This window comes from Somniosus microcephalus, chromosome 12 (assembly GCF_052327205.1).
Source record: "Somniosus microcephalus isolate GS21.2 chromosome 12, FLI_Smic_1.0, whole genome shotgun sequence".
Taxonomy (NCBI): domain Eukaryota; kingdom Metazoa; phylum Chordata; class Chondrichthyes; order Squaliformes; family Somniosidae; genus Somniosus; species Somniosus microcephalus.
The window spans coordinates 180798012-180870100 of record NC_140998.1 but is presented as its reverse complement, the minus strand read 5'-3'; the positions used below and the strand labels follow the sequence as shown (position 1 = coordinate 180870100).

At 50.5% G+C, this 72089-nt stretch overlaps 1 pseudogene; it reads left to right on the top strand.

Moving 5' to 3' along the window:
- The first annotated feature begins 11738 nt into the window (after window positions 1-11738).
- Window positions 11739-68395, top strand: LOC147109752 (uncharacterized; annotated as a pseudogene).
- The last annotated feature ends 3694 nt before the right edge of the window (window positions 68396-72089 follow it).

Sequence of the window (72089 nt, the reverse complement as noted above, 5' to 3'; positions counted from 1 at the left end):
GGGGTGATAGAGGAGTGGACTAGGGTGTCTCGGAGAGAGCGGTCCCTGCGGAATGCTGAAAGGGGAGGGGAGGGGAAGATACGTTTGGTGGTGGGATCACTTTGGAGGTAGCGGAAATGCCGGAGGATGATCCGTTGAATGTGGAGGTTGGTGGGGTGAAAGGTGAGGACAAGGGGAACCCTATCGTGGTTCCGGGAGGGAGGGGCAGGGGTGAGGGCAGAAGTGCGGGAGATAGAACTGACACGGTCGAGGGCAGTGTCAACCACAGTAGAGGGGAATCCTCGGTTGCGGAAAAAGGAAGACATGTCTGAAGCACTGGTGTGGAAGGTGGCGTCGTCGGAGCAGATACGGCGGAGGCGGAGAAACTGGGAGAATGGAATAGAGTCCTTACAGGAAGCGGGGTGGGAGGATCTGGCCCGATTACCCCATTCTCCACAACGCAACCAAGAATACACAAACGTGTAGTATTGAAGGTACACTTGTTTTCGTTGTAGGTCAGGTTTAACCTCTTTGCAGTCTCTAGGAACTTCGCGAGATTTTGATCATGCTCCCGTTGGTCACGCCCACGGGTGGTAACATTGTCCAGGTACGGGAATGTTGCTTCCAATGCGTATTCATCCACCATACGATCCATCTCCCGTTGGAAGACGGATACCCCATTCGTCACTCCAAAGGGCACCCAAAGGAATTGGAACAGGCGCCCATTAGCTTCGAAGGCCGTATAAGGTCGGTCTTCTATTTTGATGGGAAGTTGATGGTAGGCAGACTTTAAATCAATGGTGGAGAACACGCGGTACTGAGCTATCTGGTTCACCATCTCAGAAATACGAGGCAAAGGATAGGCGTCTAATTGGGTATACAAGTTTATAGTCTGGCTATAATCGACCACAAGTCTTTTCTTTTCATTCGTTTTAACCACCACCACCTGGGCACGCCACGGGCTATTACTGTGTTCGATGATTCCCTCCCGTTGAAGCCTTTCCACTTCCTCTTTTACAAATGTTTTATCTTCTGAACTATACCGTCGACTCTTAGTCGCTATAGGTCTACAATTAGGAGCAAGGTTCACGAACAAAGAAGGTGGACTTACTTTTAAATTAGAAAGGCCGCAGACTGTGAGTGGAGGCTGAGATCCACCATACTTAAGGGTAACGCTCTCATGCTGACATTGGAAGTCCAAGCCTAAAATTAAGTTCACACACAACTGAGGTAATATGAGGAGTTTAAAGTCCTTATACTCCATATCCTTAATGGTCAATGTGACTTTACAATATCCAGTTACCTCCGAAGTAAGGGACTTGGACACCATCACAATTTCACTTCGAGTAGGATACACCTTCAATGAACAGGAGTTAACAAGGTTGGGGTGTATAAAACTTTCAGTACTGCCACAGTCTATCGAACACCCAGTAGGACGACCATTAATCTTGATGTCCATCATAGATTTCGACAAGGAACACGGTATGATCTGGTCAACCGTAGCCGAGGCTAGAGTAAAACGATAGGCGGCAGCAGAGAAGACATCGGGTACAGGATTACCCTTACACACTTTACTAAAATGTCCCCGTTTCTTACATTTAAAACAGGTAGCCTCTCTGGCTGGGCATCTTTACCTGGGGTGTTTAGATTGGCCACAAAAATAACACTTAGACCCATGGGGTACAGCCGCAACAGTAGGATTAAGTGGAGGCTCCATTGGTGTTATGGATGCCTCCATACTCGGAACGCACGAGGCTGAGAGAGACGCATGGGCTGATGCATACACTTCTAAATTCTTCTGGGCTACATTTAACGATCGAGCAGTAGTGAGGAAATCTACATATTATAAGGGGTTAATTTCAGGTGCTTGCTAGGTAAAAGTTTTCAGACTTGACACCGGTCAAGAGTCGATGTGTAACTAGAGCTATTGCACGTACTTGGATTACAGCCAAGAACAGATGTCTGCCCACCTAATGAGAATGTAGAAGTGAAACAATGGGTTCCGTTTGAAGTACCCAGTGACTTAATAACTTGTACATGATTAAGATTAAGGAGGACCTCCGGTTACACGATTCATATCCTGTTATATCTTAACCGTTGACTTATGTGTCCAGGATCCTTCTGTCAATATGTCATTAATACCTGATGATTAATCTAAAATGTATCCTGATAGAGGAACAAAGGAATGTCAATTAAACTTGTTTGTTACACTGTATAAATATGGAACGCTTACGCTGTATCATTGGAATAGTAGCCTCACCCCTTGAGTAGAGGTGCTGATTCCCCTTGCAAGAAGTGAAATAAAAGGCCTGCCCGTCTGACGAATCCAAGTGTGTATTGAGTCATTACCCAGAGCTAGGAAGTAAGGCACTTCTACAATTTGGAGGTTCCACCGAGATGGCTTGCTGTACCAATTGGTGAGTTAACAGACGCCGAGTACGTTGCTCGGTTGGGAAAATCCCATCGGCCGAAGGTGGTGTTTTGCCACATTTTTGGGACTTTCCCTGCCAGAAGCATAGCTGCGCATAGTCTGTTTATTCCATTGGACAGTACTGCCATCGGGTAATTGACTCACAAGGTTCGGAGGTTAAACTGCCGTTGTGACTGCTTCCCTTTCAGAAACGGGACAGAGGCGCTGACGCCCCGCGAACAGGATCGTGCAGAAAAGGACTGTATAAAGGTACCAGAGAGAGAAGGTTAAGTCAGGAATTTGATTAACTAAGGAGCTAGCGATTTACTGGAAATTGAACTAGCAAGGTTCCAGCTTGAAGTTAGTTGGGACAAATTGAAGGCCCTTTTTGCCAAAGATTTGGCTAAAGGGAGTAGGATAGAGGGAGAGCGAGTGGGTGAAGTTAGCTGGGACAAATTGAAGGCCCTTTTTCCTAAAGATTTGGCTAAAGGGAATAGGGTAAAAAGAGAGAAGAGTGGGCGGTTGTCTGAAACACATTGGGCCAGAAATTCCAGAACGGGGCTTGCAGCGCGTGCAAGCCCCGTATTTGCACTTACCCCGCGCTCCTGCCGATCAGCTCCAGGGACGTCTGCACTTCCAGAAACTGAAAGAAGAATCCCGGGCAGCGTATGACATCACGCCGCCCAGGAGCGCAGCCAGCGCGGACCCAGGAGCGTGCAGTGTAAGTGAGACACGCCCCTTGAGGTCTCAGTTTCACTGGACACGCCCCCAATGTTTCTGTCAAGCTGCTTTGCTTTTTTACATGCAAAGCAGCAGTTTAAATAGGTTTTTGGAAGTTTTTTGAAGATTTTGGTAACTTTTATAAACTTTTTTAAATGTTTACATTATTTTGAGTAACCTGAAGTAATTTTAAAGAGAATTAAAGCAATTTAAAGACTTTTAAAAGCCCTAAAAGAATTTTTTTAATTCCATTTATTTATTTAGCAATGTCGTCGTCATACGTGTCTTCACACTGTTCACTTTGGGGAACTGTATGAAGTGGTGGAAGGATTTATGGCCGTGATTAACGCTCATTCCGTGACCATAACCATCTTTGAACCAGCCATTAGGGCGGTTAGTCCTATGGCGGGAGGGTTTTACGGGCTCCCACAAGCTATACAAGGAGGGGGGGCCACCCACACCCACGGACACAAATATCCCACTGGATGTCAACCCAGAATTTAGAGCCGGAGCTCCGACTCCACTTGCCGGGACTGTCTGGAGCGGGGTTCGAAACCCTACCCTGATCTGGCCCAGCGGCGGGGATCCTACCGCTATGACAAAGGCCCAATCCGATTAGCAACGTGGAATGGCAGCATAGGGCTCCAGTCACGGGGAGGGAAAAGGCGCAGGAAACGTATGGGTGTCACCTTTTGTGCGGAGTGGGCCTTTTGCGTAGCAGTAAGCATCCCCGCCGCTGGGCCAGAAGGAGTAGGGTTTTGAACCCCACTCCAGACAGTCCCGGCAAGTGGAGTCGGAGCTCCAACTTTAAAGTCTGGGTGGACATCCAGCGGGATACTTGCGTCCGTGGGTGTTGGTGGCCGCCCCCCCCCCCTCAGATGGGTTGTGGGAGCCCGTAAAACCCTCCCGCCATAGGACTAACCACCCTAATGGCTGGTTCAAAGATGGTTACGGTCACGGAATGAGCGTTAATCACGGCCATAAATCCTTCCACCACTTCATACAGTTCCCCAAAGGGAACAGTGTGAGGATACGTCCGATGATGACCTCTTGCGCAATGCACCTCCTTGGACCCTCAGTCGCAGATGCGAGGGGGCAAGTCGTGCAATTGTTAAATTTTTTATTTTATTGACATGTAAAATGTTGGCCCAATAATTCCCTTCCAAATGCGCTAGTACGGTCGGGGTACTTACGCATCTGGCCGGATGAAATGCCGGTTTTCAGCATGCACAGTGCATGTGGGGAAAACCGGCATTTCCTGTCCTCTGAACGAAGGGGTTCAGAGGCAGAACGCGTGCGACTGCACAGGCAGCGCGTGCGCAGTATAATTCGCCGCTTTCATTAATGCTTTCAGTGAGGTCCAGTCATTACAACTTACACATGAAAAAAGCATGGGTACAGTTGCTACAGAGGCTGTGGAGGAAGATATTTCTTATCGTGGAGCTTCTGAAAGTATGTATGTCTGTATATATTCCTTTGCGTGTTATGTATATATTCCTTTACTTATGTGTATGAATGTATTATTTAATTATGACTTTCAGAGAAAGTAACTTATTGGAAAATCATAATTAAAAACATACATTCATACACATTAGTAAAGGAATATAAAACATACATACATATACGTAAAGGAATATATGTGGACATACATACATAACTCATTCTCACATTCCATTCACACAGCCACAATTGCTCCTTCTACCTACCGTTCTGAAAACCCTTTTAAAAAATTTTTTTTAACTTTTAAACTTACTTAAAATTTCTTAAAATAACTTCCCTCCCTTTCCCAAACAAAAATATTGCATTTCAAAAGCTCCACGATAAAATATATCTTCCTCCGCAGCCAATGAACAACTTTACACTTGCTTTTTTCAAGTGTAACTTCTAAGGACTTAGCCTCACGGATTTCATGAATGAAATCCACGAAGTTCACTGCGCAAGCGCTGCCTGTGCAGTCGCACGCGCTCGAGGTCTGGAAATGCCGGCGTTCCCCGCATGCGCTGTTCATGCTGAACGCCGGCATTTCCAACGGCCAGAAGTGTGAGTAAGCCAACCGTACTCACGCTTCTGGCCTGGAATTTCTGGCCCAGTGTCAATGTTTAATGTTTATGAGAGTGAGTATTTAACTACTTGTTATTATCAATCAACTTTGCAGCTTTGTCCAGTAAGGCTGCATAGGTTGGGGATTTAGTAACACTTTGGTTGTTGTTTAACAAGTGTATTGTTTATTGTTTATTGTTATATGTATTAATGTTTAGTCATGTCTGATCTGTAGAGGCGTCCCACGCAGATCATAGAGTGTTACGAAATTGTTGTATGTTTTAACTAAAATATTTAAGCTGAAAAAAAAACTGCAGAAGGGGTTGGAAAAGACCCAAGCCGGGGAAGTGAGTCCCGCGGCGGAATGTATGGTTGAGAAAATAGTGATGTCTTTTACATGATCCACTAAGCTATTGTGGATTCAGTATTTTCCCCAGTTAGAAATACCTTCCACGAGGGTTGAGAACCCTCGAGTTTTAAAGCATAAGGATATGTCTTAATGTGTTGTAAATATTTTTTTAAAAAAACCTTGTTGCAGTCAGTTGACTAAATTCAGTCGGGAAGTGCTGAGTTTCAGTCGCCTAGCCTCAGGCCGGTTATTAAGAGGGCAAATGCCCCACATGAAGGCCGGGACCATAAAGTAGGCGCCGAAACTCTAAAGGCACTCGGAGTGACAAATGGTCAAGGACTTTGTGACACTGATTTGAAGTAAAGACCAAGAAGATTGGATGTGACTGTAATTTTGATACGTATGTATAGTTTATTAATCTGATCTGTAGGGGCGTACAACGCAGATCACGGATTGTCACGGGAGTTTAGATTGTTTTAAGTGAACCATTTAAGCTGCTGAAATGGGTGCTAACACCAGTAAGCCACCCGAGAAAGGCACGCCAGTAGCCTTTATGTTAAAGAACTGTGGTCAATCATCCATTGATCACCTACCGAACTGGTCCAAATGGACTGTAAATAAGACTAGACCCTTTCCCTCAGATGGTTAATTTAACATAGAAAGAATTACTTGCCTCGAGGAATGTTTAACGGACAAGAGAGAAATAGAGAACAGCCAGATAAAAAGACTGCCTCTATGTTTGTTGAGTCAGAAGAAAAAAAAAAAAATTACCCCGAAGAAACACCTCTCTCCTCTATTATGGTAGGATAATAAGGTAACTATAGAAGGATGAATAGAGGGGAATATAGAGGAAGACGTGGTAGAGGAAGAGGGTATGGACGATCTGGTAATTGTTACAATTGCGGACAACCCGGACATTGGGCAAACCAATGCCCTGTGAAAAATCGTCAGAACCAAACCTCCAATAATGGACCTCCGTTAGAGAATAAAGGTCCTAATTTCACTGTCCATAACCCTTTTTCGGACCAGTCAGGAGGTTACCCTACAAACGGACAGGGATTTAGGAGAAATAGAGATCAGAATTACTGACTGACACCAGCAGCCCCAGGCGCCACAGACCACCAAATGCCCGTTGTTTCATTTTAGTAGATACAGGAGCAACCTTTTCGGTGTTAGGGAAAGGATATTCTGAAGGAATGCCTATTAATGGGAAAAAGACCCCGATAGCTGGATTGGCTGGAATACTACAACGCTTGAATCAATCGACTCCCCTCACAGTAAAAGTAGAAGAATTTGAGGAAGAACACTCCTTTCTGTTATCAGGAGATGTCTCTATGAATTTATGTGGCAGTCTGTAAATATCTATACTGACTCTCGATATGCTTTTGGAGTAGCTCACGATTATGGACAAATTTGGAAGATTCGCGGTTACCTGACTTCGTCGGGAACCCAGATTAAAAATGCACAAGAGGTGCAAAATCTTTTACTAGCTATTCAGAGACCTAAACAGATTGCAATTATTAAGTGCCAAGCGCACACGGGGCATTTAGACGAGGTTGCGCTTGGAAACGCTGCTGCAGATAGCGCTGCTAAGTCAGTGGCTATATCAAGTACTGAACGACAAGTTTCAGCCTTCCCTGTTAGGGAAAAGCCAGAGATACCGCAGCCCCCGTCCTTAGATGATGTGCTGACCCATCAAGATAGGGCCAGTTCTGATGAAGTAAAGGAATGGGTTGTTAATCATTGTTTTAAAAACACTGACGGCTTATGGGTTCATCATGACGGCCGCATGGTGGCACCCAAATATTGAACTACCTGTATGTATGAGCTTTAAATATGTATTAGTTATTATTGATATGTTTTCAAGATGGATTGAAGCTTTTCCTTGCAGAAAGAAGGGCGCTACCACTGTTGCTAAATGTTTATTGAAGGACATTGTACCTCGCTTTGGGATACCAGCAAAACTGTCAAGTGACAATGGGTCCCATTTTACGGGAACAGTGATTAAGGAACTATGCAAAGCCTTACAGATTAACCAGCACCTCCATTGCAGTTATCATCCACAGTCGGCTGGACTAGTGGAAAGATATAACGGGATGCTGAAAAACAAGCTTGCAAAACTATGTAAAGAAACTGGACTTAAATGGGTTGATTTGTTACCCATAGCTTTAATGACAATGCGGTCTGCTACCAACAGAACTACAGGATTGTCGCCTCACGAGATCGTCATGGGAAGACCACAAAGATTGCCTTTTTCGGCACCTTTAACAGCTAAACAAATGGACATCCATAAAATGGAGGAAGATATGTTGAGTTATTGCATTGCACTAACCAAATGCATTTCTAGTTTCCATCAACAGGTGAAGGAAGCCCAGGTCGATCCCGCTGAAGGAAAGTGCCATACTTTCGAGCCAGGAGATAACGTCTACATAAAAATCTTCAAGCGAAAGAATGGCCTTCAACCCAGATTTGAGGGACCCTTCCAAGTACTCCTGACCACAAACACCGCTGTAAAAGTAAAGGAGCGACCAACATGGATACACGCGTCCCATTGTAAGAAGGCATCAGTCGAAGACAATACACTGCCAAGATGAACTGGATTTGGACTCTAATAAGACTGTTCCCTTTGTTAACGATAATTGAAACTGCCATATGGATTTACCCAGATCCCCTGCAAGGCAAACCATGTATAAAAGAATGTGTACTTTTAACCAAAAATCTCTTTTATATTATATGTTATAATGAGACCATGAAAGTCCAGCTCCAGGACCATACTATGCAGGTACCCCCGTATCAACCCCTAAATCTTAGGGTAAGACAGGGTAAGATAGTAGAAGATAGTGGACAAAGGCTTGATAAGCTATGGGTCACATGCCCTGATACTGTATTACCAAGTGACAAAACTGCGAACGGAGGGGTTATCTGCAATGGTAATTCAAGAGGAGGACTGGCCCTGACAGCTAAGTCAATGTTTTGTGATAATCCTTTTCATAACTATCATCAAGTTATCTGTACGCTAAAAGACAGAACCTTGCCAAATGCTGGATATGCAGCCACATCCCTGTGCATGCAGAGGGTGGAATACCTCTAAGGCCCATTCCCTTCGAAATAGAAGAGATGGTAGGGTGGTTATTACAGTCTAATACCACCTGGAATAAGGAGGCAGCCAGTACATTTCAGACCCAAAATAGTTTAAACCCAGATCAGTTGGAAAATGAATGGAAAGATGCAGGATACAACCTTATAAAATTTGAAGGGTGGTTTCATCCCCAATATGATAATCGAAGGAATCCAGAGAGTCTATTAGTGCATACCCTTGGTTACCACAAAATTGGACTGGGTCATGTTATTTGGGATATGTAGTGCCTTATATACATCATATTACATCTTTGGATAGCCACCCTGGGACACGAGCAAAACGAGCCATTACAGAAACTGAAAGGTTCTTTGCTATAGCATTTCCCTGGTATGGAACAGGGAAGCTAGCAAGAGAATCTATAAACATGGCAGCAGTGTTGGAACAAATAGCCAATGATACTGCTGATGCTCTTAGTGATGTAAACGCAGAAATGGTGGCTTTGCGCACTGTTGCCTTACAAAACCGCATGGCTCTGGATTATTTGTTGGCAAAAGAAGGGGGCACATGTGCAATCATAAAAACCGAATGTTGCACCTATATTCCAGATAGCTCAGAAAATATCACCAACCTGGTAAACCACATAAGGGAGGCTGTAGAGAAACTACGTCAACCTGAACCATGGTCCATGTGGGATTGGATTTCAGGATGGGGAGGAGCATTAGGAAAGCAAATTTTGGAAGTCTTAATTGCAATTGTGATGATTATAATTTTAATTAGTTTATTGATTGGTTGTTTAAAATTATTGTGTACAAAAGTCCTTTCCTCATTAACGTCAACTCCTCCAGTACCCATGATATCTGAATATGAGGATATTAAGGGTGAGACCTTTGATGTAGAATTTCTTAAACTTAGCGAAATAGATTGTCCTTAGAAAGGACAAAAGGGGGAAATGAGGAAATCTACATCGTATAAGGGGTTAATTTCAGGTGCTTGCTGGGTAAAAGTTTTCAGACTTGACACCGGTCAAGAGTCGATGTGTAACTAGAGCTATTGCACGTACTTGGATTACAGCCAAGAACAGATGTCTGCCCACCTAATGAGAATGTAGAAGTGAAACAATGGGTTCCGTTTGAAGTACCCAGTGACTTAATAACTTGTACATGATTAAGATTAAGGAGGAGCTCCGGTTACACGATTCATATCCTGTTATATCTTAACCGTTGACTTATGTGTCCAGGATCCTTCTGTCAATATGTCATTAATACCTGATGATTAATCTAAAATGTATCCTGATAGAGGAACAAAGGAATGTCAATTAAACTTGTTTGTTACACTGTATAAATATGGAACGCTTACGCTGTATCATTGGAATAGTAGCCTCACCCCTTGAGTAGAGGTGCTGATTCCCCTTGCAAGAAGTGAAATAAAAGGCCTGTCCGTCTGACGAATCCAAGTGTGTATTGAGTCATTACCCAGAGCTAAGAAGTAAGGCACTTCTACAGTAGCGACGACCGTTTTTAAAACTAACGAGTCGTTCTCGAGGAGTCTCTGTTAGATCGGAGGCCAGATATGAAAGAATCGCGGATGGCTTCTTCCTGATACACTATGGCAGAGACAGCCTTGTAGTTGCAACCCTTAGCCAAAGCCTTAAGGTCCTGCAGGAAATCGTCCAGGGATTCCTCGGGTAATTGCCTGCGAGTAGACAAAAGATACCTGGCGTATACTTCATTAACCGACTTAAGGTACTGGGCCTTACGAGCTGTGAGGGTCTCTTCATATGTAGTAATATCTTCAATTATAGAGTAAAGTTTGATGACGTACCAAGTTGGTTAGAAGACCCAACTTGTTAACCGTCGGATCGATCGATGCAATGAAGTGTTCAAAACATCGAAGCCAATGCGTAAATTTCTTCGACGCATCTGCCGAATGGGGATTGATATCCAGACGCTCTGGTTTCAAAAATCGATCCATCTTCCAAAAGTTGTTACTTAATAAAATTGATGTGCCAAATAACTGCCTGAATCCAAGAGGTTAAAGCTTAAAACTAAAGGCTTTTATTAAGTAAGAACATGGCATCGAGTTAACACAAAGCAGCCATCATTCATCACCGACCCAGCCTTTATGAGTAAGGCTCACACCAATCTGGAGGATCCAGAGGGGCGGGACTAGGGAGGAGCATTAGTGGTTACATCTGTAGAACATTCCAGACATTAGCAAGTACAACAACAACAGACAATACAAATGCCAGAACACAGAGTTATTTCATCACAGACAGCGCCACCACAGGTGGGAGGAGAACACACAATACATAACAGATAGGAGCAGGAGTGGGCCATTCGGCCCCTCGAGCCTGCTGCACGATTTAATGAGATCATGGCTGATCATCCAAATTCAGTACCCTGTCCCTGCTTTCTCCCCATATCCCTTGATCCTTTTAGCCTTAAGAAATATATCTAACTAAAAGCTTGGTCAAAGAGGTGGGCTTGAAGGAGCGTCTTCAAGGAAGAGAGAGGGGTAGGGAGAGGCGGAGAGGTTTAGGGAGGGAATTCCAAAGCTCGGGGCCTGGGCAGCTGAAGACACGGCACCAATGGTGGAGCGATGGAAATCGGGGGATGCTCAAGAGGCCGGAATTGGAGGAGCTCAGACATCTCGGAGGGTTGTAGTGCTGGAGGAGTTTACAGAGATTGGAAGGGAGTGCGAGGGCCATGGGGGGATTTGAACACGAGAATGAGAATTTTAACATCGAGGCGTTGCCGGACCGGGAGCCAGTGTAGGCCAGCGAGCACAGGGCGGGGTGATGCGGGAACGGGGATGGGGTGCGAGTTAGTACACGGTGGGGGGGGCAGCAGGAGTTTTTGGATGCGCGGAAATTTAAAGGTGGAAGGTGGGAGTTGGACCGGGAGAGAGCTGGAATCGTGGAGTCTGGAGGCCACAATGGCATAGGTGAGTGTTTCAGCCGCAGGTGGAGTCTCTCCCTGGTTCGGCAGCCCTATCTCTCACCAGCCAAACCGACTTATTTGACAACAAACAGTTCTCTCAGCATCTTACACTCTGCTATCTACGTCCAACTCTGATGTGACCAACATTGTAACAGGTGCAAAACAAAGAGGGAGCTGCCCTCTGGAGGACAACAAGATTACTGCCCTTATTATTAATACCAGATGTCATTTGGTTCATCTTTACTAGGCTGCGGGACGTTTTCTAAAGGACAGTTGAAGCAGACCCCAAGCTGGTACAGCTGGTGACAGGAGCTTAGCACCTCAACCAACCCTCACCAGAATTGGCATATCCGATGCCCGAAACTGGCAGGGCCCAAAGTGGTCCAGGGCGCTATCCATGACTCATCGCCTGACCTGGCTCGCTAACGGGAGCCTGGAGTATTAGGCCCAATACTGGGGCCTGGAGGAGTAGTCCCAATACCACACCTGGAGGTGTAGTCCCGATACTGGAGCCTGGAGGAGTAGTCCCGATACCACACCTGGAGGTGTAGGCCTGATACTGGAGCCTGGAGGAGTAGTCCCGATACCACACCTGGAGGTGTAGGCCCGATACTGGAGCCTGGAGGAGTAGTCCCAATACCACACCTGGAGGTGTAGTCCCGATACCACACCTGGAGGTGTAGGCCTGATACTGGAGCCTGGAGGAGTAGTCCCAATACCACACCTGGAGGTGTAGTCCCGATACCACACCTGGAGGTGTAGGCCCGATACTGGAGCCTGGAGGAGTAGTCCCGATACCACACCTGGAGGTGTAGGCCCGATACTGGAGCCTGGAGGAGTAGTCCCAATACCACACCTGGAGGTGTAGTCCCGATACCACACCTGGAGGTGTAGGCCTGATACTGGAGCCTGGAGGAGTAGTCCCAATACCACACCTGGAGGTGTAGTCCCGATACCACACCTGGAGGTGTAGGCCCGATACTGGAGCCTGGAGGAGTAGTCCCGATACCACACCTGGAGGTGTAGGCCCGATACTGGGGCCTGGAGGAGTAGTCCCGATACCACGCTTGGAGGTGTAGTCCCGATACCACGCCTGGAGGTGTAGTCCCGATACTGGAGCCTGGAGGAGTAGTCCCGATACCACACCTGGAGGTGTAGGCCTGATACTGGAGCCTGGAGGAGTAGTCCTGATACCACACCTGGAGGTGTAGGCCTGATACTGGAGCCTGGAGGAGTATTCCTGATACCACACCTGGAGCAGTAGGCCTGATACTGGAGCCTGGAGGAGTAGTCCCGATACCACGCCTGGAGGAGTAGTCCCGATACTGGAGCCTGGAGGAGTAGTCCCGATACCACGCCTGGAGGAGTAGTCCCGATACTGGAGCCTGGAGGAGTAGTCCCGATACCACGCTTGGAGGTGTAGGCCTGATACTGGAGCCTGGAGGAGTAGTCCCGATACCACGCTTGGAGGTGTAGGCCTGATACTGGAGCCTGGAGGAGTAGTCCCGATACCACGCTTGGAGGTGTAGGCCCGATACTGGAGCCTGGAGGAGTAGCCCTGATACCACGCTTGGAGGAGTAGTCCCAATACCACGCCTGGAGGAGTAGTCCCGATACCACACCTGGAGGTGTAGGCCCGATACTGGAGCCTGGAGGAGTAGTCCTGATGCCACGCCTGGAGGTGTAGGCCCATACTGAGTCCTGGTGGAGTAGGCCCGATAGCAGAGCTTGGAGGAGTAGGCCCGATACCAGGGCCTGGGATTCTCTCCCATTCAGCTCCACATAAGCCCTACTGGGAAAGGTGGCCCTGGTTGTGGAGGCTGCAGGAAGCCCACCAGCGCTCTGTGCCAATTAGGCTTCATCAGATTGAACTCTAGAAGGTCCCCTGCACACACTTGGATGGGTGGGTGTTGGGATTCCTCAGCCAACCGACACCTACAAAAGGTAAATCGTGCTTGACTAATCTACTGGAATTTTTTGAGGATGTAACTGGTAGAATAGATAAGGGAGAACCAGTGGATGTGGTGTATTTGGACTTTCAGAAGGCTTTTGATAAGGTACCGCATAAGAGATTAGCATGTAAAGCTAAAGCACATGGGATTGGGGGCAAGGTACTGACTTGGATAGAGAACTGGTTGGCAGACAGAAAGCAAAGAGTTGGAATAAACGGGTCTTTTTCCGAGTGGCAGGCAGTGACTAGTGGGGTACCGCAGGGATCGGTGCTAGGACCCCAGCTATTCACAATACAATATATATTAATGATCTAGTCGAGGGGACTAGATGTAATATCTCCAAGTTTGCAGATGACACAAAGCTGGATGGGCGTGTGTGCTGTGAGGAGGATGCCGAGAAACTCCAGTATGATTTGGACAGGTTGGGTGATTGGGCAGATGCATGATAATGTGGATAAATGCAAGGTTATCCACTTTGGTGGCAAAAACAGGAAGGCAGATTATTATCTGAATGGCAATAGATTGGGAGAAGGGGAAGTGCAACGAGACCTGGGTGTCCTTCTGCACCAGTCGCTGAAGGTAAGCATGCAGGTGCAGCAGGCGGTTAAGAAGGCAAATGGTATGTTGGCCTTTGTAGCGAGAGGATTCGAGTACAGGAACAAGGATGTCTTGCTGCAGTTGCACAGGGCCTCGGTGAGACCACACCTTGAGCATTGTGTGCAGTTTTGGTCGCCTTATCTGAGGAAGGATGTTCTTGCCATGGAGGGAGTGCAGCAAAAATTCACCAGACTGATACCTGGGATGGCAGGAATGATGTATGAGGAGAGATTGGGTCGATTGGGCTTATACTTGCTGGAGTTTGGAAGAATGACAGGGGATCTCATTGAAACTTATAAAATTCTAACAGGACTAGACAGACTAGATGCAGGAAGGGTGTTCCCGATGGTCGGGGAGTCCAGAACCAGGGGTCACAGTCTAAGGATAAGGGGTAAGCCATTTAGGACTGAGATGAGGAGGAATTTCTTCACCCAGAGAGTGGTGAACCTGTGGAATTCTCTACCACAGAAGGCAGTTGAGGCCAATTCATTAAATATATTCAAGAAGGAGTTGGATATATTTCTTAAGGCTAAAGGGATCAAGGGGTATGGGGAGAAAGCAGGGTCAGGCTACTGAATTTGGATGATCAGCCATGATCGCATTGAATGGCGGAGCAGACTCGAGGGGCCAAATGGCCTACTCCTGCTCCTATCTTCTATGCTTCTATGCTTCTATCCTTTCCCGACTGGGACATGTAGGGACTCTCCCTCTGCACACTCCGTCTCAGAAACAGAACCCCGGCCTGTGTAACGTTCTTGGGAGTTTGGTTAGGAGATTCCTGAGCACAGCTGAGGGTCTAGAATGAGGGGCCATAGATACAAGATTAAACGTGAGCGATTTAGGTCGGATTGAAGGAGGAACGTCTTCACACAGAGAGTTGTCAGGCTGTGGGATTCACTCCAGGGTTAGTGGTTGAGACAGAAACGATGTCAACTTGCATTTATATAGCGCCTTTAACGTAGTAAAATGTCCCAGGGTGCTTCACGGGAGCGATTATCAAACAAAATTTGACACAAGCCACATCAGGAGATATTAGGGCAGGTGACCAAAAGCTGGGTCGAATAGGTGGGTTTTAAGGAGCATCTAAAAGGAGGAGAGAGAGGCGGAGAGGTTTAGGGAGGGAATTCCAGAGCTCAGGGCCCCGGCAGCTGAAGGCACGGCCGCCAATGGTGGAGCGATGGAAATCGGGGGATGCTCAAGAGGCCAGAATTGGAGGAGCGCAGAGATCTCGGAGGGTTGTGGGGCTGGAGGAGGTTACAGAGATAGGGCCTGTTACACAGGAACAGGAGGAGGCCATTCAGCCCCTCAAACCTGTTACAAAGCAACAGGAGGAGGCCATTCAGCCCCCTAGAGCCTGTTACACAGGAACAGCAGGCCATTCAGCCACTCGAGCCTGTTACACAGGAACAGGAGGAGGCCATTCAGCCCATGGAGCCTGTTACACAGGAACAGAAGGAGGCCATTCAGCCCATGGAGCCTGTTACACAGGAACAGAAGGAGGCCATTCAGCCCATGGAGCCTGTTACATAGGAACAGGAGAAGGCCATTCAGCCCCTCGAGCCTGTTACACAGGAACAGGAGGAGGCCATTCAGCACATCGAGTCTGTTACACAGGAACAGCAGGATGCCATTCAGGCCCTTGAGCCTGTTACAAAGGAACAGGAGAGGGCCATTCATCACCTGGAGCCTGTTACACAGGAAAAGGAGGAGGCCGTTCAACCCCTAGAGCCTGTTACATTAGGAAATGGAGGAGGGCCATTCAGCCCCTCGAGCCTGTTAGCTTAGGAACAGGAGGAGGCCCATTCAGCCCCTCGAGCCTGTTACACAGTAACAGGAGGAGGCCATTTAGCATCTCGAACCTGTTACGCAGAAACAGGAGGAGGCCATTCAGTCCCTTGAGCCGGTAACACAGGAACAGGAGGCCATTCAGCCCCTCGAGCCAGTTACACAGGAACAGGAGGAGGCCATTCAGCAGATCGAGCCAGTTACACACGAACTGGAGGAGGCCATTCAGCCACTCGAGCCTGTTACACAGGATCAGCAGGTGCCCATTCAGCATTTCGAGCTTGTTACACATGAAAAGGAGGAGGCCATTCAGCCCCTCGAACCAGATGCACAAGAACAGGAGGAGGCCATTCAGCCCCTTGAGCCTGTTACACAGGAACAGGAGGAGGCCATTCAGCCCCTCAAAGCCAGTTACACAGGAACAGGAGGAGGCCATTCAGCTCATCGAGCCTGTTACACGGGTACAGGAGGAGGCCATTCAGCCCCTCAAAGCCAGTTACACAGGAACAGGAGGAGGCCATTCAGCTCATCGAGCCTGTTACACGGGAACAGGAGGAGGCCATTCAGCCCCTCGAGCCTATTACACAGGAACAGGAGGAGGCCACTCAACCCTCGAGCCAGCTGCACTGGAACAGGAGGCGGCCATTCATCACCTGGAGCCTGTTACACAGGAACAGGAGGCCATTCAGCCCCTCGAGCCAGTTACACTGGAACAGGAAGGGGCCATTTAGACAATTGAGCCAGTTACATAGGAACAGGAGGAGGCCATTCAGCCCATCGAGCCTGTTACACAGGAAAAGGAGGAGGCCACTCAGCCTCTCGAGCCAGTTACACAGGAACAGGAGAAGGCCATTCATCACCTGGAGCCTGTTACACAGGAACAGGAGGCCATTCAGCCCCTCGAGCCAGTTACACTGGAACAGGAAGGGGCCACTTAGACCATCGAGCCTGTTACACAGGAACAGGAGGCCATTCAGCCCCTCGAGCCAGTTACACAGGAACAGGAGGAGGCCATTCAGCAGATCGAGCCTGTTACACACGAACTGGAGGAGGCCATTCAGCCCCTCGAGCCTGTTACACAGGAACAGGAGCAGGCCCATTCAGCCACTCGAGCCTGTTACACAGGATCAGCAGGTGCCCATTCAGCATTTCGAGCTTGTTACACATGAAAAGGAGGAGGCCATTCAGCCCCTCGAACCAGATGCACAAGAACAGGAGGAGGCCATTCAGCCCCTTGAGCCTGTTACACAGGAACAGGAGTAGGCCATTCAGCCCCTCAAAGCCAGTTACACAGGAACAGGAGGAGGCCATTCAGCTCATCGAGCCTGTTACACGGGTACAGGAGGAGGCCATTCAGCCCCTCAAAGCCAGTTACGCAGGAACAGGAGGAGGCCATTCAGCTCATCGAGCCTGTTACACGGGAACAGGAGGAGGCCATTCAGCCCCTCGAGCCTATTACACAGGAACAGGAGGATGCCATTCAGCCCCTCGAGCCTGTTACACAGGAACAGGAGGATGCCATTCAGCCCCTCGAGCCTGTTACACAGGAACAGGAGAAGGCCATTCATCACCTGGAGCCTGTCACATCAGGAAATGGAGGGGGCCCATTCAGCCCCTATAGCCTGTTACCTTAGGAACAGGAGGAGGCCCATTCAGCCCCTCGAGGCTGTTACACAGGAACAGGAGGCCATTCAACCCCAAGACCCTGTTACATTAGGAAATGGAGGAGGCCATTTAGCCACTCGACCCTTTTACATATGAAAAGGCGGAGGCCATTCAGCGCTTCGAGACTGTTACACAGGAACAGGAGGAGGCCACTCAACCCTCGAGCCAGTTGCACTGGAACAGGAGGCGGCCATTCATCACCTGGAGCCTGTTACACAGGAACAGGAGGCCATTCAGCCCCTCGAGCCAGTTACACTGGAACAGGAAGGGGCCATTTAGACAATTGAGCCAGTTACACAGGAAAAGGAGGAGGCCACTCAGCACCTCGAGCCAGTTACACAGGAACAGGAGAAGGCCATTCATCACCTGGAGCCTGTTACACAGGAACAGGAGGCCATTCAGCCCCTCGAGCCAGTTACCCTGGAACAGGAAGGGGCCACTTAGACCATCGAGCCTGTTACACAGGAACAGGGGGCCATTCAGCCCCTCGAGCCAGTTACACAGGAACAGGAGGATGCCATTCAGCAGATCGAGCCTGTTACACATGAACTGGAAGTGGCATTTAGCCCCTCGAGCCTGTTACACAGGAACAGGAGGTGGCCATTCAGCCCCTCGTGCCTGTTACATAGGAACAGGAAAAGGCCAGTCAGTCCATCAAGCCTGTTACACAGGAACAGGAGGAGGGAATACAGTCCCTCGAGCCTGTTACATAGGTAAAAGAGGAGGCCACTCAGCCCCTCAAGCCTGTTACATGGGAACAGGAGGAGGCCATTCAGCCCATCGAGCCTGTTACACGGGAACAAGAGGATGCCAATCAGCCCCTCAGGCCTGTTACACAGGAACAGGAGGATGCCATTCAGCCCCTCGAGCCTGTTACACAGGAACAGGAGGAGACCATTCAGCCCACGGAGCCTGTTACACAGGAACAGGAGAAGGCCATTCAACATCTAGAGCCTGTTACATCAGGAAATGGAGGCGGCCCATTCAGCCCCTAGAACCTGTTACCTTAGGAACAGGAGGAGGCCCATTCAGCCCCTCGAGGCTGTTACACGGGAACAGGATGAGGCCATTCAACCCCAAGACCCTGTTACATTCGGAAATGGAGGAGGGAATACAGCCCCTCAAGCCTGTTACATAGGTAAAATAGGAGGCCATTCAGCCCCTCGGGACTGTTACGCAGGAACAGGAGGAGGCCATTCAGCCCATTGAGCCTATTACACAGGAACAGGAGGAGGCCATTCAGCCCCTCGAACCTCTTACACAGGAACAGGAGGAGACCATTCAGCCACTCGAGCCTATTACTCAGCAACAGGAGGAGGCCATTCAGCCCCTCGAACCTGTTACACAGGAACAGGAGAAGGCCATTCATCAGCTGGAGCCTGCTACACAGGAACAGGAGGCCATTCAGCCCCTCGAGCCAGTTAGATTGGAACAGGAAGGGGCCATTTAGACCATCGAGCCTGTTACACAGGAACAGGAGGAGGCCATTCAGCCCATCGAGCCTGTTACCTTAGGAACAGGAGGAGGCCATCCAGCCCCTCATGCCTGTTACATGGGAACAGGAGAAGGCCAGTCAGTCCATCGAGCCTGTTAGACAGGAACAGGAGGAGAGAATACAGTCCCTCAAGCCTGTAACATTCGGAAAAGGAGGCCACTCAGCCCATCGAGCCTGTTACACAGGAACAGGAGGAGGCCATTCAGCCCCTCGAGCCTGTTACACAGGAACAGGAGGAAGCCAATCAGCCCCTCGAGCCTGTTACACAGGAACAGGAGGATGCCATTCTGCCCTTGGAGCCTGTTACACAGGAACAGGAGGAGGCCATTCAACATCTAGAGCCTGTTACATCAGGAAATGGAGGTGGCCCATTCAGCCCCTAGAGCCTGTTACGTAGGAACAGGAAGAGGCCATTCAGCCCCAAGATGCTGTTACATTACGAAATGGAGGAGGAAATACAGCCCCTTAAGCCTGTTACATAGGTAAAATAGGAGGCCATTCAGCCCCTCTGGACTGTTACGCAGGAACAGGAGGAGGCCATTCAGCCCATTGAGCCTAATACACAGGAACAGGAGGAGGCCATTCAGCCCCTCGAACCTGTTACACAGGAACAGGAGGAGGACATTCAGACCCTCGAGCCCGTTACACAGGTACAGGAGGAGGCCATTCAGCCGCTCGAGCCTCTTAAACAGGATCAGGAGGAGGCCATTCAGCCACACGAGTCTGTTACATAGGACCAGGAGGTGGCCATTCAGGCCATCGATCTTGTTACACAGGAACAGGAGGAGGTCATTCAGCTCCTCAAGCCTGTTACATTAGGAACAGGAAGGGGCCATTCAGGCCCTCGAGCCTGTTACACAGGAACTGGAGGAGGCCATTCAACATTTTGAGGCTGTTACTCTGGAAAAGCAGGAGGCCATTTAGTCTTGTGAGCCTGTAACACAGGAACAGGAGGAGGCCACTCAGCCCCTCGAGCCAGTTACACAGGAACAGGAGAAGGCCATTCAGCCCATCGAGCCTGTTACACAGGAACAGGAGGAGGTCATTCAGCCCATCGAGCCTGTTACACAGGAACAGGAGGAGGTCATTCAGCCCCTCGAGCCAGTTGCACAGGAACAGGAGGAGGCCATTCAGCACATCGAGTCTGTTGCACAGGAGCAGCAGGATGCCATTCAGGCCCTTGAGCCTGTTACACAGGAACAGGAGAATGCCATTCAGGCCCTTGAGCCTGTTACATTAGGAAATGGAGGAGACCCATTCAGCCCCTGGAGCCTTTTACCTTAGGAACAGGAGGAGGCCCATTCAGCCCCTCGAGCCTGTTACACAGGAACAGGAGGAGGCCATTTAGCCCCTCGAGCCTGTTACGCAGAAACAGGAAGAGGCCATTCAGTCCCTTGAGCCGGTAACACAGGAACAGGAGGAGGCCATTCAGCCCCTCAAAGCCAGTTACACAGGAACAGGAGGAGGCCATTCAGCTCATCGAGCCTGTTACACGGGTACAGGAGGAGGCCATTCAGCCCCTCAAAGCCAGTTACACAGGAACAGGAGGAGGCCATTCAGCTCATCGAGCCTGTTACACGGGAACAGGAGGAGGCCATTCAGCCCCTCGAGCCTATTACACAGGAACAGGAGGAGGCCACTCAACCCTCGAGCCAGCTGCACTGGAACAGGAGGCGGCCATTCATCACCTGGAGCCTGTTACACAGGAACAGGAGGCCATTCAGCCCCTCGAGCCAGTTACACTGGAACAGGAAGGGGCCATTTAGACAATTGAGACAGTTACATAGGAACAGGAGGAGGCCATTCAGCCCATCGAGCCTGTTACACAGGAAAAGGAGGAGGCCACTCAGCCTCTCGAGCCAGTTACACAGGAACAGGAGAAGGCCATTCATCACCTGGAGCCTGTTACACAGGAACAGGAGGCCATTCAGCCCCTCGAGCCAGTTACACTGGAACAGGAAGGGGCCACTTAGACCATCGAGCCTGTTACACAGGAACAGGAGGCCATTCAGCCCCTCGAGCCAGTTACACAGGAACAGGAGGAGGCCATTCAGCAGATCGAGCCTGTTACACACGAACTGGAGGAGGCCATTCAGCCCCTCGAGCCTGTTACACAGGAACAGGAGCAGGCCCATTCAGCCACTCGAGCCTGTTACACAGGATCAGCAGGTGCCCATTCAGCATTTCGAGCTTGTTACACATGAAAAGGAGGAGGCCATTCAGCCCCTCGAACCAGATGCACAAGAACAGGAGGAGGCCATTCAGCCCCTTGAGCCTGTTACACAGGAACAGGAGTAGGCCATTCAGCCCCTCAAAGCCAGTTACACAGGAACAGGAGGAGGCCATTCAGCTCATCGAACCTGTTACACGGGTACAGGAGGAGGCCATTCAGCCCCTCAAAGCCAGTTACGCAGGAACAGGAGGAGGCCATTCAGCTCATCGAGCCTGTTACACGGGAACAGGAGGAGGCCATTCAGCCCCTCGAGCCTATTACACAGGAACAGGAGGATGCCATTCAGCCCCTCGAGCCTGTTACACAGGAACAGGAGGATGCCATTCAGCCCCTCGAGCCTGTTACACAGGAACAGGAGAAGGCCATTCATCACCTGGAGCCTGTCACATCAGGAAATGGAGGGGGCCCATTCAGCCCCTAGAGCCTGTTACCTTAGGAACAGGAGGAGGCCCATTCAGCCCCTCGAGGCTGTTACACAGGAACAGGAGGAGGCCATTCAACCCCAAGACCCTGTTACATTAGGAAATGGAGGAGGCCATTTAGCCACTCGACCCTTTTACATATGAAAAGGCGGAGGCCATTCAGCGCTTCGAGACTGTTACACAGGAACAGGAGGAGGCCACTCAACCCTCGAACCAGTTGCACTGGAACAGGAGGCGGCCATTCATCACCTGGAGCCTGTTACACAGGAACAGGAGGCCATTCAGCCCCTCGAGCCAGTTACACTGGAACAGGAAGGGGCCATTTAGACAATTGAGCCAGTTACACAGGAAAAGGAGGAGGCCACTCAGCACCTCGAGCCAGTTACACAGGAACAGGAGAAGGCCATTCATCACCTGGAGCCTGTTACACAGGAACAGGAGGCCATTCAGCCCCTCGAGCCAGTTACACAGGAACAGGAGGATGCCATTCAGCAGATCGAGCCTGTTACACATGAACTGGAAGTGGCATTTAGCCCCTCGAGCCTGTTACACAGGAACAGGAGGTGGCCATTCAGCCCCTCGTGCCTGTTACATAGGAACAGGAAAAGGCCAGTCAGTCCATCAAGCCTGTTACACAGGAACAGGAGGAGGGAATACAGTCCCTCGAGCCTGTTACATAGGTAAAAGAGGAGGCCACTCAGCCCCTCAAGCCTGTTACATGGGAACAGGAGGAGGCCATTCAGCCCATCGAGCCTGTTACACGGGAACAAGAGGATGCCAATCAGCCCCTCAGGCCTGTTACACAGGAACAGGAGGATGCCATTCAGCCCCTCGAGCCTGTTACACAGGAACAGGAGGAGACCATTCAGCCCACGGAGCCTGTTACACAGGAACAGGAGAAGGCCATTCAACATCTAGAGCCTGTTACATCAGGAAATGGAGGCAGCCCATTCAGCCCCTAGAACCTGTTACCTTAGGAACAGGAGGAGGCCCATTCAGCCCCTCGAGGCTGTTACACGGGAACAGGATGAGGCCATTCAACCCCAAGACCCTGTTACATTCGGAAATGGAGGAGGGAATACAGCCCCTCAAGCCTGTTACATAGGTAAAATAGGAGGCCATTCAGCCCCTCGAACCTCTTACACAGGAACAGGAGGAGACCATTCAGCCACTCGAGCCTATTACTCAGCAACAGGAGGAGGCCATTCAGCCCCTCGAACCTGTTACACAGGAACAGGAGAAGGCCATTCATCACCTGGAGCCTGCTACACAGGAACAGGAGGCCATTCAGCCCCTCGAACCAGTTAGATTGGAACAGGAAGGGGCCATTTAGACCATCGAGCCTGTTACACAGGAACAGGAGGAGGCCATTCAGCCCATCGAGCCTGTTACCTTAGGAACAGGAGGAGGCCATCCAGCCCCTCATGCCTGTTACATGGGAACAGGAGAAGGCCAGTCAGTCCATCGAGCCTGTTAGACAGGAACAGGAGGAGAGAATACAGTCCCTCAAGCCTGTAACATTCGGAAAAGGAGGCCACTCAGCCCCTCGAGCCTGTTACACAGGAACAGGAGGAGGCCATTCAGCCCCTCGAGCCTGTTACACAGGAACAGGAGGATGCCATTCTGCCCTTGGAGCCTGTTACACAGGAACAGGAGGAGGCCATTCAACATCTAGAGCCTGTTACATCAGGAAATGGAGGTGGCCCATTCAGCCCCTAGAGCCTGTTACGTAGGAACAGGAAGAGGCCATTCAGCCCCAAGATGCTGTTACATTACGAAATGGAGGAGGAAATACAGCCCCTTAAGCCTGTTACATAGGTAAAATAGGAGGCCATTCAGCCCCTCTGGACTGTTACGCAGGAACAGGAGGAGGCCATTCAGCCCATTGAGCCTAATACACAGGAACAGGAGGAGGCCATTCAGCCCCTCGAACCTGTTACACAGGAACAGGAGGAGGACATTCAGACCCTCGAGCCCGTTACACAGGTACAGGAGGAGGCCATTCAGCCGCTCGAGCCTCTTAAACAGGATCAGGAGGAGGCCATTCAGCCACACGAGTCTGTTACATAGGACCAGGAGGTGGCCATTCAGGCCATCGATCTTGTTACACAGGAACAGGAGGAGGTCATTCAGCTCCTCGAGCCTGTTACATTAGGAACAGGAAGGGGCCATTCAGGCCCTCGAGCCTGTTACACAGGAACTGGAGGAGGCCATTCAACATTTTGAGGCTGTTACTCTGGAAAAGCAGGAGGCCATTTAGTCTTGTGAGCCTGTAACACAGGAACAGGAGGAGGCCACTCAGCCCCTCGAGCCAGTTACACAGGAACAGGAGAAGGCCATTCAGCCCATCGAGCCTGTTACACAGGAACAGGAGGAGGTCATTCAGCCCCTCGAGCCAGTTGCACAGGAACAGGAGGAGGCCATTCAGCACATCGAGTCTGTTGCACAGGAGCAGCAGGATGCCATTCAGGCCCTTGAGCCTGTTACACAGGAACAGGAGAATGCCATTCAGGCCCTTGAGCCTGTTACATTAGGAAATGGAGGAGACCCATTCAGCCCCTGGAGCCTTTTACCTTAGGAACAGGAGGAGGCCCATTCAGCCCCTCGAGCCTGTTACACAGGAACAGGAGGAGGCCATTTAGCCCCTCGAGCCTGTTACGCAGAAACAGGAAGAGGCCATTCAGTCCCTTGAGCCGGTAACACAGGAACAGGCCATTCAGCCCCTCGAGCCAGTTACACAGGAACAGGAGGAGGCCATTCAGCAGATCGAGCCTGTAACACACGAATTTGAGGAGGCCATTCAGCCCTTCCAGCCTGTTACACAGGAACAGGAGGAGGCCATCCAGCCCCTCGTGCCTGTTACATAGGAACAGGAGAAGGCCAGTCAGTCCATCGAGCCTGTTAGACAGGAACAGGAGGAGAGAATACAGTCCCTCGAGCCTGTTACATAGGTAAAAGGAGGCCACTCAGCCCCTGGAGACTGTTACACGGGAACAGCAGGAGACCATACAGCCCATCGAGCCTGTTACACAGGAACAGGAGGAGGCCATTCAGCCCCTCGAGCCTGTTACACAGGAACAGGAGGATGCCATTCTGCCCTTGGAGCCTGTTACACAGGAACAGGAGAAGGCCATTCAACATCTAGAGCCTGTTACATCAGGAAATGGAGGTGGCCCATTCAGCCCCTAGAGACTGTTACAAGGGAACAGGATGAGCCATTCAACCCCAAGACGCTGTTACATTAGGAAATGGAGGAGGGAATACAGCCCCTTAAGCCTGTTACATAGGTAAAAAAGGAGGCCATTCAGCCCCTCGGGACTATTACGCAGGAACAGGAGGAGGCCATTCAGCCCATCGAGCCTGATACAAGGAACAGGAGCAGGCCATTCAGCCTCTCGAGCCTGTTACACAGGAACAGGAGGAGGCCATTCAGTCCATTGAGCCTATTACACAGGAACAGGAGGAGGCCATTCAGCCCCTCGAACCTGTTACACAGGAACAGGTGGAGACCATTCAGACACTCGAGCCTATTACACAGGAACAGGAGGAGGCCATTCAGTCCCTCGAGCCCGTTACACAGGGACAGGAGAAGGCCATTCAGCCCCTCACGCCTGTTACACAGGAACAGAAGGAGGCCATTCAGCCCATGGAGCCTGTTACACAGGAAAAGGAGGAGGCCATTCAACCCCTAGAGCCTGTTACATTAGGAAATGGAGGAGGCCCATTCAGCACCTGGAGCCTGTTACACAGGAACAGGAGGAGGCCATTCAGCACATTGTGCCTGTTACATAGGAACAGGAGAAGGCCATTCAGCCCATCGAGCCTGTTACACAGGAACAGGAGGAGGCTATTACGTCCGTGAATGATTGAGACACGGACAGCAGGAGTGGAACAAAATAAGTCTTTACTGGTGGAAGTCAATAGTGAAACTAAAAACACAGAGGCTCACTAGCGCCTTTTATACAGGGGTGGTCACTGCCGGTATTGCAGTCTGAGACCAGTTATTCTCTTAAAGGTGCATACACAACAATTCCTCCCCTTTTAGATAAACAGTACATAACATTCATTTAATAACTAATTACAATCACAATTACGGTTGCGAGATACATTGGTTAAGTTTAAGCAATTATAAGTTCAGTCTTTGAGGAGGCTTCCTGATTCTGTCTGGATAACGCCTCTTTGGGGTATCAGGTTCTTCTGGCAATGTTGAGTCGAGATCAATGTCGTTGTTTGGTTCATCTGCTTCCAATATCACCGATTCTGCGGTAGCTGCAATTGGTACGTCGATTTCATTGCCAGGTGTATCAGATCGTGGTGTGGAGTTGACGTTTTCCAGTGACTCTAGAATCTGGTCAGCATGGCGCCTTACAATGCTTTCTCCAACGTCCACGGTATACATGAGAGGTCCTTGCCGTGTACAAATCGTTCCTGGCTGCCATTTCTCAGTGCGGTAGTCCCGGGCCAAAACTGGTTGACCTATCTTAAAACTCCTGGTCGGCCTTTCATTCATATTCTGAAACTGCCTGCTCTCCACATCTCTTCGGACGTTTGGCTTAACCAAATCCAAGCGGCATCGTAATCTTCGATTGAAGAACATCATGGCTGGGGTTTGGTTGGTAACCGCATGTGTCGCATTCCGGTAGGCAAACAAGAAGTTGTCCACCTTGTGTTGTAGGGGTATATCTTCATTACACATTGCCTTAGAGTCATAGAGTTATACAGCACAGAAAGAGGCCCTTCGGCCCATCGTGACTGCGCTGTCCATCAATCCCTGTCCAGTCTAATCCCATTTTCCAGCATTTGGTCCATAGCCTTGTATGCAGTGGCATTTCAAGTGCTCATCCAAATGCTTCTTGAATGTTGTGAGGGTTCCTGCCTCTACCACCCTTTCAGGCAGTGAGTTCCAGATTCCAACCACCCTCTGGGTGAAAAAGTTCCTCCTCAAATCCCCTCTAAATCTCCTGCCCCTTACCCTGAATCTATGCCCCCTTGTTATTGACCCCCCTGCTAAGGGGAAAAGTTCCTCTTTATCTACCCTATCTATGCCCCTCATCATTTTGTACACCTCAATCAGGTCCCCCCTCAGCCTTCTTTGCTCCAAGGAAAACAACCCCAGCCTGTTTAGTCTTTCTTCATAGCTGAGGCGCTCCATCCCAGGTAACATCCTGGTGAATCTTCTCTGCACCTTCTCCAAAGCAATCACATCCTTCCTATAGTGAGGCGACCAGAACTGCACACAGTACTCCAGCTGTGGCCTCACCAGCGTTTTGTACAGCTCCATCATAACCTCCCTGCTCTTATATTCTATGCCTCGGCTAAAGAAGGCAAGTATCCCATATGCCTTTTTAACCACCTTATCTACCTGTTCCACTGCCTTCAGGGATCTATGTACATGTACACCAAGGTCCCTCTGACCCTCTGTACTTCCTAGGGTCCTACCACTCATTGTGTATTCCCTTGCCTTATTTGTCCGTCCAAAATGCATCACCTCCCACTTTTCCGCCCATCTGACCAACCCGTTTATATCGTCCTGTAGCCTGAGGCTTTCCTCCTCGCAATTTACCACCCCACCAATTTTCGTGTCATCCGCGAACTTACTGATCATACCTTTTACATTCTCATCCAAATCATTTATGTAGATCACAAACAGCAAGGGACCCAGCACCAATCCCTGAGGTACCCCACTGGACACAGGCTTCCAGTCACAAAAGCAACCTTCGACCATCACCCTCTGCCTCCTGCCACTCAGCCAGTTTAGGATCCAACGCGCCAAGGCACCCTGGATCCCATGGGCTCTTACCTTCTTGACCAGTCTCCTATGCGGGACTTTGTCAAAAGCTTTGCTGAAGTCCATGTAAACCACATCCACAGCATTTCCCTCATCCACACACCTAGTCACCCCCTCGAAAAATTCAATCAGATTTGTCAGACATGATTTACCCTTGACAAAGCCATGCTGACTATCCCCGATTAATCCTTGCCTCTCCAAGTGGAGACTAATTTTGTCCCTCAGAATTTTTTCCAATAATTTCCCTACCACAGATGTTAGGCTCACTGGCCTGTAATTCCCTGGTTTATCCCTGCTACCCTTCTTGTATAATGGTACTACATTAGCTGTTCTCCAGTCCTCTGGTACATCCCCTGTGGCCAGAGAGGTTCTGAAAATTTGTGTCAGAGCCCCTGCAATCTCCTCCTTTGCCTCCCACAGCAGCCTGGGATACATCTCGTCCGGGCCTGGGGATTTATCCACTTTTTGGCCTGCTAAAACCGCTAGTACCTCCTCCCTCTCGATGCTAATATGTTCAAGTATGTCACAGTCCCCTTGCCCGATTTCTATGTCTACATCGTCTTTCTCCATAGTGAACACAGATGCAAAAAATTCATTTAAAACCCCGCCTACATCATCTGGCTCTACACACAGATTGCCACTTTGGTCCCTAATGGGCCCTACCCTTTCCCTGGTTATCCTCTTGCCCTTAATATACTTATAAAACATCTTAGGATTTTCCTTTATTTTGCTCGCCAGTGTTATTTCATGGCCCCTCCTCGCCCTCCTAATTTCTTTTTTAAGTATGCCCCTGCACTTTTTATACTCCTCTAGGGCTTCCTCCGTCTTTAGTCTTTTGTAACTGCCAAAAGCCCCCCTTTTTTTCCTAATGCATTTTTGTATATCCCTTGTCATCCAAGGTTCCCTTTGCTTGTTGGTCCCACCCTTGACCTTTACAGGAACATGTTGGCGTTGTACTCTCTCTATTTCCCTTCTGAAAGTCTCCCACTGTTTTGATGTGGATTTTCCTATAAGTAGCTGCTCCCAGTCCACTTTGGCCAGATCCTGCCTTATCATTTTAAAATCGGCCAATTTAGAACCCTTATTTCCAGGCCGTCTTTGTCTTTTTCCATGACCACCTTAAATCTCACCGAATTTTGGTCACAGTCGCCAAAATGCTCTCCTACTGACACTTCCACCACTTGCCCGGCTACATTCCCCAGAATTAGGTCCAGTACCGCCCCCTCTCTTGTAGGACTTTCTACATGTTGGCTCAAAAAGCTCTCCTGGATGCACTTTCAGAATTCTGCACCCTCTAAGCCTTTCACACTCTGACTATCCCAATTAATATTGGGGAAGTTGAAATCCCCCACTATTATTACCCTATTATTTTTGCACTTCTCTGAGATTTGCCTACATATCTGTTCCTCTATCTCCCCCTGACTGTTTGGGGGCCTATAGTACACTCCCAGCAAAGTGCTTGCCCCCTTTTTGTTTTTAAGTTCTACCCATATGGCCTCATTAGAGGAACCCGCTAATATATCATCCCTCCTTACAGCAGTAACTGACTCCTTAATTAATATTGCAACACCCCCTCCCCTTTTACATCCCCCTCTGTCTCGCCTGAAGATTCTATACCCCAGAATATTGAGCTGCCAGTCCTGACCCTCCCTCAACCATGTCTCCGTGATAGCAACAATATCGTACTCCCATGTGTTCAACAACAACTTCAGTTCATCCACCTTGTTTGCAAGACTCCTTGCATTAAAATAAATGCCTTCCAGCCTTGCCATATTCCCTTTTGCCTTCACATATTTGCTCTGCCTTCCCAGCTGACTTGTTTTTTCCTCCGTATTTGGCTGTAAATCACCCCCTACTATAGCTCCACTCTGTATCCCATCCCCCTGCCAAGTTAGTTTAAACCCCCCCCCAGCAGTGCTAGCAAACCTCCCCGCAAGGATATTGGTCCCCCTCTGGTTCAGGTGTAAACCGTCCGACTTGTACAAGTCCCACCTTTCCCAGAAGCAGACCCAGTGATCCAGGAAACTAAAGCCCTCCCTCCTGCACCATCCCTTTAGCCACGCATTCATCTGTTCTATCTTCCTATTCCTATACTCACTAGCACGTGGCACCGGGAGTAATCCAGAGATTACAACTTTTGAGGTCCTGCTCTTTAATCTTCCACCTAGCTCCCTAAATTCTTGCTGCAGGACCTCATCCCTCTTTTTACCTATGTCGTTGGTACCAATGTGGACCACGACCTCTGGCTGTTCACCCTCCCCCTCCAGAATGCCCTGCAGCCGCTCAGTGACATCCTTGACCCTGGCACCAGGGAGGCAACAAACCATCCTGGATTCACGTCTACAGCCACAGAAACGCCTATCTATAGAAGCCCCTACCACTATTGCTCTCCCACTCTTTTTCCTCCCTTCCTGGGCAGCAGGAGCACCCCCAGTGCCAGGAAGTTGGCTGCTGCTGCCTTCCCCTGGTGAGTCATCCCCCTCAACAGTATCCAAATCGGTATACCTGTTTGAGAGGGGCATGGTCACAGGGGGTCTCCTGCACTACCTGCCTGCTTCTATTGCTCCACCTGGTGGTCACCCATTTCCTTTCTTCCTGTGCAGCCCTTACCTGCGGTGTGACCAACTCACTAAACGTGTTATCCACGTCCCTCTCAGCATCGTGAATGCTCCACAACCCATCCACCCGCAGCTCCAGCGCCTCAATGCGGTCTGCTAGTAGCTGCAGCTGGATGCATTTCTGGCACATGTGGTCATCAGGGGCACCGGCAGTGTCCCTGAATTCCCACATAGAGCAAGAGGAGCATAACACGGGGCTGGGCTCTCCTGGCATGACTTACCCTTTAATTAATTTAAATTAATTCACTATCACCAATTAAAGATATCTCTAAGGCGCTTGTATAGTCTACCAACAGTCCCTGCTACACCAGAAAAGACCCTAGTAACTGTAAACTACAGAGTTAAAGTTTAAAAAAGAGAAATACTCACCAACCAATCACTTACCTGCTCCCTGGTGACGTCACACTCTGATTACTTTTTACCTCTCTCCCCGCTGCTGAGTTGGTAAGCCTCGCTGCTCCCTGGAACTGGTCGGGCCTTGGTACTCGCGCCGGTTTTTATACCGGTCTCCTCCTCGCCTCGCTGCTCCCTGGAACTGGTCGGGCCTCGGTACTCGCGCCGGTTTTTATACCGTTCTCCTCCTCGCCTCGCTGCTCCCTGGAACTGGTCGGGCCTTGGTACTCGCGCCGGTTTTTATACCGGGCTCCTCCTCGCCTCGCTGCTCCCTGGAACTGGTCGGGCCTCGGTACTCGCGCCGGTTTTTATACCGGTCTCCTCCTCGCCTCGCTGCTCCCTGGAACTGGTCGGGCCTCGGTACTCGCGCCGGTTTTTATACCGGTCTCCTCCTCGCCTCGCTGCTCCCTGGAACTGGTCGGGCCTCGTTACTCGTGCCGGTTTTTATACCAGGCTCCTCCTCGCCTCGCTGCTCCCTGGAACTGGTCGGGCCTCGGTACTCGCGCTGGATTTTATACCGTTCTCCTCCTCGCCTCGCTGCTCCCTGGAACTGGTCGGGCCTCGTTACTCGCGCCGGTTTTTATACCGGTCTCCTCCTTGCCTCGCTGCTCCCTGGAACTGGTCGGGCCTCGGTACTCGTGCCGGTTTTTATACCGGGCTCCTCCTCGCCTCGCTGCTCCCTGGAACTGGTCGGGCCTCGGTACTCGCGCCGGTTTTTATACCGGTCTCCTCCTCGCCTCGCTGCTCCCTGGAACTTGATAGCCTTCTTGAATGTTTGGACAAACCTCTCGGCCAATCCATTAGTGGCTGGATGATATGGGGCAGATGTGTAGTGCTTAACACCATTGTTCTTTAAGAACCTCCGGAACTCTTCAGACACAAACTGTGGTCCATTGTCAGAGCAAATCTGTTCAGACAGCCCATTCCTGGCGAATATGGTTCGTAAAACTGCGATAGTTTTTTCCGTGGTGGTTGAGGACATTTTTATTACCTCTGGCCACTTTGAATGTGCATCCACCGCAATTAAAAACATCGAGTCCATGAAGGGACCAGCAAAATCAATGTGCACCCTTTGCCATGGAGATGAGGGCCAATCCCATGGATGCAGAGGAGCTTGTGATGGGGCGTTTTGGACCTTCTGGCATCCTGCACAGCTCTTGGTCATCTCTTCGATTTCTCTATCGATTCCCGGCCACCACACAAACGCTCTGGCTAAGTTCGTCATTTTTACCCCACCCAGATGACCCTCATGAAGCTCATTGAGCACTCTATCCGTCAACTTAGGTGGAATTACTACTCTGGATCCACACATCAAGGTTCCTCTGCACACTGACAGCTGTTCTCTTCTCAGCGAGAATGCTGGCAGCAGTGGTTCGCCATGTGCTGGCCATCCCTTCACCGTTAAATCATAGACCCTGGAGAGTGTCGGGTCATTCCGTGTTTCCTTTTCTATGTTTGCATTCGTCACAGGGAGACATTCGACGATGGTCGAGTGGAATAACTCCATTGGATCCACTGCAAGGTCTTCTTCTTCCACCGTCGGCAACGGTAGGCATGACAATCCATCAGCATATCCATGCTGTTTAGTTCCTTTGTACTCGATGTCATATTGGTGTGCCCCTAGGAAAAGGGACCATCTCTGCAGCCGTTGCGCTGTCATTATCGGTACGCCCTTCTGAGGGTTGAAAATGGAGACAAGAGGTTGATGATCGGTTAGTAGAGTAAATTTTTGACCGTGCAGGTAGTGATTTAACTTCTTCACCCCCCACACTAGGCTGAGGGCCTCTCTGTTAATCTGAGCGTAGTTACGCTCGGCAGAAGTTAACGAGCGTGACGCAAAAGCTATCGGCCTCTCTAAACCATCATGGAATTTATGTGACAGTACCGCCCCAATGCCGTAGGGAGACGCATCACACGCCAGTCTGATCGGCAGTGCTGGGTTGTAGTGAGCCAATACTTCCCTTGAAGTGATTAAGTCCTTACTCTTCTGAAAAGCACGTTTACAATCATCGCTCCATTTCCATGCTACCCCCGTTCGTAGCAGGGCGTTCAGTGGGTGCAGAATTGTCGACAAATTCGGCAAAAACTTATGATAGTAATTCACCAATCTGAGGAATGACCTCAGTTGCGACACATTTTCAGGCGCTGGGGCCTTAATAACCGCTTCAATTTTGTCAGGGAACTTATGTAACCCCTCTTCATCAATCACGTGGCCACAATACGATATCTGTTTCTTAAAAAATTCGCACTTGGGGCGGTTGGCTTGCAGCCCATGTTCCCGTAGTCTAGTGAGCACCTGTTCTAGGTTGTTAAGGTGTTCACTGTCATCTTCACCTGTCACAAGGATGTCGTCCAAGTAACACTGAGTCCCCGGAATCCCTTGTAGGACTTGTTCCATCGCTCTTTGCCATATCGCCGGAGCCGATGCTACTCCGAATACCAATCGATGATACTGGTAAAGACCTTTGTGAGTGTTTATCGTGAGATACTTCCTAGAGGACTCTTCAAACTCCATCTGCAAATATGCTTGTGCTAGGTCAATTTTTGTAAAACGCTTCCCTCCAGACAATGAGGCGAAGATGTCTTCTATCCTTGGAAGAGGATATTGTACTGTGTGAAGGATTGGGTTCACCGTCACCTTGAAATCCCCACAGATGCAAAGCTTCCTTGGCTCCCCGGACTTATTGCTTAACGTTTTCTTCATGACAGGAACGATGGGTGTCGCCCACTCGCTCCAGTCGACCTTAGACAACACGCCCGCTTTCTCCAGATTCTCCAGCTCTGCCTCGATGGCTGGGCGAATTGCATATGGTACCGGTCTTGCTTTGAAAAACTTGGGAACTGCATTCTCTTCTATTTTTATTGAGGCGGTTACGCCTTTAAGCGTGCCCAGTTCTTGTTGAAATACCTCTTTGGCGTTAGCTAAGATTGTTGACAATTGTCCAGGAGTGACGTCTTCATCTTTTTTACCATCCACCATCATTGCATGAATGGAGTACCAATCTAAGTTTATCTTCCTGATCCATTCCCGTCCCAATAACGGTGGTCCACCATTTGGCAGTATGTAGAGATACAATTTCCGTATTTTCTTGCCGTTGTATTCGACAGGCACCCTTATTTTTCCTCTGGGGTATACTTTTTGCCCCGTATACGTCGTCAAGACGATGGATGTCTCTCTCAAGGGTATGTGTGAAAATAGCTGCTCGTAGTCTCGTCGATTCATGACGGTTAGCGCTGATCCTGTATCCAATTCCATTTTAACTTGGGACCCTGCTATCGTGAGGGTGACCCAAATGGTTCGGTGATCCTCTTTTGCGATTACATTGTGAAGTTTGAGACAGCTTAGTCTCCTGTTCCCGGATTCACTATCGCTCATCTGGTCTTCGGAACTACTGTCCGTCTTCTTTTGTACTTTCTTGTATGGTTCCTTTGTAGCCTTTTTGTTGTCGCTGGTCTTCTTCCCAGACCTGCAAACTCGTGCAATGTGTCCCATCTTCCCGCATTGCCTGCATATTTTGTCTTTGGACCAGCAGTCCTTCAGGTCATGGTTAGTTCTGCCGCAGCGATAACATTTTGCAAATCCCCGTGTCATTTCATGGGTGCCGTATTCCTATGGTTTTTGTTGAATTTCTGCAGCTCCCCTGGCTGCTGCTTCATACGATACTGCCACGCTGAAAGCCTTATCTAGCGTCAGCTCTTTCTCTGAGAGTAACTTCTTCTGTGTTCCTTCACTCAGGAGTCCACAGACAAATTTGTCCCGTAGGGTATCTGCCAGTCCTGCTCCGAACTGGCAGTGCTTTGATAGCTTGCGTAGTTCCATAAGATACTCAGCATTGCTCTCATCTTTGTGCTGAGTTCTCCTGTGGAATTTAAATCTTTCTGCTAACAACAGCGGTGCAGGGTTTAGGTGTTCCTGTAGGACAGCAACAATTTCATTAAAACTCTTCGCCTTCGGTTTGGCTGGAGTAATCAGGTCCCGCAATAGGCCGTACGTTCTAGCGCCCATTAAGTTTAGCAATATCGATGCTTTTTTCTCCTCCGCTATTTCGTTTGCCTCGAAATATACCTCGACTCTTTCCACATACGTGGTACATTGCTCTATTGTACTGTCAAAAGCAGTGATACAGACAGTCTTTGGCATCTTGCAAATCTAAAATGGCACCTCCCGCGCTTTGCCTTCTTCCCCGCTGTTGTTAGCGCTGCTTTCCACAGTTTCTTGCGCGTTTAATATTTTTTCTTTATTATTTTCCCGTCGTGGAGCGGACCCTCTGGGACACTTCCCTCTCTCTTCTTAGGTCCGAACGCTGCCCGGCTTCGAAGCACCGGATGCGCCCTGTGTGCTCCACCCTCTCTCTCTCTCTTTGCTTCCCGACTCGCTGCCCGGCCCCGTTGAAAAGCCACCCGATCGAGCTCTAGCCCGCCGCAGCCCAGGAAGGATCAGTGCACTACCTGCCACCAGCCCGATTAGTTGGGAAACCACAGACCGGGGAACCAAGCCTGGCTCTTGACAGTCTCTCCTGCAAGTTTTCAATCCGACGATTTGGAGGGCGGTTGCCCACGGTCGACGCCCGTTTCTCGAGTTTCTTTGGATTTTATTTTTTTATTTCTTCTGGCTTCGACCTTCAATAATGTCATCTGAGGTGCTGCCGAGTTGCAGATAAGTTCGTTTCTTACTCGTCGCCAGTATTAGGTCCGTGAATGATTGAGACACGGACAGCAGGAGTGGAACAAAATAAGTCTTTACTGGTGGAAGTCAATAGTGAAACTAAAAACACAGCGGCTCACGAGCGCCTTTTATACAGGGGTGGTCACTGCCGGTATTGCAGTCTGAGACCAGTTATTCTCTTAAAGGTGCATACACAACAGAGGCCATTCAGCATTTCGAGGCTTTTACTCAGGAAAAGGAGGAGGCCATTCAGCCCCTCGAGCCAGTTGCACAGGAACAGCAGGATGCCATTCAGGCCCTTGAGCCTGTTACACAGGAACAGGAGGATGCCATTCAGGCCCTTGAGCCTGTCACACAGGAACAGGAGGAGGCTACTTGTAAAGTCCGCGCCTCAATAATACACAGACTTCGGGAGTACAGTTTAACAGGTACTTTACTGAACAAGAGGCAGCTTGAAACTGAAACTACAGAAGCCTGCTAGGGCCTTTATACAGGGGTGGTCACTGCCGGTACTGCAGTCTAAGACCAGTTATTCCCTTAAAGGTACATACACAACAATTCCTCCCCTTTTAGATAAACAGTACATAACATTCATTTAACAACTAAATAATAACTAATTACAATTACAATTTTCTCAGTAATATATATATCAACTGAAATAGTCATTTATAAGTTCAGTCTTTGAGGAGGCTTCCTGATCCGGACTGGATAGCGCCTTTCTCGAGTATCCTGTTCTGGCGGTGGAGTCAATTCTGGCTCATTGTCATTGGTTGGTTCGTCAGCTTCCAATACCCCTGCTTCTGAGGTAGACGCAATCTGTACTTCGGGCTCATTACCAGGTGCACATACTTGTGGTACAGGTTTGGCTTGTTCCTGTGACTCTAGAATCTGGTCAGCATGGCGTCTCATGATGCTCTCTCCAACATCCACTGTGTACATTAGTGGTCCCTGCTGTGTGCATATCGTGCCTGGCTGCCATTTTTCTGTTCGGTAGTCGTGGGCCAAGACTGGTTGCCCTATCTTGAAGCTACTGGTTGGCTTCTCATTTATGTGCTGGAACTGCTTATCCTCAACATCTCGTCTTATGTTTGGTTTGAGCAAATCCAAGCGACACCTTAGTCTCCGGTTGAAAAACAGTACGGCTGGAGTTTGGTTGGTTACTGCATGTGTCACAGGTTGTTATCCACCTTGTGTTGCAGTGGTATGTTGTCATTATACATTGCCTTTATGGCCTTTTTAAAGGTCTGAACAAACCTCTCAGCCAATCCATTTGTGGCTGGATGATATGGGGCAGATGTGTAATGTTTCACCCCATTGTTCTTCAGGAACCTCCGGGAATCCTCAGACACAAACTGTGGCCCATTGTCGGAGAAAATCTGTTCTGGCAACCCATTCCTGGCGAAGGTGGTCTTTGGGACTGCAATAGTTTTCTCCGTGGTTGTGGAGGACATTTTAATGACCTCTGGCCATTTCGAATGAGCATCCACAGCGATTAGAAACATTGAGTCCATAAATGGACCAGCAAAATCAATATGTACTCGTTGCCATGGAGATGAGGGCCACTCCCATGGATGTAGCGGGGCATGTGGTGGAGCGTTTTGGACCTTCTGGCAACCTATGCATCTCTTGGTCATATCCTCGATTTCTTTATCGATTCCCGGCCACCACACAAACGCCCTGGCTAGGCTCTTCATTTTTACCCCTCCCAGATGACCCTCGTAAAGCTCATTGAGTACTCTATCTCTCAACTTGGGTGGAATTACCACTCGGGATCCACACATCAAGGTTCCCCGGTGTTAGGTATGTGTATTGTATTGAACAATTAACACAAAGACTTAAACGTATAACTCAAACAGGCCTTTACTGGTTGGAGGTAGGGACTGCACGTAGGTCTTTACTTCATGCCCACAGGCGGGAACTGAGGGGGATCAGTACCACAGTACTATTTATACCCCTATGGCCAGGAGTGGTACTGCGTATCACTACGCCCAACAAGTAGTGCAGTCCTGTCCATAGGTTCAAAGTAGCACACATATTACATACACAACATTCCTCCCTTCCTAGCTTTACAGTCATCTCCCCATTTAACATAACGTAATAACATATATACATATATAACTTCAGGTTTACATAACAGAATAACATAGATACATAGATAACTTCATGTCAAAACAGATCACAGATTCAGTCTCTGCGGAAAACAGTTCACAGATTCAATCTCTGTGGTGTAGTCGGTTCACGTTGCTGGAGTGACTCATTCAATAGTCCTTCCATGGATTTAACAGTTTGAACTTCCGAACTGAATTGGCTCCGTTCGGAGGGACCACGTGTGTGATCTGGTAGAGGTGATAATGGTTCAGATGGGTCATCTTCTGTTTTTACTTTTCCTTTTCTGCTTCTTGGAGACTCTCTGGGCTCCATTGTCAGCTGCCACAGCTGCCAGCTGCATGCGCAGTTCCTCCTTCTCTTCCTCCTGTTTCCGTCGTAGAGCCAGCTTCTCCCGATGTTCCGTAGACTTTTGGTGCTCCTCCATGATTTCTGCACTTTGGGAGTCGAAGTTACAAGCTGGGCAGGACAGGACATCGTAATATTCGGTGTCGTCCTGAGCTAGACCAGTGAGAGGGTCGTCTATTTCCTCCATACCTAGCTGGACGTTAGCCAGCTCTTGTTCCAAATCCAGACATCTTTCCTGAAGAGACTTCTTCATGTGTACCTCTGCATCCAGCTTTTTCTGGGCTTTCAGCAAGTCGTTTACTAGTGACCTCATTTGTGATTTTAATACTTCAACTTCCTTTGGAGATTGATTGATCGGACTATGCAATCCCTCTACCGGAGCAGCTGTTTCAGCGGTCTGTTGTTCTACGTTGACGTGAGTCAGCGTACTTTTGGCATCCAAGGGCTGCTCTGTTGCAGTCATCTCAGTCTGTGTTGCCACCTCAGCTCTTCCAATAACCTTTGAGAGCTCCGAACCCCTTTCGTTTGAATATTGAAGTTCATGTTCAAGTTTTTCCCATTTCAGAGTCCTGTCCTTCAGCATATGCAGGAGTTGGCTGACCGTTAACTCCTCTGACATCAGACGTTTTGTGTGCTCCTGCTCCATTTTCTCCATCAGCTGCTTCTGTTGTCTTTCCAGATTCTCCAACTCTATATCAAAGAACTCTTTCGTTGCATTCAACTCTTGCTCAAAACGGCGAAGCATTTGTTCTAATTGCTGTTGTAGTTTGAAATGGAGTTGAGTTCGAGCCCGGTGTCCCTCAGAAATGGGCACATCAGTAGACTTGCCAGACTCAGAATCCACAGTTAAACTATGTTGTTGTTGCTCAGTGGAATTCTGTGCTGAAACTTTGTCTTTTGCACCTGAGTTGGGCTTACCATCATCCGTTCCAGAGTCTGGGCCGACTATCTTCACCGAGTTCTCACTCGTTATTGTTTGTAGGAAATGCCAGTCCATATTCATTTTCCTAATCCACTCCCGTCCTAGTAGTGGAGGACCTCCTTCAGATATCACATATAAGTCCATTATTTGACTGTCTTCGCCCTTGTGGGCCACTGCAACCTCTATTTTCCCGATGGGGTACACTCTTTGCCCCGTGTATGTTTTCAATATAATCCCCGTATCCTGTAGGGGAATATGTTGGAATAACTTTCCGTAATCTTTCTTATTTATGACCGTCAATGCCGATCCAGTGTCCAATTCCAGTTTTACTTGGACTCCTTCTATCTGAAGAGTGACCCAAATTGTCTGGAGGTCTGCACCCTTACCAGCGTTGAGTACTCTTAAGCTAGCCAGTTCATTACAGCTTAAGCTAGCCAGTTCATTACTGCTAGCGTCTGAATCGGACTCCTGTTCGGTCACCTTGTGTACCTTTGCGTATTTTCCTTGCGGTGACTTCTTGTTGCTGGTCTTCTTCCCTGACCTGCATACTCTAGCTATATGTCCAAGCCTACCACAAGTTCTACATTCTTGGTTTTTAAACCAACACTGGTTCTGATCATGCGTTGTCTTTCCACAACGATAACATTTGCCAGAACTCACACCCAATTTGTGTGCACTGAGCTCCGGTGACCGTAGCTGCATTACTGCCGTGCCTCTCGCTGCGGCTTCGTGTGCTGCTGCCATAGTGACCGCCTTCTCAAGCGTCAGCTCATTCTCCTCGAGCAGTCGCTTTTGTGTATCCTGTTTAAATAAACCACACACAAATTTGTCTCGTAGTGCATCTGTCAATCCCGTTCCAAACTGGCAATATTTCGCTAATTTACGCAATTCCAGCAAATATTCAGCATTGCTTTCATGCTGTAGCTGCCTTCTGTCGTAAAATTTAAATCGTTCCGCTAGCATCAGCGGCGTGGGGTTTAGATGATCTTTCAGGACAGTAACAATCTCATCGAACGTCTTATCCGCCGGTTCATCTGGTGATAACAGGTGTTTCAATTGCCCGTACGTCTTCGCACCCATTAAATTTAATAATGTTAGAGCTTTATCTTGGTCACGAATTTTATTGGCCTTACAATAATTTTTTACTCTTTCAACATATATGGCCCAATCTTCGAGGTCACTATCAAAGGTGCTAATATTCCCGTGTTTAGGCATTGTAGATTTGCAATTTCTCAGATTTTCTTTTCTTTACTTGTTATCAAAGATGGCGGCTTCCCGCTCTTGCCGTCGTCCTCCGCCCACAAAATGGCGGTTTTCCCGCGCTTGGCGGTCTTCACCCGTCCCCCGACGCCGTCTCCCTTCAGCCCTCGAGTGCGGCCCTTATCTTCGCCGCGATCGATAGCCCGCGCTGTGCACCGCGACTCTCGCACCTTGAGCTTCTGCAGCCGCCGCGCCTTTCAGTCCGAGTGCGGCTCTTATCTTTGGTCCCGATCGCTGGCCCGGCTGCGCCCCTCACTTCAAAGCGGCCCGGCCCTTATCTGCCGATCGCTATCGCCCTACCTCTCTCTCTTCCCCAGTCCTGTCTTTACTCCGGTTCACAAGCTGATGGAGGCTTCAGGGTCCTAATGCCTGTCATTTCCAGTCGCTGGAAGCTGTCAGGATTTCTGCTGCCCTTCAGTTTTGAGTGGGGTGTTGAGGATTGAAACCTCTCTTCAACGTCCTGTCTTTGGACGAAGCCGCCTGGAATAACTGCCGCAGGGTAAGAGCCTGACTCGTCGCCAGTGTTAAGTATGTGTATTGTATTGAACAATTAACACAAAGACTTAAACGTATAACTCAAACAGGCCTTTACTGGTTGGAGGTAGGGACTGCACGTAGGTCTTTACTTCATGCCCACAGGCGGGAACTGAGGGGGATCAGTACCACAGTACTATTTATACCCCTATGGCCAGGAGTGGTACTGCGTATCACTACGCCCAACAAGTAGTGCAGTCCTGTCCATAGGTTCAAAGTAGCACACATATTACATACACAACACCCGGCACACTGACAGCTGTTCCCTCCTTGGCGAGAATGCTGGCAACAGTGAGTCGCCATATGCTGGCCATCCCTTCACCGTCAAATCATAGACCCGAGAGAGTGTTAGGTCATTTCGGGTTTCCTTCTCAATACTTGCATTTGTAACAGGTAAACATTCGACTATGGTCGCATGGAATATCTCCACCGGGTCCACTGCAGGTGCTTCTTCTGCCGTAGGCAACGGTAGGCGCGACAGCCCATCAGCGTTTCCATGTTGTTTCGTACCTTTGTACTCTATGTCATACTGATGTGCCCCTAGAAAAAGTGACCATCTTTGCAGCCGTTGCGCCGTCATCACCGGAACGCCCTTCTTTGGGTTAAAAATTGAGACCAGGGGTTGATGATCAGTCAGTAGGGTGAATTTCTGCCTGTGCAGATAGTGATTGAGCTTCTTCACCCCCCACACCAGGCTGAGGGCCGCCCTGTCAATCTGGGCGTAGTTACGCTCGGCTGAGGTTAGCGAGCGCGATGCAAAGGCTATTGGCCTCTCTGAACCGTCACGGAATTTGTGTGACAGCACTGCTCCAATGCCGTAAGGTGACGCATCACATGCCAACCGAATCGGTAGTGTTGGGCTGTAGTGGGCCAATACTTCTTTTGAAGTGATTTGGCATTTACATTCCTGAAAGGCACGCTTACACTCATCACTCCATTTCCATGTTTCACCAGTTTGAAGGAGGGCGTTCAGTGGGTGCAGAATTGTAGATAAATTCGGCAAGAACTTATGGTAGTAGTTCACTAACCCGAGGAACGACCTCAGTTGCGACACATTTTCTGGTGCTGGAGCCTTGACTACAGCCTCAATCTTGTCCGGCGACTTATGCAACCCTTCCTCATCAATCATGTGGCCACAATACGAGATTTGTCTCCTGAAGAACTCACATTTGGGACGGTTGGCTCGTAGCCCATATTCCTGCAATCTCGTGAGCACCTGTTCCAGGTTGGCAAGGTGTTCATTGTCATTTTCGCCCGTAACCAGGATGTCGTCCAAATAACACTGGGTCCCCGGGATCCCTTGCAGGACTTGTTCCATTGCCCTCTGCCACATAGCCGGGGCCGAAGCTACCCCAAATACCAGCCGATTGTACTGGTAAAGGCCTTTGTGAGTGTTTATCGTGAGGTATTTCCTAGATGCTTCTTCCACCTCCATTTGTAGATACGCTTGAGCCAGGCCAATCTTTGTAAAACTTTTCCCTCCAGATAGTGAGGCGAAAATACCTTCTATCCGCGGAAGCGGATACTGTACTGTGTGCAGGACTGGATTCACAGTCACCTTGAAGTCCCCACAGATGCGAACTTTCCTTGGCTCCCCAGGCGTGCTGCTCAATGCTTTCTTCAATACAGGAACGATGGGTGTGGCCCACTCGCTCCAGTCCACCTTAGACAGCACCCCCGAACGCTCCAGACTCTACAGTTCAGCTTCCACAGCTGGGCGTATCGCGTGTGGCACCGGTCTGGCCTTGAAAAATTTTGGGGTTGCGTTATCCTCAATCTTTATGGTTGCCTTTACTCCTTTTAGAGTCCCAAGTCCTTGTTGGAACACCTCTTCCGCGTCAGATAGAATTTGTGACAGACATCCAGGTGCGACGTCATCATCTTTTTTGTCAGTCACAGTTAGTGCCAGAATGAAATGCCAATCCAATTGTAGTCCTCGGATTCATTCACGTCCCAATAATGGTGGTCCTCCATCTCGTAGTATATACAAATATAGTTTCTGTGTTTCCGTTCCGTTATATTCAACTGGCACCCTTATTTTTCCTCTGGGGTAGACCTTTTGCCCCGTGTATGTCTTCAATACAATGGACGTGTCCTTTAAGGGTATGTGTGAGAATAGCCGCTCATAGTCTCCTCGATTCATGACAGTTAGGGCTGATCCTGTGTCCAATTCCATCTTCACTGGGGACCCTGCTATCATGAGGGTGACCCAAATGGTTCGGTGATCTTCTTTTGCGATCACGTTGTGTAACTTTAAACAACTTAGTCGCCTGCTCCCGGAGTCCTTATCACTCTCCTGATCTTCTGAACTACTATTTGTCAGTTTCTTTACTTTCCTGTACTGTTCCTTAGTAGTTCTTGTCGTGTTGGTCTTCTTTCCCGACCTGCAGACTCTTGCTATATGTCCCATCTTCCTGCATTGCCTGCATATTTTGTCTTTAAACCAGCAGTCCTTCTGCTCATGGGTTGTTCTGCCGCAGCGATAGCACTTTTCGGCTCCATACGCCATTTCGTTAGCGCTGTATTCTTGTGGTTTCTGTTGTATTTCCGCAGCTCCCCGTGCTGCTGCTTCATAGGATACTGCCACGCTGTAAGCCTGTTCTAGCGTCAGGTCCTTTTTTGAATGTAGTCGTTTCTGGGTTCCTTCACTCTGGAGCCCGCAGACAAACTTATCCCGTAAGGTGTCTGCCAGTCCTGCTCCGAACTGGCAGTGCTTCGATAACTTGCGTAGTTCCGTAAGATAGTCAGCATTGCTCTCATCTTTGTGCTGGTTTCTTTTATGGAACTTGAATCTTTCTGCTATCAGCAGTGGTGTAGGGCTTAGGTGTTCCTGTAAGATATGAACAATCTCCTCAAAACTTTTCTCCATGGGTTTAGCTGGGGTAATTAAATTCCGCAATAGGCCGTACGTATTCGCACCCATCAGATTTAATAATACCGACGCCCTCATTCCATCGGCCACCTCATTTGCCTTGCAGTACACTTCGATTCTTTCCACATACGTGGTCCAGTCTTCTACCTCGTTGTCGAAAGCAGTGATACTGCCACTTTTCGGCATCTTGGGCGATTTAAAACGGCGCCTCCCGCGCTTTTGTTTCTTCCCCAATGGAATAAAATGGCGCCTCCCGCGCTTTTGCTTCTTCCCCAACGGGATAAAATGAGGCCTCCCGCGCTTTTGCTTCTTCCCCTTACTGCCACGCTGCTCCTAGCGTTCTACGGGGTAATGGCGGCGACCCGCAGCTTCGGCGCGTCTCGCTTTCATTCCCCCCCGTTTAGTTTCTCTCTGCTGTCCTGTTCTCGAGCACTGACCGCGCCCTGTGCGCTCCACCCTCTCTCCTGTTTTCTTTTCCCGGCGACGCTGCGCGGCCCGATTTGTAGAGCCGCTCGATCGAGCTTGAGCCCGCCGCAGTCCGGAAGGGTCAGCGTGCTACCTGCTACCAGCACGATTCGCTGGAACCACAGTCTCTCCCACAATTCTCCAAACACCAATGGATTCTTTGGGCGGTTGCCCTCGGTCAACGCCCGTTGCTCAGACTACGACCTTCCAGGACCTTCCTTTCAGGCGAGATCCCCGTGAGATGATGCCACACTGCAGGTGAGTTCGAACTTACTCGTCGCCACTGTAAAGTCCGCGCCTCAATAATACACGGACTTCGGGAGGACAGTTTAACAGGTACTTTACTGAACAAGAGGCAGCTTGAAACTGAAACTACAGAAGCCTGCTAGGGCCTTTCATACAGGGGTGGTCACTGCCGGTACTGCAGTCTAAGACCAGTTATTCCCTTAAAGGTACATACACAACACTACTCAGCCCCTGGAGCCTGTTACACAGGAAAAGGAGGAGGCCATTCAACCCCTAGAGCCTGTTACTTTAGGAAATGGAGGAAGTCCATTCAGCCCCTCGAGCCTGTTACCTTAGGAACAGGCGGAGGCCCATTTAGCCCCTCGAGCCTGTTACACAGGATCAGCAGAAGGCCCATTCAGCCCATTCAGCCTGTTACACAAGAACAGGAGGCCATTCATCACCTGGAGCCTGTTACACAGGAACAGGAGGAGCCCATTCAGCCCATCGAGCCTGTTACACAAGAACAGGAGGATGCCATTCAGCAGCTCGAGTCTGTTACACAGGAACAGGAGGATGCCATTCAGCCCATGGAGCCTGTTACACAGGAGCAGCAGAAGACCATTCAACACCTAGAGCCTGTTACCTTAGGAACAGGAAGGGGCCATTCAGCACCTCGAGACTGTTACACAGGAACAGGAGGCCATTCAGCCCCTCGAGCCAGGTACACTGGAACAGGAAGGGGCCATTTAGACCATTGAGCCTGTTACATAGGAACAGGAGGAGGCCATTCAGCCCATCGAGCCTGGTACACAGGAAAAACAGGAGGCCACTCAGCCCCTCGAGCCAGTTACACAGGAACAGGAGAAGGCCATTCATCACCTGGAGCCTGTTACACAGGAACAGGAGGCCATTTAGCCCCTCGAGCCTGTTACACAGGAACAGGAGCAGGCCCATTCAGCTACTCGAGCCTGTTTCAGAGGATCAGGAGGTGGCCATTCAGCTCCTCGTGCCTGTTACATAGGAACAGGAGAAGGCCAGTCAATCCATCAAGCCTGTTACGCAGGAACAGGAGGAGGGAATACAGTCCCTCGAGCCTGTTACATAGGTAAAAGAGGAGGCCACTCAGCCCCTCAAGCCTGTTACACGGGAACAGGAGGAGGCCATTCAGCCCCTCGAGCAAGTTACACAGGAACAGGAGGCGGCCATTCATCACCTGGAGCAGGTTACACAGGAACAGGAGGCCATTCAGCCCCTCGAGCCAGTTACACTGGAACAGGAAGGGGTCATGTAGACCATCGAGCCTGTTACACAGGAACAGGATGAGGCCATTCAGTCTCTCGAGCCGGTTACACAGGAGCAGCAGAAGACCATTCAACACCTAGAGCCTGTTACCTTAGGAACAGGAGGAGGCCCATTCAGATCCTCGAGGCTGTTACACAGGAACAGGAGGAGGCCATTCAACCCCAAGACCCTGTTACATTAGGAAATGGAGGAGGCCATTTAGCCACTCGAAGCCTTTAACATATGCAAAGGAGAAGGCCATTCAGCACCTCGAGACTGTTACACAGGAACAGGAGGCCATTCAGCCCCTCGAGCCAGTTACACAGGAACAGGAGAAGGCCATTCATCACCTGGAGCCTGTTACACAGGAACAGGAGGCCATTCAGCCCCTCGAGCCAGCTACACTGGAACAGGAGGAGGCCATTCAGCAGATCGAGCCTGTTACACACGAACTGGAGGTGGCATTTAGCCCCTCGAGCCTGTTACACAGGAACAGGAGCAGGCCCATTCAGCTACTCGAGCCTGTTTCACAGGATCAGGAGGTGGCCATTCAGCTCCTCGTGCCTGTTACATAGGAACAGGAGAAGGCCAGTCAATCCATCAAGCCTGTTACACAGGAACAGGAGGAGGGAATACAGTCCCTCGAGCCTGTTACATAGGTAAAAGAGGAGGCCACTCTGCCCCTCAAGCCTGTTACACGGGAACAGGAGGAGGCCATTCAGCCCATCGAGCCTGTTACACGGGAACAGGAGGAGGCCAATCAGCCCCTCGAGCCTGTTACACAGGAAGAGGAGGATGCCATTCAGCCGCTCGAGCCTGTTACACAGGAACAGGAGGATGCCATTCAGCCCCTCGAGCCTGTTACACAGGAACAGGAGGAGGCCATTCAGCCCATGGAGCCTGTTACACAGGAACAGGAGGAGACCATTCAGCCTGTTACCTTAGGAACAGGAGGAGGCCCATTCAGCCCCTCGAGGCTGTTACACAGGAACAGGAGAAGGCCATTCAACATCTAGAGCCTGTTACATCAGGAAATGGAGGCGGCCCATTCAGCCCCTAGAGCCTGTTACCTTAGGAACATGAGGAGGCCCATTCAGCCCCTTGAGGCTGTTACACGGAAACAGGAGGAGGCCATTCAACCCCAAGACCCTGTTACACAGGAACAGGAGGAGACCATTCAGCCACTCGAGCCTATTACTAAGGAACAGGAGGAGGCCATTCAGCCCCTCGAACCTGTTACACAGGAACAGGAGGAGACCATTCAGCCACTCGAGCCTATTACTAAGGAACAGGAGGAGGCCATTCAGCCCCTCGAACCTGTTACACAGGAACAGGAGGGGACCATTCAGCCACTCGAGCCTGTTACACAGGAACAGGAGGCCATTCAGCCCCTCGAGCCAGTTACATTGGAACAGGAAGGGGCCATTTAGACCATCGAGCCTGTTACACAGGAACAGGAGGAGTCCATTCAGCCCATCGAGCCTGTTACACAGGAACAGAAGGAGGCCATTCAGCCCATCGAGCCTGTTACACAGGAAAAGGAGGAGGCCATGCAACCCATAGAGCCTGTTACATTAGGAAATGGAGGAGGCCCATTCAGCACTTGGAGCCTGTTACACAGGAACAGGAGGAGGCCATTCAGCACATCGTGCCTGTTACATAGAACAGGAGAAGGCCATTCAGCCCATCGAGCCTGTTACACAGGAACAGGAGGAGGCCTTTCAACCCCTCGAGCCTGTTACACAGGAACAGAGGGAGGCCATTCACCCCATGGAGCCTGTTACACAGGAATAGGAGGAGGCCACTCAGCCCCTCGAGCCAGTTACACAGGAACAGGAGGCGGCCATTCATCACCTGGAGCCTGTTACATAGGAACAGGAGGCCATTCAGCCCCTCGAGCCAGTTACACAGGAACAGGAAGGGGCCATTTAGACCATCGAGCCTGTTACACAGGAACAGGAGAAGGCCATTCAGCCCATCGAGCCTGTTACACAGGATCAGCAGAAGGCCCATTCAGCCCATCGAGCCTGTTACACAGGATCAGCAGGAGGCCCATTCAGCCCCTCGAGCCTGTTACACAAGAACAGGAGGAGACCATTCAGCCCATTGAGTCGGTTACACAGGAACAGGAGGAGGCCATTCAGCCCCTCGAACCAGATGCACAAGAACACGAGGAGGCCATTCAGTCCCTTGAGCCTGTTACACAGGAACAGGAGGAGGCCATTCAGCCCCTCAAAGCCAGTTACACAGGAACAGGAGGAGGTCATTCAGCTCATCGAGCCTGTTACACGGGAACAGGAGGAGGCCATTCAGCCGCTCGAGCCTGTTACACAGGAACAGGAGGATGCCATTCAGCCGCTCGAGCCTGTTACCTTAGGAACAGGAGGAGGCCATTCAACCGCAGGACCCTGTTACATTTGGAAATGGAGGAGGCCATTTAGCCACTCGAAGCCGTTAACATATGCAAAGGAGAAGGCCATTCAGCGCCTCGAGACTGTCACACAGGAACAGGAGGAGGCCATTCAGCCCCTCGAGCCAGTTACACAGGAACAGGAGGAGGCCATTCAGCAGATCGAGCCTGTTACACACGAACTGGAGTTGGCCATTCAGCCCCTCGAGCCTGTTACACAGGAACAGGGGCAGGCCCATTCAGCCACTCGAGCCTGTTGCACAGGATCAGGAGCTGGCCATTCAGCCACTCGTGCCTGTTACATAGGAACAGGAGAAGGCCAGTCAGTCCATCAAGCCTGTTACAGAGGAACAGGAGGAGGGAATACAGTAACTCGAGCCTGTTACATAGGTAAAAGAGGAGGGCACTCAGCCCCTCGAGACTGTTACACGGGAAAAGGAGGAGGCCATTCAGACCATCGAGCCTGTTACACGGGAACAGGAGGAGGCCAATCAGCCCCTCGAGCCTGTTACACAGGAACAGGAGGATGCCATTCAGCCCCTCGAGCCTGTTACACAGGAAAAGGAGGAGACCATTCAGCCCATGGAGCCTGTTACACAGGAACAGGAGAAGGCCATTCAACATCTAGAGCCTGTTACATCAGGAAATGGAGGCGGCCCATTCAGCCCCTAGAGCCTGTTGCCTTAGGAACAGGAGGAGGCCCATTCAGCCCCTCGAGGCTGTTACACGGGAACAGGAGGAGGCCATTCAACCCCAAGACCCTGTTACATTAGGAAATGGAGGAGGGAATACAGCCCCACAAGCCTGTTACATAGGTAAAATAGGAGGCCATTCAGCCCCTCGGGACTGTTACGCAGGAACAGGAGGAGGCCATTCAGCCCATTGAGCCTATTACACAGGAACAGGAAGAGGCCATTCAGCCCCTCGAGCCAGTTACACTGGAACAGGAGGAGGCCATTCAGCCCCTCGCGCCTGTTACACAGGAATAAAAGGAGGCCATTCAGCCCATGGATCCTGTTACACAGGAAAAGGAGGAGGCCATTCAACCCCTAGAGCCTGTTACATTAGGAAATGGAGGCGGCCCATTCAGCACCTGGAGCCTGTTACACAGGAACAGGAGGATGCCATTCAGCACATCGTGCCTGTTACATAGGAACAGGAGAAGGCCATTCAGCCCATCGAGCCTGTTACACAGGAACAGGAGGAGGACATTCAGCATTTCGAGGCTGTTACTCAGGAAAAGGAGGATGCCATTCAGCCCCTCGAGCCAGTTGCACAGGAACAGGAGGAGGCCATTCAGCACATCGAGTCTGTTACACAGGAACAGCAGGATGCCTTTCAGGCCCTTGAGCCTGTTACACAGGAACAGGAGGAGGCCATTCATCACCTGGAGCCTGTTACACAGGAAAAGGAGGAGGCCATTCAACCCCTAGAGCCTGTTAAATTAGGAAATGGAGGAGGCCCATTCAGCCCCTCAAGCCTGTTACCTTAGGAACAGGAGGAGGCCCATTCAGCCCCTCGAGCCTGTTACACAGTAACAGGAGGAGGCTATTCAGCCCCTCGAGCCTGTTACACAGAAACAGGAGGAGGCCATTCAGCCCCTCGAGCCAGTTACACAGGAACAGGAGGAGGCCATTCAGCCCATCGAGCCTGTTACACGGGAACAGGAGGAGGTCATTCAGCCCATCGAGCCTGTTATACAGGAACAGGAGGAGACCATTCAGCCCATGGAGCCTGTTACACAGGAACAGGAGGAGGCCATTCAACATCTAGAGCCTGATACATCAGGAAATGGAGGCGGCCCATTCAGCCCCTCGAGCCTGTTACACAGGAACAGGAGGAGTCCCATTCAGCCCCTCGATGCTGTTACCTTAGGAACAGGAGGAGGCCCATTCAGCCCCTCGAGGCTGTTACACGGGAACAGGAGGAGGCCATTCAACCCCAAGACCCTGTTACATTAGGAAATGGAGGAGGGAATACAGCCCCTCAAGCCTGTTACATAGGTAAAATAGGAGGCCATTCAGCCCCTCGGGACTGTTACGCAGGAACAGGAGGAGGCCATTCAGCCCATTGAGCCTATTACACAGGAACAGGAAGAGGCCATTCAGCCCCTCGAACCTGTTACACAGGAACAGGAGGAGACCATTCAGCCACTCGAGCCTCTTACTCAGGAACAGGAGGAGGCCATTCAGCCACTCGAGCCTGTTACACAGGAACAGGAGGAGGCCATTCAGCCCCTCGAGCCAGTTACATTGGAACAGGAAGGGGCCATTTAGACCATCGAGCCTGTTACACAGGAACAGCAGGAGGCCATTCAGCCCATCGAGACTGTTACACAGGAACAGGAGGCCATTCAGCCCATGGAGCCTGTTACACAGGAGCAGGAGAAGGCCATTCAACATCTAGAGCCTGTTACCTTAGGAACAGGAGGAGGCTCATTCAGCCCCTCAAGGCTGTTACACAGGAACATATTTATGCTAATATATATGTACAAATGTATGTTGAAATGTTTAAGTGTCCTAATCCAAATTGTACACTCTCGGGAGCCGCAAGCCTACATTTCGTTGTACTGCACTTGTGCACTAACAATGACAATAAAAGTTGATTTGATTTGATTTGAGGAGGAGGCCATTCATCACCTGGAGCCTGTTCCACAGGAAAAGGAGGAGGCCCATTCAGCCCCTCGAGCCTGTTATACAGTAACAGGAGGAGGATATTCAGCCTCTCGAGCCTGTTACACAGGAACAGGAGGAGGCCATTCAGTCCGTTGAGCCGGTTACGCAGGAACAGGAGGCCATTCAGCCCCTCGAGCCAGTTACGCAGGAACAGGAGGAGGCCATTCAGCAGATAGTGCCTGTTACACACGAACTGGAGGAGGCCATTCAGCCCCTCGAGCCTGTTACACAGGATCAGGAGGTGGCCATTCAGCCCATCGAGCCTGTTACACAGGAACAGGAGAAGGCCAGTCAGTCCATCGAGCCTGTTAGACAGGAACAGGAGGAGGGAGTACAGTCACTCGAGCCTGTTACATAGGTAAAAGGAGGCCACTCAGCCCCTCGAGCCTGTTATACGGGAAGAGGAGGATGCCATTCAGCCCCTCGAGCCTGTTACATAGGTAAAAGGAGGCCACTCAGCCCATCGAGCCTGTTACACAGGAGCAGGAGGATGCCATTCAGCCCCTCGAGCCTGTTACACAGGAGCAGGAGGAGGCCAGTCAGCCCATTGACCTTTTACACCGGAACAGGAGAAGGCCATTCAGCCCCTCGAGCCCGTTACACAGGTACAGGAGGAGGCCATTCAGCCCCTCGAGCCTCTGAAACAGGATCAGGAGGAGGCCATTCAGCCACACGAGCCTGTTACATAGGACCAGGAGGTGGCCATTCAGCCCATGGAGCTTGTTACACAGGAACAGGAGGAGGCCACTCAGCCCCTCGAGCCAGTTACAAAGGAACAGGAGAAGGCCATTCATCACCTGGAGCCTGTTACACAGGAACAGGAGGCAATGCAATCCCTCGAGCCAGTTACACTGGAACAGGAAGGGGCCATTTAGACCATCGAGCCTGTTACACAGGAATAGGAGGAGGCCATTCAGCCCCTCGCACCTGTTACACAGGAACAGGAGGATGCCATTCAGGCCCTTGAGCCTGTTACACATGAACAGGAGGAGGCCATTCAGACCCTTGAGCCTGTTACACAGGAACAGGAGAGGGCCATTCAGCCCCTCGAGCCAGTTACACAGGAACAGGAGAGGGCCATTCATCACCTGGAGCCTGTAACACAGGAAAAGGAGGAGGCTGTTGAGATACCGTGGCAAACGTGGGAGTCGAGACCAGAGTTGGTGAAACACAACTGCTTTAATCAACCTCATGGCAAAGAGAAACTGGAAAAGCCCGCGCAACCACTTAAATACTCCCCAGACAGGAAATGCTCCCGGCAGCCTGTCCCTGCGGGAAACAAGTTGCTGGAGGAAAGGGCCCCCGGCTGGGGGCGTCTGCTTAAACTGTCCGTGCCGCCGTGAGCGGAATATGTCCAGTGGTGGCGTGTCGCAACAGAGCTCCCCCCAGAATCCGCTTAGGAGGAGTGGACGAGTCGTGACGGTGGTCTAATGGTTCTGCCGGTGCGGCTCTGAGTGGACGCCGGTCTAGTTGGTGGGGCCGGGCGGTTCGCCGCCGGCTGTGCTGGCTTGCTGGCGGGACGGCCTCTAGTTGGAGGTCGGGCCACGGGGACCTGTTCCCCTGGTTCTGTGTGTGCTGGTTTGAGCCGGTCGATGGAGACTGTGTCGACCCTGTCACCGAGTCGCAGCTTGAAGGCCTTGTCCCCGGTTTGTAGTACCTCGTACGGTCCGTCGTACGGGGGTCGCAGGGGTCCGCGGTGCGCGTCGTGTCGCACGAAGACGAAGCGTGCCTGCTGTAAGTTTGGCGGGACGTGAGGTGCGAGTTCGCCGTGTCAGTTGACCAGAAGTGGGGCGAACTGTTGAGCGGAAGAGAAAGAGTTGAGCCGCTGCTGTTCGGCCGACCAAGGCGTGGTAGCCTCCGGGAGGAATTCGCCTGGTACGCGCAGCGGTTGTCCGTAGACTAACTCCGCTGCCGAGGACTGGAGGTCTTCCTTGACCGCGGTGCGTAGGCCTAGTAGCACCCACGGTAGGCGGTCAGTCCAGGTACTGTCCTGCAGGCCGGCGCGGAGTGAGGCCTTGAGAGACCTGTGGAAACGTTCACACAGCCCATTGGCCTGCGGGTGGTACGCCGTGGTTCGGTGGAGCGTCACCCCGAGGTTGCGTGCTGTGGCCGTCCAGAGTTCGGAGGTGAACTGGGTGCCTCTGTCGGAGGTTATGTCGGCTGGTACGCTGAACCTTGCGACCCAGGTGTTAACGAACGCCCTGGCGATGTCGGCTGTGGTTGTGGAGGTCAGCGGCACTGCCTCAGGCCAGCGTGTGTAGCGGTCGACCATCGTGAGGAGATAAGTTTGGCCTTGCGATGGCGGCAGAGGACCGACGATGTCGATGTGTACGTGGTCGAAGCGGCGGCTGGGTACCTCAAAGTCTCCCAGGGGTGCTTTTATGTGCAGCTGTATCTTAGCCCATTGGCAGGCGAGGCAGGAGGTGGCCCAAGTCCGAACATCTTTGCTGAGGCCGCGCCAGACGAAGCGCTGGGAGAGGAGTTTGACGGGTGCGCGGGAACCCGGATGGGAGAGCCCGTGTAGCGCGTCGAAGATGCGGCGGCGCCAAGTTGCAGGGACGACCGGCCTGGGTTGGCCGAGTGAGACGTCGCAAGTGACTGCCGTGGCTTCGGGCCCGTGCGCGACCTTGGCTAGGCGTAGCCCTGGCAGGCTGGAAGCCGCCGAGAGGAGGTCTGGGTCCGTGAGCTGGGCTGCTGCTAGTTGCGCGTAGTCGACCGCGAGGTGATTCGCGTAGATGGCGGGACGGGAAAGGCAGTTGCGCTGGTAAGAGGACGCTTGAAATTTTTAAGGAGCGCAGCCTTCAGATGTTCGTACTTGCCTTCCACTGGTGGATCCTGCAGTGCTGCCCAAACCTTGGGGACTGTGGCGTAGGTGAGAGAGGCAACGAGGTAGTCGTACTTCGTGGCGTCGACTGTAATGTTTTTCATCCGGAATCTGGACTCGGCTTGAACGAACCAGGCCTCGGCCAGGTTCTCCCAAAAGTCCGGTAGCTTAACCATGACTGCGTTTGTATCCGCCATGCTAGCTTAGGATTCGTCCTGAGCGTCGGGGTCACCAGTGTTGGGATACCGCGGCAAACGTGGGAGTCGAGACCAGAGTTGGTGAAACACAACTGCTTTAATCAACCTCATGGCAAAGAGAAACTGGTAAAGCCTGCGCAACCACTTAAATACTCCCCAGACAGGAAGTGCTCCCGGCAGCCTGTCCCTGCGGGAAACAAGTTGCTGGAGGAAAGGGCCCTCGGCTGGGGCGTCTGCTTAAACTGTCCGTGCCGCCGTGAGCGGATTATGTCCAGTGGTGGCATGTCGCCACAAGGCCATTCAACCCCTAGAGCCTGTTACATTAGGAAATGGAGGAGGCCCATTCAGCCCGTCGAGCCTGTTACACAGTAACAGGAGGAGGCCATTCAGCCCCTCGAGCCTGTTACACGGGAACAGGAGGAGGCCATTCAGCCCCTCGAGCCTGTTACACGGGAACAGGAGGAGGCCATTCAGTCCATCGAGCCGGTTACGCAGGAACAGGAGGCCATTCAGCCCCTCGAGCCAGCTACACAGGAACAGGAGGAGGCCATTCAACAGATAGTGCCTGTTACACACGAACTGGAGGAGGCCATTCAGCCCCTCGAGCCTGTTACACAGGAACAGGAGCAGGCCCATTCAGCCACTCGAGCCTGTTACACAGGATCAGGAGGTGGCCATTCAGCCCATCAAGCCTGTTACACAGGAACAGGAGGAGGCCATTCAGCCCCTCATGCCTGTTACATAGGAACAGGAGGAGGCCATTCAGCCCTTCATGCCTGTTACATAGGAACAGGAGAAGGCCAGTCAGCCCCTCGAGCCTGTTACACGGGAACAGGAGGAGGCCATTCAGCCCATTGACCATTTACACAGGAACAGGAGATGGCCATTCAGACCCTCGAACCTGTTACACAGGAACAGGAGGAGACCATTCAGGCACTCAAGCCTATTACACAGGAACGGGAGGAGGCCATTCAGCCCCTCGAGCCCGTTACACAGGTACAGGAGGAGGCCATTCAGCCCCTCGAGCCTCTTAAACAGGATCAGGAGGAGGCCATTCAGCCACACGAGCCTGTTACATAGGACCAGGAGGTGGCCATTCAGCCCATCGAGCTTGTTACACAGGAACAGGAGGAGGCCATTCAGCCCCTCGAGCCAGTTACACAGGAACAGGAGAAGGCCATTCATCTCCTGGAGCCTGTTACACAGGAACAGGAGGCAATGCAACCCCTCGAGCCAGTTACACTGGAACAGGAAGGGGCCATTTAGACCATCAAGCCTGTTACACAGGAACAGGAGGAGGCCATTCAGCACATCGTGCCTGTTACATAGGAACAGGAGAATGCCATTCAGCCCATCGAGCCTGTTACACAGGAACAGGAGGAGGTCATTCAGCATTTCGAGGCTGTTACTCAGGAAAAGGAGGATGCCATTCAGCCCCTCAAGCCAGTTGCACTGGAACAGGAGGAGGCCATTCAGCACATCGAGTCTGTTACACAGGAACAGCAGGATGCCATTCAGGCCCTTGAGCCTGTCACACAGGAACAGGAGAGGGCCATTCAGGCCCTTGAGCCTGTCACACAGGAACAGGAGAGGGCCATTCAGGCCCTTGTGCCTGTTACACAGGAAATGGAGGAGGCCCATTCAGCCCCTCGAGCCTGTTACACAGGAACAGGAGGAGGCCATTCAACATCTAGAGCCTGATACATCAGGAAATGGAGGCGGCCCATTCAGCCCCTCGACCCTTTTACACAGGAACAGGAGGAGGCCCATTCAGCCCCTCGAGGCTGTTGCACGGGAACAGGAGGAGGCCATTCAGCCCATTGAGCCTATTACACAAGAACAGGAAGAGGCCATTCAGCCCCTCGAACCTGTTACACAGGAACAGGAGGAGACCATTCAGCCACTCGAGCCTCTTACTCAGGAACAGGAGAAGGCCATTTGTAATGATATCAGCAAATAGTGATGGTATTTGCCTGTTTGATTATGATGCCTTACCAGCATAATTGCATGTATTGATTATTTATGCCTGACCAGCAGAGGGCATGTGAGAGAGGCAGTTCAGTTTAGTTTTAGTTTCGTTTTAGATGGATCTCTAAGATGGTGTCTCCTGTAATGCTGTTAACTGAGTTGTAATACTTTAGATTAAAATGTCATTCTCTTTCATCGTTGTATCGTCATTGAACCCACAATACAAGTCGATACACCATTCAGCCCCTCGAACCTGTTAGACAGGAACAGGAGGCCATTCAGCCCCTCGAGCCAGTTACACTGGAACAGGAAGGGGCCATTTAGGCCATCAAGCCTGTTACACAGGAACAGGAGGAGGCCATTCAGTCCCTCGAGCCGGTTACACAGGAACAGGAGGCCATTCAGCCCGTGGATCCTGTTACACAGGAGCAGGAGAAGGCCATTCAACATCTAGAGCCTGTTACATCACGATATGGAGGCGGCCCATTCAGCCCCTAGAGCCTGTTACCTTAGGAACAGGAGGAGGCCCATTCAGCCCCTCGAGGCTGTTACACAGGAACAGGAGGAGGCCATTCAACCCCAAGACCCTGTTACATTAGGAAATGGAGGATGCCATTTAGCCACTCGAGACTTTTACATATGAAAAGGAGGAGGCCATTCAGCGCCTCGAGACTGTTACACAGGAACAGCAGAAGGCCATTCATCAACTGGACCCTGTTACACAAGAACAGGAGGAGGCCATTCAGCCCATCGAGCCTGTTTCACAGGAAAAGGTGGAGGCCACTCAGCCCCTCAAGCCAGTTACACAGGAACAGGAGGCGGCCATTCATCACCTGGAGCCAGTTACACAGGAACAGGAGGCCATTCAGCCCCTCGAGCCAGTTACACTGGAACAGGAAGGGGCCATTTAGGCCATCGAGCCTGTTACATTGGAACAGGAAGGGGCCATTTAGGCCATCGAGCCTGTTACATAGGAACAGGAGGAGGCCATTAAGTCCCTCGAGCCGGTTACACAGGAACAGGAGGCCATTCAGCCCATGGAGCCTGTTACACAGGAGCAGGAGAAGGCCATTCAACATCTAGAGCCTGTTACATCACGATATGGAGACGGCCCATTCAGCCCCTAGAGCCTGTTACTTTAGGAACAGGAGGAGGCCCATTCAGCCCCTCGAGCCGGTTACGCAGGAACAGGAGGCCATTCAGCCCCTCGAGCCAGTTACACAAGAACAGGAGGAGGCCATTCAGCAGATAGTGCCTGTTACACACGAACTGGAGGAGGCCATTCAGCCCCTCGAGCCTGTTACACAGGAACGGGAGCAGGCCCATTCAGCCACTCGAGCCTGTTACACAGGATCAGGAGGTGGCCAGTCAGCCCATCGAGCCTGTTAGACAGGAACAGGAAGGGGCCATTTAGCCCCTCGCGCCTGTTACACAGGAACAGAAAGAGGCCATTCAGCCCAGCGAGCCTGTTACACAGGAACAGGAGGAGGCCATTCAACCCCTAGAGCCTGTTACATTAGGAAATGGAGGAGGCCCATTCAGCCCCTCGAGCCTGTTACCTTAGGATCAGGAGGAGGCCCATTCAGCCCATTGAGTCTGTTACACAGGAACTGCAGGAGGCCGTTCAGCACTTCGAGCCTGTTACACAGGAACTGGAGGAGTCCTGTCAGCCCCTCGAGCCTGTTGCACAGGAACAGGAAGGTGCCATTTCGCCCATCGACCCTATTACACAGGAACAGGAGGAGGCCATTCAGCCCATCGAGCCTGTTACACAGGGACAGGAGGAGGCCATTCAGCCCATGGAGCCTGTTACACAGGAACAGGAGGAGGCCATTCAGCCCCAAGACCCTGTTACATTAGGAAATGGAGGATGCCATTTAGCCACTCGAGACTTTTACATATGAAAAGGAGGAGGCCATTCATCACCTGGAGCCTGTTACACAGGAACAGGAGGAGGCCCATTCAGCACCTCGAGCCTGTTACACAGTAACAGGAGGAGGCCATTCAGCCCATCGAGCCTGTTTCACAGGAAAAGGTGGAGGCCACTCAGCCCCTCAAGCCAGTTACACAGGAACAGGAGGCGGCCATTCATCACCTGGAGCCAGTTACACAGGAACAGGAGGCCATTCAGCCCCTCGAGCCAGTTACACTGGAACAGGAAGGGGCCATTTAGGCCATCGAGCCTGTTACATTGGAACAGGAAGGGGCCATTTAGGCCATCGAGCCTGTTACATAGGAACAGGAGGAGGCCATTAAGTCCCTCGAGCCGGTTACACAGGAACAGGAGGCCATTCAGCCCATGGAGCCTGTTACACAGGAGCAGGAGAAGGCCATTCAACATCTAGAGCCTGTTACATCACGATATGGAGACGGCCCATTCAGCCCCTAGAGCCTGTTACTTTAGGAACAGGAGGAGGCCCATTCAGCCCCTCGAGGCTGTTACACAGGAACAGGAGGAGGTCATTCATCACCTGGAGCCTGTTACACAGGAACAGGAGGAGGCCCATTCAGCACCTCGAGCCTGTTACACAGTAACAGGAGGAGGCCATTCAGCCCCTCGAGCCTGTTACGCAGGAACAGGAGGAGGTCATTCAGTCCGTCGAGCCGGTTACGCAGGAACAGGAGGCCATTCAGCCCCTCGAGCCAGTTACACAAGAACAGGAGGAGGCCATTCAGCAGATAGTGCCTGTTACACACGAACTGGAGGAGGCCATTCAGCCCCTCGAGCCTGTTACACAGGAACGGGAGCAGGCCCATTCAGCCACTCGAGCCTGTTACACAGGATCAGGAGGTGGCCAGTCAGCCCATCGAGCCTGTTAGACAGGAACAGGAAGGGGCCATTTAGCCCCTCGCGCCTGTTACACAGGAACAGAAAGAGGCCATTCAGCCCAGCGAGCCTGTTACACAGGAACAGGAGGAGGCCATTCAACCCCTAGAGCCTGTTACATTAGGAAATGGAGGAGGCCCATTCAGCCCCTCGAGCCTGTTACCTTAGGATCAGGAGGAGGCCCATTCAGCCCATTGAGTCTGTTACACAGGAACTGCAGGAGGCCGTTCAGCACTTCGAGCCTGTTACACAGGAACTGGAGGAGTCCTGTCAGCCCCTCGAGCCTGTTGCACAGGAACAGGAAGGTGCCATTTCGCCCATCGACCCTATTACACAGGAACAGGAGGAGGCCATTCAGCCCATCGAGCCTGTTACACAGGGACAGGAGGAGGCCATTCAGCCCATGGAGCCTGTTACACAGGAACAGGAGGAGGCCATTCAGCCCCTCGAGCCTCTTACATAGGTAAAAGAGGAGGCCATTCAGCCCCTCGAGCCTGTTACATTAGGAACAGGAGGGGCCCATTCAGCCCATCGAGCCTGTTACACAGGACCAGGAGGAGCCCATTAAGTACCTCAAGGTTGTTACACAGGAACAGGAGGAGGCCCATTCTGACACACGAGCCTGTTACACAGGAACAGGAGGAGGCCATTCAACCCCTAGAGCCTGTTACATTAGGAAATGGAGGAGGCCCATTCAGCCCCTCGAGCCTGTTACCTTAGGATCAGGAGGAGGCCCATTCAGCCCATTGAGTCTGTTACACAGGAACTGCAGGAGGCCTTTCAGCACTTCGAGCCTGTTACACAGGAACTGGAGGAGGCCTGTCAGCCCCTCGAGCCTGTTGCACAGGAACAGGAAGCGGCCATTCATCCCATTGATCCTGTTGCACGATAACAGGCGGAGGCCCATTCAGCCCCTCGAGCCTGTTACACTGGAACAGGAAGTGGCCATTCAGCCCCCCAAGCTTGTTACACTGGAACAGGAAGGTGCCATTTCGCCCATCGACCCTATTACACAGGAACAGGAGGAGGCCATTCAGCCCATCGAGCCTGTTACACAGGGACAGGAGGAGGCCATTCAGCCCATGGAGCCTGTTACACAGGAACAGGAGGAGGCCATTCAGCCCCTCGAGCCTCTTACATAGGTAAAAGAGGAGGCCATTCAGCCCCTCGAGCCTGTTACATTAGGAACAGGAGGGGCCCATTCAGCCCATCGAGCCTGTTACACAGGATCAGGAGGAGCCCATTAAGTACCTCAAGGTTGTTACACAGGAACAGGAGGAGGCCCATTCTGACACACGAGCCTGTTACACTGGAACAGGAAGGGGCCATTTAGCCCCTCGTGCCTGTTACACAGGAACGGAAGGAGGCCATTCAGCCCAGCGAGCCTGTTACACAGGAACAGGAGGAGGCCATTCAACCCCTAGAGCCTGTTACCTTAGGATCAGGAGGAGGCCCATTCAGCCCATTGAGTCTGTTACACAGGAACTGCAGGAGGCCATTCAGCACTTCGAGCCTGTTACACAGGAACTGGAGGAGGCCTGTCAGCCCCTCGAGCCTGTTGCACAGGAACAGGAAGCGGCCATTCATCCCATTGATCCTGTTACACGAGAACAGGCGGAGGCCCATTCAGCCCCTCGAGCCTGTTACACTGGAACAGGAAGTGGCTATTCAGCCCCCCAAGCCTGTTACACTGGAACAGGAAGGTGCCATTTTGCCCATCGACCCTATTACACAGGAACAGGAGGAGGCCATTCAGCCCATCGAGCCTGTTGCACAGGAACAGGAGGAGGCCATTCAGCCCATGGAGCCTGTTACACAGGAACAGGGGGAGGGAATACAGCCCCTCGAGCCTCTTGCATATGTGGTGTATGTAACCTGTTCCACCTTAAGAGAACTTAAGCCTGTTCCACCTTAAGAGATGTACTACTTTCTCTGGCTGCTGTATATGTAATACCGGTGGTGACCACACCGGTATATAAGCACTGTGTAGTAATATTGTATTCAGTATAGTCCCTACCTCCAACCAGTAAAGACCTGTTGAATTTACTCTTGTAGTCTGTGTAGTAATTATCACTATAACACACAGACTTAACAGTGGCGACGAGTCCAATTCTTACCCTGCGGCAGTTATTTCCACGGCGGCTTCGTCCACAGACAGGACGTCGAAGAGAGGTTTCCACCCTCATCACCCTACTGGAAGACACGTCGAGCGGCAGGCATCGAGAAACCGGAGTGCAGAAGACATCCTGACCTCGAAGCCTCCATCAGCGACTGTCAGCTTTCTTCTTCTACCTCGGTGGTGGGTAAGCCGGGCAGCGACGCGACAGAAAGTCAACCGCGTTGGCTGTACAGGCGGGGCTGGGAAGACGGAGGAATAAGGGCGGTGAGATCGATCGCGACCGGAGATAAGGGCCGGGCAGCTTTCGAGCGAGAGGCGCAGCGCGGGGACATCAATCGCGACCGGAGATAAGGGCCGCATTCGGGCTAAAAGGCGCAGCATCTGGGGAAACTGAAGGCGCGAGAGCCGCGGTGAAGCGGAGACAGCATCGGGGGACGGTTGAAGACCGCCAAGCGCGGGAAAACCGCCATTTTGTCGGCGGAGGACGACGACAAGAGCGGGAAGCCGCCATCTTGGATAACATAAAAATACAATAAATTGCAACGATGCCTAAACATGGGAACATTAATACCTTTGATAGTGACATCGAAGATTGGGCCATGTATGTAGAACGCATACAAAATTATTGTAAGGCAAATAAAATTCCTGATGCAGATAAAGCACTAACATTATTAAATTTAATGGGTGCGAAGACATACGGACAATTGAAACACTTGTTATCACCAGATGAACCGGCGGATAAGACGTTCGATGAGATTGTTACTGTCCTGAAAAATCATCTAAACCCCACGCCGCTGATGCTAGCAGAACGATTTAAATTTTACGACAGAAGGCAGCTGCAGAATGAAAGCAATGCTGAATATTTGATGGAATTATGTAAGCTAGCAAAATATTGTCAGTTTGGAACGGGACTGACAGAGGCACTACGAGATAAATTTGTGTGTGGTTTATTTAAACAGGATACACAAAAGCGACTGCTCAAGGAGAATGAGTTGACGCTTGAGAAGGCGGTCACTATGGCAGCAGCACACGAAGCCGCAGCGAGAGGCACGGCAGTAATGCAGCTACGGTCACCGGAACTCGGTACAAACAAATTGGGTTTGAGTTCTGTCAAATGTTATCGTTGTGGAAAGACAACGCACGATCAGAACCAGTGTTGGTTTAAAAACCAAGAATGCAGAACGTGTGGCAGGCTTGGCCACATAGCTAAAGTATGCTGGTCAGGAAAGAAGACCAGCAACAAAAAGTCACCGCAAGGAAAATACGCAAAGGTACACAAGGTGACAAAGAACAGTTTGACCGAACAGAAGTCAGATTCAGACGCTAGCAGTAATGAACTGGATAGCTTAAGAGTACACAGCGTTGGTAAGGATGCAGATCTCCAGACAATTTGGGTCACTCTTCAGATAGCAGGAGTCCAAGTAAAAATGGAATTGGACACTGGATCGGCATTGACGGTCATGAATAAGAAAGATTACAGAAGGTTATTCCAACATATTCCCCTACAGGATACGGAGATTATATTGAAAACATACACGGGGCAAAGAGTGTACCCCATCGGAAAAATAGAGGTAGAAGTGGTCCACAAGGGCGAAGAAAGCCAAGTAATGGACTTATATGTGCTACCTGAAGGAGGTCCACCACTACTAGGATGGGAGTGGATTAGGAAAATGAATATGGACTGGCACTCCTTGAAGGCACTAACGGTAGATTCCGGGGAAACAGATGTCAAACCTAAACGATTGTCCAGAATATTGAATGATGCTAAAGAGGTGTTCCAGCAGGGACTGGGAACACTGAGAGGAATTATGGCAAACATCAAGATTGATGAACATGCACAATACGACCTACTGTTGAAGCGGAACTGGAATCACTAGAACGTTCAGGTGTACTGTCTAAGGTAGATTGGAGTGAGTGGGCTACGCCCATTGTTCCCGTTATGAAACGTCCTGCGAGCAACAAGCTAGGAGATCCAGGGAAGGTTCGCATCCGTGGAGATTTCAAAATCACCGTTAATCCGGTGCTTCACACGGTGCAATATCCGCTTCCACGGATTGAGGATATTTTCGCTTCATTGTCTGGCGGGAAACACTTCACCAAGATAGACCTGGCGCAGGCGTACTTGCAGATGGAAGTTGAGGAAGAGTCACGCCAATACCTCACGATCAACACGCATTGAGTGTTGTACCGGTACAATAGGCTGGTTTTTGGAGTGGCATCGGCTCCAGCAATTTGGCAGAGGGCCATGGAGCAGGTATTACAGGGAATTCCAGGCACACAATGTTACCTGGACGATATTCTGATCACAGGTGATGGTGATGAACAACATCTCGCAAACTTGGAACTGGTGCTCAACAGACTGAAAGAGTATGGACTTAGAGTAAATTGGCAGAGATATGAGTTCTTCCAGAAGCGGATCTCGTACTGTGGCCATGTCATTGACCGGGAGGGGCTTCATAAGTCTCCTGACAAGATTGAGGCAGTTGTAAAGGCTCCCGCTCCGGAGAATGTCTCTCAGTTGAGGTCATTTCTAGGATTAATTAACTATTACCATAAATTTCTGCCAAATCTATCCACGGTACTGCACCCGTTAAACGCTCTTTTACAGAAAGGGGTACCATGGGAATGGGACGAAAACTGTAAGAAGGCATTTCGCAAAAGCAAAGAATTGATCACCTCAGAGGAAGTGTTGGCTCACTTCAACCCGACACTGCCTATTCGGTTGGCTTGTGATGCTTCTCCATATGGTATTGGGGCAGTACTCTCACACAAGTTGCCAAATGGCACGGAGAGGCCAGTCGCGTTTGCATCCAGATCATTGACCTCCGCTGAGCGCAACTATGCGCAGATCGATAGGGAGGCTCTTAGCCTTGTATGGGGAGTGAAGAAGTTTAATCATTACCTGCAGGGCCAAAAATTCACACTTCTGACAGACCATCAACCGTTGGTATCCATCTTTAACCCTAAGAAGGGTGTTTCGGTGATGACAGCGCAGCGTCTCCAGAGATGGTCTCTTTTCCTAGGGGCACATCAATATCAAATAGAATTCAAAGGTACGAAACAGCATGGCAATGCTGATGGGCTGTCGCGTCTGCCACTACCTGAAGAAGAAGACACGACGAAAGTTGACCCTGTTGAGCTATTTCATTCGACCATCATCGAGTGTTTACCAGTCACCAATGCAAGTATTGAAAGAGAAACCAGGAACGACCCGACACTGTCCAGAGTCTACGAGGTGACAGTGAAAGGATGGCCAACACAGGGTGATCCTCTGTTACCGGCATTTTCGGCAAGGCGAGACCAGCTGTCCGTCTGCCATGGTACCTTGATGTACGGGACAAGAGTGATTATTCCTCCCAAGTTAAGGGAAAGAGTTTTAAACGAACTGCATGAAGGTCATCTGGGGGGAGTTAAAATGAAAAGTCTTGCTAGGGCTTATGTATGGTGGCCGGATATTGACCAACAGATTGAGGAGTTAACGAAAAGCTGCGCTGGGTGCCAAAAAGTGCAAAATGCACCTCCGATAGCACCGCTACACCCATGGGAATGGCCTTCAGCCCCATGGCAACGCGTACACATTGACTTTGCTGTCCATTCATGGACTCCATGTTCCTAATCGCGGTGGACGCACATTCCAAATGGCCAGAAGTCATCAAGATGAATACCACTACTTCAGAAAAGACAATTGCGGTGTTAAGAACAATATTCGCAAGGAACGGATTGCCAGAACAGATCTGTTCGGACAACGGACCACAGTTTGTATCGGAAGAATTCCGACAATTCTTAAAGAAGAATGGAGTAAAACATTATACCTCTGCCCCATATCATCCGGCGACAAACGGGTTGGCTGAAAGATTTGTCCAGACATTCAAAAAGGCAATTAAGGCCATGAACGATGATCAGATTCCGCTGCAACACAAGGTCGACAAGTTCCTGATGTCATATCGAAACGCCGATCATGCAGTGACTAACCAAAGTCCTGCCATGATGTTTTATAACAGGAGGTTGCGGTCCAAGTTGGACTTGTTAAAACCAAATGTGCGGAGGGAAGTGGAAAACAAACAGTTTCGGCATATTAACAACAAGACCACTCGAACTTTCGACGTAGGACAACCAGTGTTGGCAAGGGGCTATGGAAACGAAAAATGGCAGTCCGGAACAATTCGGGCCAGACAAGGACCTCTGATGTACACAGTAGATATTGGTCATAATGTGATAAGGCGTCATGCGGATCAACTGGTAGAGTCGAGAGCAAGGGTTGAACCCATGGTTGTGACAGAGACAACTGTGGAAGACGTTAATGAACCTGAAGCATCTACCTCGGCCGAGAATGTATTTGATGATGATGACACCCAATACATTGGAAACCAAATAGAGGAGGCACCTCAACAACAAGAATCAGAGACCACTGAGAGGCGTTATCCAAGCCGCATCAGAAAGCCTCCTGAGAGACTGAACCTTTGAACTGTTATACCTGAAGTTATATATGTATATATGTTATTATGTTATGTTGAATGGGGATATGACTGTTAAGCTAAAAAGGGAGGGTTGTGGTGTATGTAACCTGTTCCACCTTAAGAGAACTTAAGCCTGTTCCACCTTAAGAGATGTACTACTTTCTCTGGCTGCTGTATATGTAATACCGGTGGTGACCACACCGGTATATAAGCACTGTGTAGTAATATGGTAATCATTATAGTCCCGACCTCCAACCAGTAAAGACCTGTTGAATTTACTCTTGTAGTCTGTGTAGTAATTATCACTATAACACACAGACTTAACAACATAGGTAAAAGAGGAGGCCATTCAGCCCCTCGAGCCTGTTACAATAGGAACAGGAGGGGCCCATTCAGCCCATCGAGCCTGTTACACAGCATCAGGAGGAGCCCATTAAGTACCTCAAGGTTGTTACACAGGAACAGGAGGAGGCCATTCAGTCCCTCGAGCCGGTTACGTACGTACAATTGGATGCCTATCACTCCCAAGAACTTGTTACACGGGAACTGGAGGAGGCCCATTCAGCCATTCAAGCCTGTTACACAGGAACAGGAGGAGGCCATTCAACCCCAAGATCCTGTTACACAGCAACAGGAGGAGGCAATTCAATCACTGGACCCTGTTACATTAGGAAATGAAGGAGGCCGTTTAGCCCCTCGAGCCATTTACACAGGAACAGGAGGAGGCCATTCAGCCCCTTGAGCCTGTTACACCGGAACAGGAGGAGGTCATTCAGCCCCTCGAGCGAGTTACACAGGAACAGGAGGAGGCCATTCACCCCATGGAGCCTGTTACACAGGAACAGGAGGAGGCCATTCATCCCCTAGAGCCTGTTACACAGGAAAAGGAGGAGGCCATTCAACCCCTAGAGCCTGTTACACAGGAACAGGAGGAGCCATTCAACCCCAAGACCCTGTTACATTAGGAAATGGAGGAGGCCATTTAGTCACTTGAGCCTTTTGCATAGGAAAAGGAGGAGGCCATTCAGCGTCTCGAGACTGTTACACAGGAACAGGAGAATGCCATTCAGCCCCTCGAGCCTGTTACATAGCAACAAGAAGAGGCCATTCAGACCCTCGAGCCTGTTACACAGGAACAGGAGATGGCCATTCTGCCCATTGAGCCTGTTACACGAGAACAGGAGGAGGCCATTTAACCCCTGGAGCCTGTTACATAGGAACAGGAGGAGGCCATTCAGCCACTCGAGTCTGTTAGACAGGAACAGGAGGAGGCCATTCAGCTACTTGAGCCCGTTACACAGGTACAGGAGGAGGCCATTCAGCCCATCGAGCCTGTTACACTGGAACAGGAAGGGGCCATTCAGCCCCTCGAGCCTGTTACACAGGAACTGGAGGAGGCCATTCAGCATTTTGAGGCTGTTACTCAGGAAAAGGAGGAGGCCATTCAGCCCCTCGAGCCTGTTACACAGGAACAGGAGGAGGCCATTCAACCCCTCGAACCTGTTACACAGGAACAGGAGGAGGCCATTCAGCCCCTCAAGCCTGTTACACGGGAATAGAAGGCGGTCATTCAGCCACTCGAGCCTGTTACACAGGAACAGGAGAAGGCCATTCACCCCATGGAGCCTGTTACATTAGGAAATGGAGGAGGCCCATTCAGCCTCTCGAGCCTGTTACACAGGAGCAGGAGGAGGCCATTCAGCCCATCGAGCCTGTTACACAGGAGCAGGAGGATGCCGTTTAGCCCCTCAAGCCTGTTACATAGGATCAGGAGGTGGCCGTTCAGCCCATCGAGCCTGTTACACAGGAGCAGGAGGAGGCTGTTTAGCCCCTCGAGACTTTTACATAGAAACAGGAGAAGGCCATTCAGCGCCTCGAGACTGTTACACAGGAACAGGAGGAGGCCAATCAGCCCCTCGAGCCTGTTGCACAGGAACAGGAGGAAGCCATTCAGCCCCTCGAACCTGTTACACGGGAACAGGAGGACGCCCATTCAGCCACTCGAGCCTGTTACACTGGAACAGGAAGCGGCCATTCAGCCCATTGATCCTGTTATACGAGAACAGGCGGAGGCCCATTCAGCCCCTCGAGCCTGTTACACAGGAACAGGAGGTGGCCCATTCAACCCCTCGAGGCTGTTACACAGGAACAGGGGGAGGCCATTCAACCCAAAGACCCTGTTACAGTAGGAAATGGAGGAGGCCATTTAGCCACTTGAGCCTTTTACATAGGAAAAGGAGGAGGCCATTCAGTGCCTCGAGCCTGTTACATAGCAACAAGTGGAGGCCATTCAGCCCCTCGAGCCTATTACATAGGAACAGGAGGAGGCCCATTCAGCCCCTCGAGGCTGTTACACGGGAACAGGAGGAGGCCATTCAACCCCAAGACCCTGTTACATTAGGAAATGGAGGAGGCCATTTAGCCACTTGAGCCTTTTACATAGGAAAAGGAAGAGGCCATTCAGTGCCTCGAGCCTGTTACATAGCAACAAGTGGAGGCCATTCAGCCCCTTGAGCCTATTACATAGGAACAGTAGGAGGCCATTCAGCCACTCGAGTCTGTTACACAGGAACAGGAGGAGGCCATCAGCTACTCAAGCCTTTAACACAGGATCAGGAGGAGGCCATGCATCCACTCAAGCCTGTTACATAGGATCAGGAGGTGGCCGTTCAGCCCATCGAGCCTGTTACACAGGAGCAGGAGGAGGCCGTTTAGCCCCTCGAGGCTTTTACATAGAAACAGGAGAAGGCCATTCAGCGCCTCGAGACTGTTACACAGGAACAGGAGGAAGCCATTCAGCCCCTCGAGCCTGTTGCACAGGAACAGGAGGAAGCCATTCAGCCCCTCGAACCTGTTACACGAGAACAGGAGGAGGCCCATTCAGCCCCTCGAGCCTGCTACACAGGAACAGGAGGAGGCCCATTCAACCCCTCGAGGCTGTTACACAGGAACAGGAGGAGGCCATTCAACCCAAAGCCCCTGTTACAGTCGGAAATGGAGGAGGCCATTTAGCCCCTCAAGCCTGTTACATAGGAACAGGAAGAGGCCATTCAGCCCCTCGAGTCTGTTACACAGGAACAGGAGGAGGCCATTCAGCCCCTTGAGCCTGTTACATAGCAAAATGTGGGGGCCATTCAGTCCTGAGAGCCTGTTACACAGGAACAGGACGAGGCCATTCAAAAACTCGGGTCAGTTACACAGGTACAGGAGAAGCCCATTCAGCCCATTGATCCTGTTACATGAGAACAGGCGGAGGTCCATTCCCCCCCTCGAGCCTGTTACACTGGAACAGCAAGTGGCCATTCAGCCCCTCGAACCTGTTACACTGGAACAGCAAGTGGCCATTCAGCCCCTCGAGCCTTTTACACTGGAACAGGAAGGGGCCATTTAGCCCCTTGAGACTGTTACACAGGAACAGGAGGAGGCCACTCAGCCCCTTGAGCCTGTTACACAGGAACAGGAGGAGGCCATTCAGCACCTGGAGCCTGTTACACACGAACTGGAGAAGGCCATTCAGCCCCTCGAGCCTGTTACACTGGAACAGGAAGGGCCCATTTAGACCATCGAGCCTGTTACATAGGAACAGGAGGAGGCCATTCAGCCCATCGAGCCTCTTACACTGGAACAGGAAGGGGCCATTTAGCCCCTCGCGCCTGTTACACAGGAACAGGAGGAGGCCATTCAGCCCATCAAGCCTGTTACACAGGAACAGGAGGAGGCCATTCAGCCCATGGAGCCTGTTACATTATGTGGTATCTTGAGGTGGCCATAGATGGAGACGGATACAGGTTAACTCCGTAACATGGTTTAATCAACACTTGCACATAAAAGCTTCTGCCATGAGGCAGCAAAAACAAAGAGTACAACCAGTACAGATCAGACTTAACTCAGGAGACCAATTGCCACAGCACCACCTGGTGGATCAGGTTACTCATAACCTCCCAGGTTACTACACTCCTCCCCCCTTAAGATTGCCGTATGCAATTCTTAAACAATAACCCTTACTAGGTACTACATTTTAATTAACCAGTATGCTCTAACCATGGTTAACCCCTGACTAATTTAACAGGTTTGTATAAGTCTTTCTGGTTGCTTGCGAATCCTTTGTGAACATCTTAATTCCACTTGTGGTGGATTCTCAGATTCACTCGCACTTGAGATTGGAGTAGTCTCTGATGTTGGTTTTACTCTGTCCCGCTGTGGCCTGGCAGTACCAGTGTCCACTGGCACCTTATAAGCCGTGCTGGGTCCTGGAACAGCCTCCTCTACTGCCCTTTGTTCCATCTGAGGCAGTTCTCCCTGCTGCCGGCTGAAAAGCTGATCCACATGCCGACAAACCCCTCGACTATCCCCTAGTAACACGGAGTATGACACGGGTCCTGTAATGTCCTGGATTAGTCCTGGTATCCATTTAGGTCCATAGCCGAAGTTCCGGGTGTACATAGAGTCCCCTATGGCGAAATGGCGAGCTTTAGTATGTTTGTCATGGTACGCTTTTTGGTTTGTTTGTTTTGTCTCAACCTTGCTTTTGAGATCTGGGTGTATCAGGTCTAACGTGCACCGCAACTTTCTCCCCATCATCAACTCAGCCGGAGAAAGCCCCGTGGTAGCTTGGGGTGTTATACGATAACTAAACAAGGCTCTATTGAGCTTGGTCTCCAGGGTGTCACCTGAGCTCTTCCTCATGAGCTCCTTAAAAGTCTGCACGGCTCGCTCGGCTAACCCATTTGAGGCTGGGTGATATGGAGCCGAGGTGACATGTGTGATTCCATTCCTTACCATGAATTCTTTGCTCCCTTCACTAACAAAACACTATGCATTGTCGGATACAATCATTTCTGGAATACCATGCGTGCTGAAGCTGTTCCTGAGACAATCCAGTGTGGCATAGATACATAGATACATACATAGAAGATAGGAGCAGGAGTAGGCCATTCGGCCCTTCGTGCCTGCTCCGCCATTCGATGAGATCATGGCTGATCCTTTAATTCAGTATCCCGTCCCCGCCTTCTCTCCGTAACCCTTAACCCCTTTTGCCCGTAGAAATATATCTAATTCCCTCTTAAATATATTTAATGAGCTGGCGTACACTGCCCTCTGTGGCAATGAGTTCCACAGGTTCACCACTCTCTGAGTGAAGAAATTCCCCCTCATCTCTGTCCTAAATGGTTTAGCCCTTATCCTTAAATTATGTCCTCTAGTTCTGTTCTCACCCGCCAAGGGAAACATTCCTTCTGCATCCAGTCTGTCTAGACCTGTCAGAATTTTATACACTTCTATGAGGTCCCCTCTCAATCTTCTAAACTCCAGTGTGTACATCCCTAAACTACATAGTCTCTCCTCATAGGTCATTCCCGCCATTCCTGGTATCAGCCTGGTGAATCGCCGCTGCACCCCCTCCATGGCAAGAACATCCTTCCTCAGATGAGGCGACCAAAACTGTACACAGTACTCGAGGTGTGGTCTCACCAGTGCCCTGTACAGCTGCAGCAAGGTATCCCTGTTCCTGTATTCTAACCCTTTTGCTATGAAGGCCAGCATACCGTTTGCCTTCTTGACCGCCTGTTGCACCTGCATGCTCGCCTTCAGTGACTGGTGTACAAGAACACCCAGGTCTCTCTGTACTTCCCCCTCTCCCAATCTATTGCCATTTAAATAATAATTTGCCCTCCCGTTCCTGCACCCAAGGTGGATAACTTCGCACTTGTCCACATTATAGTGCATCTGCCATTTATCCGCCCAATCGCCCAGTCTGTCCAAATCGCTCTGGAGCTTCCTGGTCTCTTCCTCTGAGCCCACCCCCCCTCCTAGTTTAGTGTCGTCTGCAAATTTGGAAATGCTGCATCCGACTCCCTGATCCAGGTCATTAATGTAAATTGTGAACAGCTGGGGGCCCAGGACAGATCCCTGTGGTACCCCACTTGTTACTGCCTGCCATTCAGAAAATGAGCCGTTTATTCCAACTCTCTGTTTTCTATCTGACAGCCAGTTCCCTATCCACGCCAAAACTTTCCCCTTTATCCCATGAGCCTCAATTTTCCATGCTAATCTTTTATGTGGGACCTTATCGAAGGCCTTTTGGAAGTCCAGGTACACCACATCTACTGGCTCTCCCCCATCTATTCTACCAGTTACTCCCTCAAAAAATTCCAATAGATTAGTCAAGCACGATTTACCCTTTGTAAATCCATGTTGACTCTGTCCTATCCTGTCCCCATTTGCTAAGTGCTCTGCTATTTCATCCTTAATGATGGACTCCAGCATTTTGCCCACAACTGATGTAAGGCTTACAGGTCTGTAATTACCTGCTTTTTCCCTACCCCCCTTTTTGAATAGTGGGGTAACGTTAGCTACCCTCCAATCCATCGGCACTGTTCCCGAGTCTAATGAATTCTGAAAAATCATCCTTAGTGCATCCGCTATCTCTAGGGCCACCTCCTTCAGTACCCTAGGATGCATGTTATCAGGCCCTGGGGATTTGTCCACCTTCAATCCCTTTAGCTTCCTTAACACCATATCCTTAGAGATATTGATTTGCGTCAGTTCCTCCTTTGCCAATGTCCCTATTTTTCCCGATATCCCAGGGAGGTTTTTTGTGTCTTCCTTCGTAAAGACTGACCCAAAGTATGCATTTAGTTGATCTGCCATTTCCTTATTTCCCATTATATATTCCCCCGTATCTGACTGCAATGGACCAACTTTGGTTTTCACCAGTCTTTTCCTTTTGATATATTTATAAAAGCTTTTGGAGTTAGTTTTTATATTTTCCGCCAGCTTGTTTTCGTAAGCTATTTTGCCCCTCTTGATCATGCCCTTTGCCCTCCTTTGCTCTATCTTAAACTGTTCCCAATCTTCCGCTCTGGCGCTTTTTTTGGCTATTTTATACGCCCTATCTTTGGATTTTATGCTGTCTCTAATTTCCCCTGTTATCCACGGTTGAGTCACCTTTTTAGATTTCCTTTTATGCCAGATTGGTATAAACAATTTTTGCAATTTTGTCATTCTATCTTTAAATGTTTGCCATTGTTTATCTACCTCCATTCCTCCCAGGAACGTTGTCCAATCAGACCTACTCAGTTCCCGTCTCATGGCATCATAATTCCCCTTGTTTAAATTCAGGACCTTAGTCTCTGAGTCAATTTCTTCGCTCTCCATTTCGAGTGAGAAATCGATCATGTTATGATCGCTCTGACCCAAGGGTCCCCGTACAACAAGATTACTGATTAGTCCCTTCTCATTGCACAGTACCCAGTCCAATATAGCCTGTTCCCGAGTTGGTTCCTCGACATATTGATCCAGATAACCATCCCTTAAACACTCAAGGAATTCCTCCTCCTCATTATTTTTACTGATTAGGCTAGTCCAATCTATATGTAAGTTAAAGTCACCTATGATGACAGCTGTGCTCTTATTGCACGCTTCTCTAATTTCCCTCGTGATGCCCTCCCTAACCTCTATTTTACTAT